This window comes from Zea mays, chromosome 1, assembly GCF_902167145.1.
Source record: "Zea mays cultivar B73 chromosome 1, Zm-B73-REFERENCE-NAM-5.0, whole genome shotgun sequence".
Classification (NCBI taxonomy): Eukaryota; Viridiplantae; Streptophyta; class Magnoliopsida; order Poales; family Poaceae; genus Zea; species Zea mays.
In genome coordinates, this window is record NC_050096.1 from 231,989,641 (window position 1) to 232,060,063 (window position 70,423).

The 70,423-nt window shown below is 47.6% G+C and overlaps 3 protein-coding genes and 2 pseudogenes across 5 annotated transcripts; 2 read left to right on the plus strand and 3 right to left on the minus strand.

Annotated features, from left to right (window-relative positions):
* Positions 1-3,205: 3,205 nt before the first annotated feature.
* Positions 3,206-37,020, minus strand: LOC103645336 (homeotic protein knotted-1-like; annotated as a pseudogene).
* A 2,668-nt stretch (positions 37,021-39,688) lies between these two features.
* Positions 39,689-43,252, plus strand: LOC103643397 (formin-like protein 4). The gene is made up of 4 exons (XM_008666569.3): positions 39,689-41,185; positions 41,288-41,487; positions 41,925-42,166; positions 42,315-43,252. The coding sequence occupies exons 1-4, from the start codon at positions 39,870-39,872 to the stop codon at positions 43,134-43,136; spliced, it is 2,580 nt and encodes an 859-aa protein (XP_008664791.1). The 5' UTR covers positions 39,689-39,869; the 3' UTR covers positions 43,137-43,252.
* A 2,931-nt stretch (positions 43,253-46,183) lies between these two features.
* LOC100284330 (peptidyl-prolyl cis-trans isomerase A) lies at positions 46,184-47,998 on the plus strand (annotated as a pseudogene). Its single transcript, NR_148412.1, has 7 exons — positions 46,184-46,317; positions 46,428-46,576; positions 46,913-46,985; positions 47,066-47,155; positions 47,507-47,546; positions 47,692-47,774; positions 47,882-47,998. The product of NR_148412.1 is annotated as a peptidyl-prolyl cis-trans isomerase A (transcript).
* Positions 47,999-53,845: 5,847 nt separating this feature from the next.
* Positions 53,846-58,851, minus strand: LOC100283390 (Grx_S17 - glutaredoxin subgroup II). The gene is made up of 3 exons (NM_001156291.2): positions 58,434-58,851; positions 57,182-57,256; positions 53,846-55,363 (listed from the first exon to the last, which is right to left on the minus strand). The coding sequence occupies exons 1-3, from the start codon at positions 58,608-58,610 to the stop codon at positions 54,116-54,118; spliced, it is 1,500 nt and encodes a 499-aa protein (NP_001149763.1). The 5' UTR covers positions 58,611-58,851; the 3' UTR covers positions 53,846-54,115.
* A 2,124-nt stretch (positions 58,852-60,975) lies between these two features.
* Positions 60,976-63,900, minus strand: LOC110017795 (uncharacterized). Of its 2 annotated transcripts, NM_001350189.1 has the most exons (5): positions 63,544-63,825; positions 61,984-63,383; positions 61,577-61,804; positions 61,339-61,458; positions 60,977-61,255 (listed from the first exon to the last, which is right to left on the minus strand). In NM_001350189.1, exons 2-5 carry the CDS (start codon positions 63,136-63,138, stop codon positions 61,205-61,207), a joined length of 1,554 nt encoding a protein of 517 aa, NP_001337118.1. In that variant the 5' UTR covers positions 63,139-63,383; positions 63,544-63,825; the 3' UTR covers positions 60,977-61,204. The 2 variants fall into 2 exon arrangements, 1 of the variants encoding a protein (NP_001337118.1); XR_002748636.2 differs by having other exon boundaries at positions 60,976-61,255; positions 61,339-61,804; positions 63,544-63,900.
* Between the last annotated feature and the right edge of the window lie 6,523 nt (positions 63,901-70,423).

Below are 70,423 nucleotides of genomic sequence, written 5' to 3' on the forward strand. Positions count from 1 at the left end.
GGTGGACGCATCTCCGGGTAGAGCGTAAAAAACTTAAGTTTTTAGCATAAAATCCCTTAATTATAAGCGTAAATACCGAGTCAATGTGAGAGGTTGATACATCTAGTAGGTTGTTATTACGATCCAATTTTTATGACAGATTTGAAAAACATGGCAGCCGCATGTATGCGATTTCTATTTTTATACAGATCTAAAAATTATGGCAAAATCGTGGGAGTTTCTATTGCATGCGCGCAAATTACGAACATCATAAATCAATGAATTGCCTTTCCAATGCGCATGCAAAAAATATGCATGGAGTAAATTGATATACGAACTCCGTGTTCAAGCATAAAATCGTACAGTTTTTAGCGTAAATAATACATGTGGTAGGCATAAAACACAATAATCGAAAAGAAAACATGAACCGAAGGAAGTAGTGGCCGAAGGACGTCGTCGATGACACAAGCACAAATGTAGGTCGTCACTCGGGCTGCCCAAACTGCGCCGGATCGGAGGATGTCGCGCGCGATCATCGCTGCGCGCATCTCGCGTCTTCCGTGACGCCGCTCGCTCGAACCTCGCGTCTCATGCGTCGCCGTCGCTACTCGCACGTCGACGGACATCGCTTGCTCGCCGGCCTTGGAAGTGTCGCCTCCTTGGGGCCTCGGGGACGCCGCCGCTTGCCCGCACAAGGGCCCCGCTGTCGCTCGCCCTCTAGATCGGGGAGCCACCGCCACTGACCTAGGAACCGCCGCCACTACTCCGGATCGAGGAACCTCCGCCACCGCGCGTCGAGGTCATGGAGCTACGGCCACCGACTAGGGGTCCACCGACGCGCACGTTCTGGGGCAACCGCCGTCGTCGCACGCGGCGTCGCTAATGAATCGGGTGGAGCGTAAAAAACTGAACCCTAGCACTCCGGGTCCTGTTTTATAGACGTCCGGACCTGGTCCGGCTCGACCGGATTGCACCATCCGACCTGGGCTTCCTCTAGTTATTGGGAGCCTAGGGCTCTTAATATATAAACTATATATATATGTCGGAGAGGAAATTCTCCGACCGGGTTGCGGAACACACCCGCCCTAAATCCTTAGATGAGGAAGGGGCCTAAGCGTTTTGCCTACTAGATGAACTCGAGAAGAACACGGAGAGACACGAGGACTTAGAGTGGTTCGGGCCGCCGGAGCGTAATACCCTACTCAACTGTGTGTTGTATTGAGCTTGAGAGTCTGAGTGAACTTGTGAGCTTGAGAGCGTCTAAGTTGGGTTTAAGTGAGTCTGCCTTGTAACGTCATGTGCCCTCCCTTTTATAGCTCAAGGGGGCACGTACAAGGATGCTAAGCCCCGACAAGTGGGCCCAGGAGCAAAACGGAGGGAATACATTATAGAAGTATCCAATTCCAGTATCGCCCAGAAGATCTCCGAGCGCCATAATGTCCTAGTCCATATAGTATTGATATCCTGCGACTGTTTCCTCGATAACGCGCGAGTCATGATGAGCACAGTGTACGCGGCAGCATGGGCGTACTGCCTGCCACTGGAATGGACAAGCACGCCGCCTGCGGGATGGTCTGGTCGCCGTCCGCCAGAGGAATGGACAGGGCTCATTAAATGCCGAGGCGGCACATCGCCTGCCAGTGGAATGGATAGGGCACATTAAATGTCGAGGCAGCACATCACCTGCCAGTGGAATAGACAGGCGACACACTTTATCCGCAATAAATGCAGCAATCGCGCGGCCCAGAGGCCTTATGTCAGGCTCCGCTCGCTGGCTTACGTCATGGGCAGTAGGCCACGTGGCAGCATCGGGTCTCCGCCTGAGCGGGGAGCAGAAGCGTACACGGTATGGTCCGGACACCTGTCGACTCCAGACCCCCGCATGGTCTTGATTAAGGCCTAGGTATTCTTTGTCCCAGAATCCCGGGACCCTGCTGTGAGTGGCCCAGACCCCACACAGAGGGGTCCGGAACCCGTCCTATGGGTCCGGTTCGCGCCCGTGGAGGTCCTGGACCTTACCTAGAGGTCCAGTCCGTACGTACAGAGGTCTGGTACTTTACCATGGGGGTCCCGACTCGCTGCTGATACCTTGGAGTGTATCATCTTCTCCGGCCACGTGGCAGCCCCGGAGCCGTCCACGTGGTGAGGTCGGACGCTGTTTACCACGCGACTAGAGATAGCTGCGTGGACACCGTGTCTTCATACTGTAGTAAGGGTTACCCCTGTTTCAGGGTACCGACAGTGGCCCCCGGGCCCACCTCAGGGGAAGATACGAGCCTGCAGGTGGGGGCAAAGCTTGATTGGCAATTGGCGCGTCGCTTCCGTGCTCTTGCTAACGTAATCACTGCCAATCTGCCTTCGGTCACGCCAACTGCCACGTTTGTCCCCACGACTGACTGACCCGCGGCCCCCATGCCTGATGGTTTCGCCAGGCCACGCACGAGGCGCCTCGATACCGCTGCCTTGGTTTAAAAACTCACCTTCTCTGTCTTCTGTGGCGGCCCCGAGGAGGCACAGTACTGGCGCGAGCGACGGTTCGCTCTTTCTGCACCTAGGAACCGACGCCCAAGGAGTATGACTTGTGGGCCTGGGCCCCCGTGTCATAGACTGGGCCGTTGTTTTAGGCGGAAATGAAGAGGCGCACTACCGCGGACGGTGGTTCGCTCCTTGCGTGGCGGTTTGCCCTCTTCGCACTCAGAGACCCGCACACCAGCTGTATGACTTGTGGGCCCGGACCCCCATGTCATAGGCTAGGTTGCCTTGGTGCGCGTCTGGCAAGATTTTCTGTGGCATCTCGGGGCGCGAGCGGGAGAGTCTTCCTCGAAAAGGGATTCACCCCTCGTGCAGTGGTTACGCTTTCACATACTCTCCAATCGCTGCGCCCTTTCGCCTTCGAGCTCTCTGCGCCCCTTTGCATCCGCACTCTTCCACTTTCTGTCGTCGTAGTCGCCATGGCTTCGCTAGTCCATCTCGAGCGCTTCCAGTCCGAGGGGGCACTCAACCTGGTGCGCAACCTGCTTGGTTGGAGCGCGTCGGCGTTCGCCAGAAGGATCCGCGCCGGCGCCACTCTCCTCGGCGACCTCACCGTCGGGGAGTTCGTGCTCTTCGTCTCCTACCTCTCCTGTGGGTAGGCGCTGCCGATCTCGCCTTTCTTCCTGCCGGTGCCAGAGGAGCTCGGGCTCCAGCTTCAGCGCCTTACGCCCCACTCCATCCTCCAGGTGGCCATCTTCGCCCACCTCTGCGAGATGTTCGTGGGGGTGGCGCTCTTTCGCCAGTGCCCAGATGAAAGGATGTCGTGCAGCAACCTTCCGGAGATGGAAAGCGAGTTGAGCTGCGACTCCACCCCCGCATGAACTCCATCGCCTCCTGTAGCGGCCTCATTAGCTCCTCCCTGAACTTTACCAGCATCTCGTGGTACGCCTCCACGAACTGGCCCAGCTCCAGCTCCGTCGCAACGGCCAGGCCACCGAGCGCCGTGCGCTGCCGCGCCTCCACCTCCTGCGCTATCTCCGTCAGCCTCGCCGACACCTCCGGTGGTGCCCCCACCTTGTTGCACCCGAGGTAGGCAGTGAGGAGCGAGTAGTAGTGTGGGTGCGAGATGATCTTGGCCTTGATGGCCCCGACATAGGGAGACGACGATGAGGGCTCCTTCGCCTTGATACACGCGTCGAGGAGGTTGCCACCGTCGGCAAGCTGCAGCACCGGGTTTACCGGGTTGCTGCTAGCGCCGCTGTTCCCAGTGGCCGCCACCGTGTTCAAGGTGAGTGGCAGGCCTGTGACCGGCGGTTGCAGCGGCAGCGGCGCTACGACGGTGCTAAGGGAGGATGCCCACGGGTGGTGGTAGTGGTGCTGGCCGTGGCCGTGGATGTGGCTGCTTGCGCCAACTCCAAAGCCACGACCCGGCCATCTCCTTGGAGCCGGTGATCGCTGGTCCGGTGGCTGATACTGAAGACGCCGCCCGGGAGGCCGTACAAGATGTCATGGAGACGGTGGCCGCGTGCTTCCAACGCGACCCTGTTGAAGCCGAGTAGTTCATACCTGTAGAAATGAGGCTAGGGCTCCGCTTGAAGGCGGATGTAATAACTTTTGTTTCTGTAAGATACTTTTGGGAACTATCAATTAAACAACTCTTATCTGTATGCTATTTGTTCTTGCTGTGTGTGGTGTTACCAACTCGTCCCTAGTACTTGCCCCCCTGGGATGTAGGCTCGATGTGTCGAGGTTGGATACCAGGGTACCTAAGAAAGAGTTGGTGACCCGGCCCCCAGGAGGTAGCTTCAACTGGGACCTGAACCTGTACATAGCTTCGGCTAGGGAGCGTTAGTAGCACACCCATAGGACCCATCGTCTGGTATCAGCCATCCTTTGATTCATGCAACAGGACCTGCAGGATTGGGTCTGGGAAGCCAAGTCGTGTGCCCAGACCCCCTGAATCACATCTCCAGATACTAGGACACCCATCGCAGAGTGGTGGAGCATGCAAGCTTAGGGTACGGGACCAGGCTAAGCGGCTATACAGTTCCGGACCACCCCAGGAGACGTGCGTCCATTCTCTAGAACCAGACCCCGGGTTGCCGGACCCACAGAGCTATAGTTCCAAATACTAGGATACCTATCACAGAGTGGTGGAGCGTGCAGGCTTAGGGTACAGAACCAAGCTAAGCGGCTACACAGCTCCGGACCACCCTAGGGAACGAGTACCCATTCTCTAAAACTGGCCCCCACGCTGCCGGACCCCCCTGGGGGTCCTAAACTGCAAGCCTGGCTACTTAATTCGGATGTCATCATACCAGCAAGGGTGGAAAACTGTATGGGTGTGTTAGATAAAAAATATTATTCGGAAACTGCAGTAGAATAAAACCATCACAGAAGCACATCTGAGGGGGGTAAATTCTTTCTTTATAACTTGATATGCATGAGTGCAGGCCAACAGACTGGGCTTATGAGGGCGGACCTCACCGGGCTGACCTACACGTATGCACAACCTAGTTACAAAAAAGAAGAAACCTTAACCCCTTACACTTGCTCCTATGGATAGAACTTACGGAGATGCTCTATGTTCCAGGGATTGAGAAGAGTCTCTCCTTCAGTTGTGGCAAGGCGGACACACCTGGGTCGGCATACTTCTGTCACCTTGAAGGGTCCTTCTCAACTGGGGGAGAGTTTGTGGAGCCCTTCTCGGTTTAGTACTCGCCTTAGGACTAGGTCCCCGACCCGGAGCTCCCTACTATAAACGAACCGCTGGTGGTAACTGTTCCTACATGGATTCATCAAACTACTGGACCCGTGGGGAGCCCATAAGGATTTCTGGAGGAAGGCGGCTTCGGCCCCGTAGACCAGGAAGAACGGGGTCTCCCCGGTAGCTCGGCTGGGTGTGGTCTGGTTCCCCCACAGTACCGACGGGAGTTCACTGACCCAATTCGCACCATGCTTTTTCAAGCAGTCATAGGTGCGTGTCGTTGTTGTCACCGGAGTCAGAGTCTCCAGTGAAAACATCCTTCAGGATCCCTTCAGGTGACTGATACCCGAGGTCCCGTTCTCCCGCGGCCACATCACCGTCGTCGACCCTCTCCTTGCCAGGCCAGCGACGAGGTGGGGAGCCATCCATGGACGTCTGCTCGCGTCGCTCACTGACGCGCTTCGCGAGCTCGATGATCTCGTGGCACTCTGCGGCGTTGTGGCGACTGTTGGGGTGCACAGGGCATGAGCCGTTGTTGCCCCCCTGTGGCCGTGAGCGCTTGTTGCGCTCGTTCCGGCCCCCAGTCGCAGCTGCGACGATCAGAGCAGCAGACGGCGGCCTCTCGTGGTCGCGGTTCTTCTTCTTCTTCTTTTTGCCGTCCTGGGTGACGGCACCCGAGCCTCCCGTCTGGGCGACCCCGGTCTGTGGTGTCAAGTGCCATGCGCGGCCCTCGGTAGCCCTGACACACTTGTCGGCCAGAGCGAAGAGTGTGGTGATAGTCTCCACGTCATGTGTGGCTAACTTCTCCAACATCTTTTCATCACGTACTCCCTGGCGGAAAGCGGTGATGATGGAAGCATCGGAAATACGAGGTATAGTGCCTCGTACCTTGGTGAAGGGGAGATAAACGCCCGGAGAGTTTCCCCGGGCTCCTGCCTCACTATGTAGAGGTGGGCCTCCACACCATGTTGTTGATAAGCGCCGGCGAAGTTCGCTGTGAACCGCGTGCAGAGCTCTTCCCAGGAGTATATCGATCCTGGGGTAAGGTTCATGAGCCAAGTCCGGGCTGCCCAGACAAGGCTACATGGAAATATGTTGCCATTACAGCAGTGTCTCCACCTGCTGCCGTAATGGCGGTGACGTACACCTGCAAGAATTCCGACGGGTTTGACGTACCGTTGTACTTTTCTGGCAGGTGTGGCCAGAACTTGGATGGCCAAGTTGCCGCGCGGAGATGATCCGCCAGTGCGGCGCAGCCCACGCCGGCCAATGGGACACCCGCTTGAATCCGGGCGCCCGTTGGAGTTTGCGGTGCAACCGCAGTGAAGTCGTAGTCGAGGTTGCGACCCTCGACGTTCTGTTGGCGCTCGCACGCCCTCCCCAGAGAGATGCGGGCATCCTCGCCCGCACGCCTGCGGTTGAGTTCTGCCCGCAGATCATCAGTCCTCTCCCGAGAGGCTAGAGCGTCCTCTCCCACATGTCTATGGTTGAGCTCGGCCCGCAGGTCCTCAGTCGGTGCGGCCCTCACCGAGGGTGAGCGCACTAACGCCGACGCCTCATGTTGACGCCGGGATGACCGAGGCATGGGCCTGGCTGAGCCAGAATGCGCCATACCGAGCAGTCGGTCAACGTTGTCACACCACTGCTTCATGGCCCCTGGCGAGGCCGTGGAGCTAGGAGGGTGGCACAGCAATTCCCTGGCCGCAGACAGCGCCCCAGGCGCAGCCCTAGATGTCGGTGTTTTGGGTCCGACCGCACACCCGGGGTTGCCCCTCAAGGTGTTTTTAGGAGTAGGACGATGTCAACGACTGTAGCAAAATGGTTCGTGCCGATCGCACGAGGGACAATGGACAAGATTTGCAGGTTCGGGCCGCTTAGAAGTGCGTAACACCCTACGTCCTGGTGAGTATGTGAGCGTGGTTACAAGAGGGTTCTCTGATAGAGGGCGCAGAGAGTTTTACGTGGGTGGCTATGTAAAACAGGGTCGATCGTTCTGAAGGGGTGCCCCCTAGGCCTTATATACTCGACCGTAGGGCAGTACACGTGGGTATGATAACAACAAGTAGCTAAAAGGTAGTGAACCTCTTGGGTTTATCCCTACATAACCCTCGCCGACTTATCCTCGCATGGCTCCGTTGCATGGGGGCTTCAACGCGGGAAAGTCGAGCCTCTGTTGCGATTTACTCGTTCGACGATGTGGGCCTTCCGGGCTCGCACCAATCTGGTCTCACGTCTTCTCTTCTTTGTTGGTTGTCTTTCCCCAGGCCCACGAAAGAATGACCTTACGAATTATTGGGCCCTCGGGCCTTTCGTGAGGCCTTTTATTTCTTTAGTGGACCCAGGGGATATCTATCCCCCACAAGCCCCCGATCTTTGGGTTGATTTAGAGGTAATCTACTCAAAGATCCAAGGTCCGAAAAATAATCTCCTGTTGCCTACTCTTGCTCTGATCACTCGTTCGACCGAAGTTTAGTTTTGAGCTTGTGCCTTTGAGGTCGGCAATTTGGATTGTAAGATTCTGGACTTTATTGGGTGCACCGGAGGTGCACCCAATGGGTGTAGCCCCCGACTTTCAAATGGATTTTTTGAGGATAATCCATTCGAAGGTCTTCCTTTTGCTTGAAAAAATTAACATGAAGCTATTCGCATTATGCTTTGGAAGTCAGCATTATGTCATCAAAACTTTGCTGCAGAGGTCAGCATATATTTTGTCTTTAGCAGCCGAGTTTGTAATCCATCCATATCTTGCTAGGTGGTGCAATTTATTTGCTTCTGCGATTGATTGGACGTTTGACGGACGTTCTCTGTCTAGTCTTCACGTCGCTTCTGTCGGCCATATCTTGTACTTTGTTGGCTATATTTGGCTTTCCTCTAATCCTTACTGATATCTCATTTTTGTCTTGAGGTATTCACTGCATGTCCTGCACGGATGTGACCGTTTTGAAAAATATACTGATAATTCCTGGGCGTCCCCCCCAATGGGTGTGGGCAAGGGACGGCTTGGTACGCTGAGTGTTTTAGCCGACTGCTTCTGAGTAGTAATGCGATGGGACGGGTAGTGTAATCATATCCTTTGCACTGTTGACTGGAGTCCCAATGGGTGTAGTGTTGCATGAAACGGCGTCCGTCGTCTGACGTGTCTTCAGATGGGTGGGAGTGCTTATTGAATGCCTTGCGACTGTTCAGTGACCGCGGTTGGAAGCGAGCGGTTGCTTTTCCCTTCTATAAATAACACCTTTGCTTCTCTGGTTTTTTCACATCTCTTCGCTGCTCTTTACTGCCTTCTTCTCCTCCCTTCTGTTTGCTTCCACCATGGGCAAGAACAACAAGCGCAAGCGTGAGCCGACTCCTCCATCGGAGGAGTTTGGTGACTCGGAATACTCAGAGGAGGAGTTCTCCTCTGAGTCCGAGGGGTCTCCGGCTCCCATCCCCCTGTGTGAGTCGTCTGATGACTCAGACGACTCCCAGGGGCTTGCGGCGGAGGTCTGGACGTACATCCGGGCCGTCGAGCGCTCCGGGCTCGAGGGCTCGGATGAGTCTGAGTTCTCCTCGGACGAGGAGGACTCGGACGGCGGCGAGGGCGAGGATGACGACGACGACGACGGCGACGACGACGATGGTGGCGACGGCGACGGTGATGGCGGCAACGGCGGCGGAGGCAGCGGCGGCAAGGGCGGCACCAAGGGCGGCAGCAGCGTGGGCAGCACCGGAGGCGGCGGCGGCAAGGGCAGCGGCGGCAGGGCCAGTGGCTAAACGCCACTGGTCTTTAGATATTAGTATAGTTAGAATAATGTAGTAGTAATTAGTGTAGTTTAGTAGTAGTAGTAATGTAGAGTAGTATAGTGTAGTTTAGTAGTAGTAATAATGTAGAGTAGAAGTAGGGAAGCACCAACTCGCGAAGAGTTGGTTTGTAAACTCATTAACTTCCCTTTAATGAAGAACTGTCGTTGACCCCCCTTTTCGATGACTCGTTGTTGCTTTTTCTGAATGTTGAACTGATTCTTTTGATATAGTAGAAACAACACCGAGCGATGTGAAGGTTGACATCAGCGTTTTAGAAGTAACACCAAGCAATCGAACACAAGACCAGCGTTTTAGAGGCAATGGCGAACGATAGAAGGTCGGCATCGGCATTTTAGAAGTAATGCCGAGCGACAGAATATGAGCCTGGCGTTTTAGAGGCAACGCCGAGTGTTTAAAGGTCGACATCGGCATTTTAGAAGTAATGCCGAGCGATTTGGACACGAGGTCGGCATTTTAGAAGCAACGCCGAGTGATGGAAGGTCGGCGTCGGCATTTTAGAAGTAATGCCGAGCGATTGAACACGTGGTCGGCGTGTTAGAGGACACGCCGAGTGATTGGAGGTCGGCGTCGGCATTTTAGAGGCAACGCCGAGCGATTGAACACGTGGTCAGCGTTTTAGAGGCAACGCCGAGTGATTGGAGGTCGGCGTCGGCATTTTAGAGGCAACGCCGAGCGATTGAACACGTGGTCGGCGTTTTAGAGGCAACACCGAGTGATGGAAGGTCGGCGTCGGCGTTTTAGAAGTAATGCCGAGCGATTGAACACGTGGTCGGCGTGTTAGAGGACACGCCGAGTGATTGGAGGTCGGCGTCGGCATTTTAGAGGCAACGCCGAGCGATTGAACACGTGGTCGGCGTTTTAGAGGCAACGCCGAGTGATTGGAGGTCGGCGTCGGCATTTTAGAGGCAACGCCGAGCGATTGAACACATGGTCGGCGTTTTAGAGGCAACACCGAGTGATGGAAGGTCGGCGTCGGCGTTTTAGAAGTAATGCCGAGCGATTGAACACGTGGTCAGCGTGTTAGAGGACACGCCGAGTGATAGCCAGCTTCACGAGTTACTTTGAGGATAATAACCGAGTGATGAAGTGGCACGTCGGCTTTCTTGGAAATAACTGTCGGATATCCACGTGGCATGCTGGGATTTCGGAAATAACCGCCGGGTGATGACTGGGCACTTTTTGAAAAGGTATCTGGCTCAAGAATATCCCTTAAGAGTCGCGCTTTTAGCCGCCTTTGCTTTCCGTGCCCTAGTTCTTGCATTTCCGCATCTGAATCTTCTCCGCCACTCGCCTCCTACTCTGTTTGCCAGCGAGAAGCAAGATGGCGCCCAAGAGGAAAACCGCGAACTCGTCTGCTGCAGTGATCCCCGCAATCGACCCCAACAGTCAGTTACCCTTCGCAGGTAACCATACGTCTGTTATTTCTGAAGCTGAGCTCCTCCGTCTTGTCTCCATCGGGGTTCTTCCTCCGCGGGAACTCTGTTCTTGGCGGGTTTGCCACGGGACTACCGTCCCAACCGAAGATACCCACGAGTCAGTAGTTTACGCTCCTTTCCTTCTCCGCGGCCTCGGCCTTCCCATATCTCCGTTTTTCCGTGGCCTCCTTGATTTTTATCACATCAACCTGACTCATTTGAACCCTAATTCCATTCTCCAAATCTCTATTTTCGTTCACCTTTGCGAAGCTTATCTCGGCGTGCTGCCGCATTTTGGTTTATGGAAGTATCTGTATCACTGCCGTCCTGGGATGGCCGGGGGGCAACATCAGTTGGTCGGAGGTGCCAGTTTGGAGATGCGTCGTGGGCGGAAAACCGAGTATCTCGAAATACCCCTCAAAGACAGCATTAAAGGTTGGCGTCTGGAGTGGTTTATAGTTGATAACTATGGAAATTCTCTCCCCTCCCGGTCAGGAAGACAGCCAGACGTTCGTACTCCGAGTTGGACTGAGTTTCCCACGGATCAAGAGGTGGCCCAGGCAGGCGTGTTGCTTTCTGAAGTCGGATTACTGAAAGAGAGAGGTCTGACTGCTGAAGCTGTGGTCACGGATTTTGTTTTCAAGAACATTCAGCCGCTGAAAGACAGGGCTTATCCGGCATATCTTTATCGAGGGCTGGCCGACTCAACCCGAGTTACCAATAGGAGAATTCCTTCTGTTGACTTGGTAAGCCGACTTGAGATGATCCTCAGGGGTAAAGTCTCAAACGTTGGTGCTCCAGTGGCTTACTCGGCTTGGAACCTTCCTTCTCCCAAAGCTTTCACCCTTTTTGTGTCCAATCCACCCGTGACTGATAGCAATTTGGGTCTTAGAGTGCGACCTTCTGCTGAAGAGGTCCGTACTTTGGTTGCTTCGCTCGGGGAGATACCTGATGATGAACGGCAGATTTATTTTGAAGTGCCCCTGAACCCTAGTGATGCAGACATAAATGACATGCTTGATCTGCTAGCTGAGGATTCATCTGATGCTGCTCCTGATGGTACGTTGGCAGTGGCGCCCCTTCCAGAGGTTGATACAACCTTGGAGGTCCCGAAACCTGTCAGTACTCGCCCGAGGCGCCCTAGTCGAACTAGTCATCCTGAGCCTTCTGCTAATGAGCAGAAAAAGAAGAGAAGACGCCTCCGGCGAGTATCCAGCTTTGATGAGGACGCCAGTACCTTAGCTCCTGCTGCTGAAGAAATGACTGCAACTGGCCTTGCTGGCATTGATCCCAATGGGTGTGCTCCGCCTGCTGATGACCCCAATGAGGATGTTGTTTGTGCTGTTACTGTGGAAGATGAGGAGGAAGAAAATGAAACTCCACTAACTCAGAAAAACAGTCGGCAGTTCGTCGCTAGCGGTGGAAGTAGTGGAGTCCCCTCTCCTGCTTTGTCTGCCCTTATTGGTCTGCAAGAGCTGTCTATGGCCAATTTTGATCAAACTCTAGAGGATATGGTCCCAGAGGATTTGCTATCAGAGCCTGTGGATGTTGATGCAACAGAGACTTGTGCTGCCGTGCCTGATGCTGGGTTGAGGTCATCCCGTGCCTCGTCGACCTTAGAGCATGATCTCGAGGGTCGGGATGTTGATTTGGATTGTCCTGGTCCCATGGAAGTAACTGAAGGCCCGTCAACCTTAGAAGTGGTCACCGCAGAGAGCTTGGACCCCTTGAATAGTGCTAACACGTGCCCAGCCCCCGAGGATGTCGCCGGGGAGGACTCAGCTTGGGTGAGGAGTGTAAGCCACTGCCCAGCCCCCGAGGGTGTTGCCGGGGATGATCCGGCTCAAGTGGGCAGTGCCAACTTTGACCCAGCCCCCGAGGGTGTCCGAGCGGGGTCTCCTTCCTGCACTTCCATGGATGTTCATGCAGGTTCACCTCCACTTTCTGGCGGTATGGTGGTGGCCCAAACTCCGGATCAGGGGGTCGCTTTAGAGGGCAGCATCCCCACTGGCCTGGCGTTAGGCTCTGTTGAATGTACTGAGCTCGTTCCTGCTGGTCTGCTGCAAGCTGCTTCGGGTGGTGGTCTGGCACCTGGTTACCAGCTGATTTCTCCTGACTTGGGGATCCCTTCGCTCTTTTCCAACCTCCAGGTGCTGTGCTGTGCTTTAGTTTGATCTTTATGTTGCATGAATTGTTGTCATTATGTTCATCTACTCTTCTTATCAGGCTTTGGTGGATGGAATGGCCAGCCAGCTGAAGTCGCAGGGAGCTTCCATCCCGGAAGTGGCTTCATCTCTTGAGCGTTGGAATCCGGTGTTGCTTCGGGGTCGTGTATCCGAGTTGGAGGCAACTAATGCTGGTTGGTGTCCTTTCTTCTTCTTCTTGTCCGTGGATTGTTTTACCTTCTGACCTCATTTTGTTTGAATACCTCTTGATAGGGATGACTCGGTAGATCACAGTTCTTGAAGAAAAACATTCCCAGGATCAAGCTGAAATGGCTCGACGGTGCGCTGACTTCGAGGAGAAGTATTCTCAGAGTCAGATCGAATTGAGTCAGGTCTCCGCGGCTTTGGATGATGCCAACGCTCTGAGTTCTTCTCTTCATGCTCAGCTTGACTCTGAAAAGGTGACTTACGAGACCGTGCTTCACCTTATCATGCTCATGGATTCTGAATGAGTTGATTTTTGCTTGTAGGAAGAAAAACGCATCCTTGCTGCTTCTCGTGACAACCTGGACAGATTGTACCAAGATTCCAGCAATTCGCTAACCATCTTGGAGAGGAGCCACCGTTTTACGATGGAAGAGCTGGACAATCAGCGTCGTCAGCTGCAAGAATCCTCGGACGAAGTGACCCGCCTTACACAGTTGCTATCAGCAAAGGATGCCACCATCAAGGGACTCCGAGCTTCTAAGAAATCCATTGCTCAGGAGTTAGAAACTGCTCAGCAGGCTACTAGAGTTGCCGAAGAAACCGCTGTCACTTTCAAAGCTCAGCGTGATAAAGCCCTGGACAAGGCTATTCGGGCAGGACGAATCTTGATGAGAAGACCTGGCGTGGTTGTCCCTGAAGACATAAGAGCCGATGTGAATGCTGCCCCCGATTCTTCGAATCGCCCTTCTTCGTCGGTCGTTCCTGAGAAAGACATTGGAAAATAAAGAAACATTTCGCGTGTTATTAGCGCGCGGTTAGCATGATCAAGTACTCGTTAGAGGTTATTGGCTTATCATTCGAATGACATCATCACTCTCTTATGGTATCCGAATTGCAAATTTGTGGTAACGCTGCATGATGATCATGAAGTTTGTTTGTGGGATATGGAAGTCATCCCCTGAATTGCATAAGCGCGAGTAAGCTGCACCGGCTTGAGCCGTCAATGACTTTAGCTGATAACTCCATTAGTAGGGCATAGTGGTCACCCTAGGTTAGGTAAGCGTGAGCATGTTGCGCCGCCTTAAGTCGTTGCCGACTTAAGTCGATTGCTCCGTTTGCAGGGCATAGTGGTCACCCCGAGTTAAGTAAGCGTGAGCATGTTGCACCGCCTTAAGTCGTTGCCGACTTAAGTCGATTGCTCCGTTTGTAGGGCATAGTGGTCACCCCGAGTTAAGTAAGCGTGAGCATGTTGCACCGCCTTAAGTCGTTGCCGACTTAAGTCGATTGCTCCGTTTGCAGGGCATAGTGGTCACCCCGAGTTAAGTAAGCGTGAGCATGTTGCACCGCCTTAAGTCGTTGCCGACTTAAGTCGATTGCTCCGTTTTGTAGGGTATAGTGGTCACCCCGAGTTAAGTAAGCGTGAGCATGTTGCACCGCCTTAAGTCGTTGCCGACTTAAGTCGATTGCTCCGTTTGTAGGGCATAGTGGTCACCCCGAGTTAGTAAGAATGCAAGTCAATCGTAAACGAGCCAAGTATCTTTGAAATCTCTCTTTATTGATGACGTATTTCCATTATTACAGAATACATGGTCGCCCCGGCTTGTTTTGAAATACAGCTAGGGGTAAAACTTTCGGAGGTGCTCTATGTTCCAGGAGTTCCCAACTTCTGTGCCATCCATCTGGGTGAGGCGATACGATCCGGGCCGAGTGACTTCTGCTACTATGAATGGCCCTTCCCATAAGGGTGATAACTTGTGCCGTCCCTCCCCCGTTAGAATTCAGCGGAGGACGAGGTCTCCTATCGAAAAGAAACGTTGCCGCACAACTTTTTCGTGGTAGCGCCTTAGGGTCTGCTGGTATCGTGCTGATTGGATTACTGCATTCAGTCGTTCTTCCTCAAGTACATCGATATCCTCCAGCCTGGTGGCTTCGGCTTCTGCTATGCTTTCGAAGATCAATCTTGGCGCCCCAAACTTGAGATCAGCAGGTAGTACTGCCTCCGACCCATAGACCATGAAGAAAGGAGTGTTTCCCTGCAGGGCCCGGCTTGGTTGGGTTCTCAAGCTCCAAACAACATAAGGCAATTCTCTTATCCATTTTCCTGCGAATTTTTCGTTCTTATCAAAGACCCTTTTCCTGAGTGCCTCCAATATCATTCTGTTGGCTCGCTCAACCTGCCCGTTGGCTCTCGGATGGGCTACAGATGCGTACTTAATCTGAATGCTCTTTTGCTCGCAGAAGTCAAAGAATTCTGAACTGGTGAAGTTGGATCCCAAGTCAGTGATGATACTGTTTGGTATCCCGAATCTGAATATTATGCTTTGTATGAATTCCACGGCTTTAGCGGAGGTTAAAGAGGCAATGGGCTGGAACTCTATCCATTTAGTGAATTTGTCAATTGCCACCAATACATGGGTGTATCCTCCTTGAGCTTTCTTGAAAGGTCCAATCATATCCAATCCCCAGCATGCGAAAGGCCAAGTTACTGGTATGGTCTGTAGCTGCTGTGCTGGCATGTGCTGTTGCTTTGACAGGTATTGGCAAGCTTCGCATCTCTGAACTAACTCGGCTGCATCGTTCTTCGCCGTCGGCCAACAGAATCCTGACCTGAAAACCTTCCCGACTAGTGTTCTGGATGCCGCATGTACTCCACACTGCCCTGCATGGACTTCCTCCAGAAGTTGCTTCCCGGTGGACGGGAGAACGCACTTCATGAGGACGCCTGACGCGCCCCTCCTGTATAATACCTCCCCAATGAGTGTATAGTGAGCTGATTGTCTAGCAATGCGCTCTGCCGAATTCTTGTCATCTGGTTCTTCTTCATTCTTTATATACTTAATAATCGGTTGTCTCCAGTCATCAGAGTCTGACTCGGGTTGATCTATGATGTTGCACTCTTCTATTTGATCCGTCGAGATGCTCGGCTGGAGAATTTCTTGCACGAAGACCCCGGGCGGGACCTGAGTCCGACCGGATCCGAGCTTGGACAGTACATCGGCCGCCGTGTTCCGATCTCTTTCTATATGATGAAACTCCAGACCCTCGAATTTATCCTCTAGCTTTCGGACGGCGGCGCAGTATTTTCCCATTGAATCACTTGAACAATCCCATTCCTTGTTTATCTGACTGATGACTACCAGAGAATCTCCATACACCATCAGTCTCCTGACGCCCAGTGATATGGCGATGTTTAATCCGTGTATCAAAGCTTCATACTCGGCTGCGTTGTTAGAGGCCGGGAATAGCAACTGGAGGGCATACTTGAGGTGCTCGCCTCCAGGTGCAGTGAAGAGAATCCCTGCTCCTGCTCCCTGCAGCTTCAGCGAGCCATCAAAATACATTCGTCATACTTCTGCCGTTTCTGGATTGTCTGGAACTTGCTGTTCTGTCCACTCTGATACGAAATCGACCAGTGCTTGAGTTTTGATGGCAGTGCGAGGTCGGAACTCGATATCATGGGATCCCAACTCGCAAGCCCACTTGGCTATTCGGCCAATGGCTTCCTTGTTGTGAAGAATATCCCCTATTGGAAAACCAGTAACTACTATGACTTTGTGATCGTCAAAGTAGTGGCGCAGCTTGCGGGCAGTTAGAAGTACTGCATATAATAGCTTCTGAACTTGAGGATACTTTTTCTTCGATGGGCCTAGAACCTCACTGATGAAATAAACAGGATGTTGTACCGGATAGGCATGCCCTTCTTCCACTCGCTCGACTACCAACGCAGTGCTTACCACGTGAGTCGTGCAAGAGATATATAGCAGCAAATCTTCAGCCGGTTGAGTCGGCGTAGCTCGCCGGGGCGGTTTCAATATTGGTGGTGTTGTCAGGAATTTCTTCAGTGCGTCTAGAGCTTCTTGTGCTTCTGAAGTCCATTGAAACTTATCCACCTTCTTGAGTAGTTTGTAAAATGGCAGACCTTTTTCTCCCAGCCTGGATATAAATCTGCTCAGGGCTGCCATACATCCAGTGAGTCGCTGAACCTTCTTTTGCGACCGAGGAGCTTCCATCTTCATGATAGCTTCAATCTTATCTGGATTAGCTTCAATTCCCCGGTGGCTGACAATAAATCCGAGCAACTTTCCTGCTGGTACCCCGAAAACACATTTTTCAGGATTGAGCTTCCATCTATATCTTCTCAGGCTGTTGAAAACCAGCTGTAAGTCTTCGATGAAGTTTTCCGGATTCTCCGTTTTGATCACCACGTCGTCTACGTAAGCCTCCACACGCTTGCCCCAGTGATCGGCTAAGCATGTTTGAATGGCTCTCTGATAAGTCGCTCCAGCGTTTTTGAGGCCGAACGGCATGGAGGTATAACAGAAAGCACCAAACGGGGTGATGAACGCCGTTTTTTCCTCGTCTTCTTTTGCCAAACTAATCTGATGATACCCGGAATAGCAATCTAAAAAAGACAGCACAGAACACCCAGCGGTGGAATCCACCACCTGATCTATCCTCGGGAGCCCGAAGGGATCCTTCGGACAGTGTTTGTTGAGATCAGTATAGTCGACGCACATGCGCCAATCCACTTTATTCTTTTTGAGTACAAGAACAGGGTTGGCTAACCACTCGGGGTGTAATACTTCTCTAATAAATCCAGCCGCGACCAAGCGAGCTAACTCGGCACGAATGGCCTCTCTCTTGTCTGGCGTGAAACGACGCAGCTTTTGCCGGATCGGCCTCGCCTGAGGATAGACTTTCAATTTGTGCTCGGCCAACTCCCTCGGGACTCCCGGCATATCCGCAGGTTGCCATGCGAATACGTCTCGGTTATCTTGCAGGAACTGGACGAGCGCGCTTTCCTATTTGTCATTCAAACTGGAGCTGATGATGGCCGTCTTGCGCTCATCAGCGAACCCCAGGTTGATTCGCTTGGTTTCTTCAGTCGGCCGCATAGAGGTCGCGGCCTGAGCTTCGTTTGCCGGTACGGCGAGGTCTTCCTCAGGCTTAGAGTTCGCCGGCGTAGAAGGAACCGTCGACGGCTTGGTGGTGAGGGCTGCTTGGATGGCCACTCGGAAACATTCTGCGGCGCCTTGGAAGTCGGCGCGCACAGTTATGATTCCTTGCGGTCCTGGCATCTTCAGTATCATGTAGGTATAGTGCGGGATGGCCATGAATTTGGCTAGCCCCGGCCTTCCGATGATGGCGTTGTACCCGCAGTCGAAGTTCGCCACCTCGAACCTCAGGAACTCGGTTCTGTAGTTATCCGGAGTCCCGAAGGTGACCGGCATGTAGATGTGGCCCAGCGGGTATTCCCCTTCCGTCGGCACGATGCCGAAGAAAGGAGTGTCTGACTCGTGGAGCTCTTTGAGGTGAACTCCCAAGCCTTGGAGCGTACGGGGGAAGGTGACGTTGATGCTGCTCCCCCCGTCCACTAGCACCTTCTTTACCCGGCTCTCTCGGATCACCGGATCGACGAGGAGCGGGTATTTGCCTGGATGGTCAAAGTTGAGCCATTGATCCTCCCGAGTGAAAGTAATTGGGTGCTCCGACCACCGGTATGGGGCAGGAGGGCCGGTGGTCGCCACCAGTATCTGGCGGTCGTTGAGCTTTTGTTGTCTTTTGTTCTCCTGCGACCCATGTCCGCCGAAGATGACGTTGACCTCCCTGTCAACGCGCGGGAAAGCTCCTCCTCCTCCCTCCTCCGGCTGATGGGGCTGTCGTGGTTCACCTGGTCCTCCCCTCGGCGGAGGAGGTGGTAGGGGTTGGAAGGGTCGGCCATGCCCGACGGAGTGCTTGAAATCCCGGCAGTTGCGGAGAGTGTGGCGCATGTCTTTGTGGTACGGGCACTGGGCGTCGAGGATGTCGTCCAGCGTGCGCTCGCCTCCTCGAGGCCCTCCTCGGGCGCGAGAGGCGGGTGGTCCGGCAGCGTGTACCTCTTCACGAGGCCTCTTCTCCCAGCGTTTGTCGGATGGCTGGTTCGCGTCACGTCGTGGTGCTGCCGGTGCAGGCTTTGCTCCTCCGATGAGATCCTGGGCCCGCTCGTCGGCGGTGATGTAGAGGTCGGCTTCCCGGAACAGCTCCTCGGAGGTAGTCGGCGCCTTTTGTAGTATGGCTCGGACGAAAGCCGAGTCGTTAGATCCTCTGTAGAAGTCCTCGATCACGGCCACCTCCGTGACCTCGGGGATGCGGTTTCTCATGGTCTGGAACCTTTTAAGGTATGACCGGAGAGTCTCATCCCCCCCGGCGCTTGATGGATTTGAGGTCCCATGGTTGCGCTGGCTTGTCGGAGAGAGACTGGAAGTTGGCGGTGAAACGTTGACTGAAGTCTCCCCAGTCGTCGATGCAGTGTCGGGGTAGATGTCGTAGCCACTGCAGCGCATCTTGCCCAAGGACGATGGGCAGATACGCGGTCATGACGTCTTCGGATGCTCCGGCAGCCCGAGCAGCGGTGGTGTAGACGGCTAACCAACCCCCTGGATCCTGCTTAGGTTCATATTTGTCGACATTGGATACCTTGAAGTTGGGAGGCCATTGGATGGCCCTAAGGCGCGGAGTAAGGGCGGATACTCCGCATGTGTCCTCCTGTCGTCGGGGATGACGTCTGTCCCGGGGAGGGGAGTGGCAGTGGTGGTTCCTCGACCGTCCCCGGGTGGTACCACCAGTTGAAGCTGTTGCCGACTCAGTTCGGGTGGCCTGGCTTTGAGTCGGGAAGCCATGATCTCGGTCATACTCCTCCCGACGGCGAATTTCGTTCTCATGCCGCCGTTCGCGCGAAGCATTGATAGAGCTTCGCGCGTCTCGGCGACTGTTGATGGCGTGTCGCAAATCGTTCAGCGGGTGAGCGAGCGGTAGAAGATGGTTGGCCGCCTGAGTGAACAGGCGTCGGTATCCTTCGGCGTCGGGAGTCCGAGGAAGACCGTCAGCTATCCGAGCTAGAACGCCTCCGACTTCGCTCGGCGTGTTCATAGCTCGGGCAAAGTCGGGGTTCAGGTTGCGCCCGAAGAGCGGATTCTCGCGTCGTTGCCTTGCATCTTGCTCGGCTTGCTCCTGAGTCCGCCGGCGATCACGTCGTCGGGAGTTCCTTCGTTCCCTGAAGACGCGTTCTTCCGGAGTTTCTCCTATCTCTGAGACCTCGTCTCGCGAGACAGGCTGCTCCGGATCCCGTTCTCCAGCTGCGTGATGTCGCCGAAAGTTCCTGCGTCGGTTTCTTCGTCGGCGGGATTCTCGCTGAGGTGGTTCTTCTCCAGGCGCGGTCGGTTCATCGTCAGAGACGGGGGGCGACTCTGCTCTCCCGATGAAGAGGACGTCGGGGTAGAACGGTACTGCTGTCGCGGCGATTTTCTTTCCGTTCTCCTTTGAGGCCGGAGGAACGGGAAGAACGACTTGCCTCTCCCTGGTCTCCTTCTTTCTCACGACCCGTGTCCATTCTTTCGTCGGGGAAGTGGACAGCGGAGTCTTCCGGGTCAGCGAGCTTCCAGCTCCAGCCTCCCCGGAGACGATCTTTTTCCGAAGAGCCGGAGGTAGCGTCTTTCCAGCATTTTCGGAGTTTGTTGGAGGAGACTTCTGTTCCGGTAGATCTGCGAGGCGGTGTAGAATTCCTTCTTCATCCGCTACGGACGAGATTGTCCCAAAGCAGAATACAGATCCGGGACGCACGGCGATCTTGCTGTGGAAGGTGACGGCCATTGAGCTAGCTTGGATCGTCGACACAACCCCTACCTGGCGCGCCAGCTGTCGGTGTTTTGGGTCCGACCGCACACCCGGGGTTGCCCCTCAAGGTGTTTTTAGGAGTAGGACGGTGTCAACGACTATAGCAAAATGGTTCGTGCCGATCGCACGAGGGACAATGGACAAGATTTGCAGGTTCGGGCCGCTTAGAAGTGCGTAACACCCTACGTCCTGGTGAGTATGTGAGCGTGGTTACAAGAGGGTTCTCTGATAGAGGGCGCAGAGAGTTTTACGTGGGTGGCTATGTAAAACAGGGTCGATCGTTCTGAAGGGGTGCCCCCTAGGCCTTATATACTCGACCGTAGGGCAGTACACGTGGGTATGATAACAACAAGTAGCTAAAAGGTAGTGAACCTCTTGGGTTTATCCCTACATAACCCTCGCCGACTTATCCTCGCATGGCTCCGTTGCATGGGGGCTTCAACGCGGGAAAGTCGAGCCTCTGTTGCGATTTACTCGTTCGACGATGTGGGCCGTCCGGGCTCGCACCAATCTGGTCTCACGTCTTCTCTTCTTTGTTGGTTGTCTTTCCCCAGGCCCACGAAAGAATGACCTTACGAATTATTGGGCCCTCGGGCCTTTCGTGAGGCCTTTTATTTCTTTAGTGGACCCAGGGGATATCTATCCCCCACACTAGACGCCCTGGATGTCTGCGCAGGAGTGTGCTGTCGTGCAGAGTGCACAACAGCAGCACCAGGCGCAGGGCGGTTGGTGGCCCGAGGTGTGGAAGACGCAGCTTCTTCCTCCACCGGGAAGTCCTCGGGCATGAAATCATGGTGCTCGACGATGTGGACCATTGTGTCGAGCGGGAAGACAAGCAAAAACCTAAAGCCTAGACACCCTACCTGGCACACCAAATGTCGGAGAGGAAATTCTCCGGCCGGTTGGCGGAACGCACCCGCCCTAAATCCTTAGATGAGGAAGGGGCCTAAGTGTTTTGCCTGCTAGATGAACTTGGGAAGAACACGGAGAGACACGAGGACTTAGAGTGGTTCGAGCCGCCGGAGCGTAATACCCTACTCCATTGTGTGTTGTATTGAGCTTGGGAGTCTGAGTGAACTTGTGAGCTTGAGAGCGTCTAAGTTGGGTCTAAGTGAGTCTGCCTTGTAACTGAAAGGGAAATGTGCCCTTGGGCCATTTCTAAGTATTTTGGTGATTGAGTGCCAACACAAGTGCTTAAATGTGAATTCATGCCTATGGATTAATAAAGTGCAAATCAAGAGCAAAGGTATGTTTCTAAGTCTTAGTACATTGATTTTGTGTACTAATATACTTGTCTAAGTATTGGAAACAGGAAGAAAAAGAAAAAGAAAGAGGTGGCTGTGTACAGCCAAGGGGCTGTTTCGGTCTGGGGCACCGGACTGTCCGGTGGTGCACCGGACAGTGTCCGGTGCGCCAGGCTGCCTCGGCCGAAGTAGCCGCTCTCGGGAATTCGCCGACGGCGTACGGCTAAAATTCACCGGACTGTCTGGTGTACACCGGACTGTCCGGTGAGCCAACGGTCGGCTAGGGTCAACGGTCGGCCGCGGATTCTGCGCGCGACACGTGGCCAAGCCAACGGTCGGAAAGGGGCACCGGACTGTCCGGTGTGCACCGGACATGTCCGGTGCGCCAACGGCTCCCAGATCTGCAACGGTCGACTGCGCTGTTTAAGGAAGGAAATCGGGCACCGGACAGTGTCCGGTGTGCACCGGACTGTCCGGTGCGCCCGATGACAGAAGGCAAGGATGGCCTTCCAGATTTGTTCTCAACGGCTCCTAGCTGCCTTGGGGCTATAAAAGGGACCCCTAGGCGCATGGAGGAGAACAATAAGCAACCTTAGAGCATTCTTGATCATCCACACTCAGTCTTTGCGCATTCGTTTGTCATTCTAAGTGATTCGAGCTCCGTTCTAGTGAGAACTTTGAGATAGTCTTTTGAGCTCGATTCTTGGCCGTGTGTGTGCGCATTTTGCTGTGGATTTGTGTGTGTTGCTTCTCTCCCTTACTCCGTATTTCTTTGTGAATCTCAAGTGTAAGGGTGAGAGACTCCAAGTTGTGGAGATTCCTCGCAAACAGGATATTGAAAGGAAAAGCATAACACTGTGGTATTCAAGTTGATCATTGGATCACTTGAGAGGAGTTGAGTGCAACTCCCGTCCGTTGGGACGCCACAACGTGGAGTAGGCAAGTTTTGTACTTGGCCGAACCACGGGATAAATTACTGTGTCTTCTCTGTGTTGAACTCCTTGTGATTATCATATTGTGCAAGATCTTCTCTCCAGCCACTTGGCATTAACTGTGCTAACACTTAATCAAAGTTTTGTGGCTTAAGTTTTGAAGTTTACAGGATCACCTATTCACCCCCCCCTCTAGGTGCTCACAATTGGTATCAGAGCCGTTCTCTTCAAGAAAGGGACTAATCGCCCGAAGAGATGGATCCTAAGGGGAAGGGAATCGTGATCAACGACAAGGAAAAGGAGTCCTTCGTCAACGAGCCAAAAAATGACAAATCCAACGACTCTGGCTCGGGCCACAAGCGCAAAGATGGGAAGAAGAAGAAGACAAAGCGCATCAAGGAGATCGTCTACTACGACAGCGACGAATCCTCTTCTTCTCAAAAGGACGACGACAACGACTACAGGAAGACGGTCAATTCGAATTTTTCATTTGATTATTCTCGTATTCCACATAGTTCGAATTCGCATTTGCTTTCCATTCCTCTTGGCAAACCTCCACACTTTGATGGGGAGGACTACGGATTTTGGAGTCACAAAATGCGTAGTCATTTATTCTCTCTCCATCCAAGCATATGGGAGATTGTAGAGAATGGAATGAAATTTGATAGCTCGGATAGCCCTATGTTTATTAATGAACAAATTCATAAAAATGCACAAGCTACTACTGTGTTGCTAGCCTCTTTGTGCAGGGACGAGTACAATAAGGTGAGCGGCTTGGACAATGCCAAGCAGATATGGGACACCCTCAAGATTTCTCACGAGGGGAACGACATCACCATGCTCACTAAAATGGAGTTGGTGGAGGGCGAGCTTGGAAGGTTTGCAATGATAAGGGGCGAGGAGCCAACCCAAACATACAACCGGCTCAAGACCCTTATCAACAAAATAAGGAGCTACGGAAGCACGCGATGGACGGATCACGACGTCATCCGCCTAATGCTAAGGTCATTTACCATTCTTGATCCTCATCTCGTGAACAATGTTCGTGAGAATCCCAGGTACACGAAGATGACGCCCGAGGAGGTACTCGGAAAATTCATAAGCGGGCGGATGATGATCAAGGAGGCAAGATACGTGGACGACGCCTTGAATGGACCGATCAACGAGCATCAACCCCTTGCTCTCAAGGCAACAAGAAGCAAGGAGGCGCTACCTAGCAAGGTGGCACAAATTGAGGCGGCCGGACTTAATGATGAAGAGATGGCTCTCATCATCAAACGCTTCAAGACGGTGCTAAAAGGTCACAAGGGGCAGCCAAGCAAGACCAAGACAAAGGGGAAGCGCTCATGCTTCAAGTGCGGTAAGATTGGTCATTTTATCGCTAACTGCCCCGATAACGATAGTGACCAGGAACAGGGGAACAAGAGGGAAAAGAAGAAGAATTACAAGAAGGCCAAGGGCGAGGCACACATCGGAAAGGAGTGGGATTCGGATTGCTCCTCCGACTCCAACAATGAAGGACTCGCCGCCACCGCCTTCAACAAGTCATCCCTCTTCCCCAACGAGCGTCACACATGCCTTATGGCAAGGGAGAAGAAGGTGAGTACTCGAGACTCCACTTATGCTTCTTCTAGTGATAATGAGTCTAGTGATGATGATGACATAGACTATTCATGCTTATTCAAGGGCTTAGATAGATCTAAGATAGACAAAATCAATGAATTGATTGATGCCTTGAATGATAAGAATGTGCTTTTAGAAAAGCAAGAGGATTTGTTGTATGAAGAACATGACAAGTTTGTAGAAGCACAAAAATCACTTGCATTAGAGATTAAGAGAAATGAAATGCTTTCTTATGAGTTGTCTACATGTCATGATTCAATTGCTAGTTTAAAGAGCATAAATGATGATTTAAATGCTAAACTAGAAAAATCTAGTAAATCAACATCTTGTGTAGAACATGTTAAGATTTGCACTAGGTGTAAAGATTTCGATGTTGATGCCTGTAGTGATCATTTAGTTTCAATTTCCAAACTAACTAAGGAATTGGCTAGTCTTAATACCCAACTTAAGACTAGCAAGAATGATTTCAATAAACTAAAATTTGCAAGGGATGCCTACACGATTGGTAGACACCCCTCAATTAAGGATGGACTTGGCTTCAAAAGGGAAGCCAAGAACTTAACAAGCCATAAGGCTCCCATTCCCGCTAAGGAGAAAGGGAAGGCCCCTATGGCTACTAGTGCTAAAAAGAACCATGCCTTTTTGTATCATGATAGGAAAAATTCTAGAAATGCTTTTAGAAGTTATGATGCTTTTGATTCACATGCTTATGATTCTTATGCCATGACTGCTTCTAGTTCTTCCTATATGCATGGTAGAAGTATGACTAGGAGAAATGCTATTCATCACGTGCCTAGAAAGAATACTATTCATGCTCCTAGGAAAGTAGTAAATGAACCTTCTACAATTTATTGTGCTTTAAATGCTTCCTTTGCTATTTGTAGAAAGGATAGGAAGATAGTTGCTAGGAAGTTAGGGGCAAAATGCAAGGGAGACAAAACTTGCATTTGGGTCCCTAAGGATATTTGCACTAACCTTGTAGGACCCAACAAGAGTTGGGTACCTAAGTCCCAAGCCTAAATTTGCCTTGCAGGTTTATGCATCCGGGGGTTCAAGCTGGATTATCGACAGCGGATGCACAAACCATATGACGGGGGAGAAGAAAATGTTCACCTCCTACGTCAAGAATAAGGATTCCCAAGATTCAATTATATTCGGTGATGGGAATCAAGGCAAGGTAAAAGGGTTAGGTAAAATTGCAATTTCTAATGAGCACTCTATCTCTAATGTGTTTTAGTTGAGTCTCTTGGTTATAATTTGCTATCTGTTAGTCAATTATGCAACATGGGGTATAACTGTCTATTTACAAATGTAGATGTGTCTGTCTTTAGAAGAAGTGATGGTTCACTAGCTTTTAAGGGTGTATTAGACGGCAAACTTTATTTAGTTGATTTTGCAAAAGAAGAGGCCGGTCTAGATGCATGCTTAATAGCTAAGACTAGCATGGGCTGGCTGTGGCATCGCCGCTTAGCACATGTGGGGATGAAGAACCTTCACAAGCTTCTAAAGGGAGAACACGTGATAGGTTTGACTAACGTGCAATTCGAAAAAGATAGACCTTGTGCAGCTTGTCAAGCAGGTAAACAAGTGGGAGGAGCACATCACAGCAAGAATGTGATGACCACTTCAAGACCCCTGGAGCTGCTGCATATGGACCTCTTCGGACCCATCGCCTATCTGAGCATAGGAGGAAGTAAGTATGGTCTAGTTATTGTTGATGACTTTTCCCGCTTCACTTGGGTGTTCTTTTTGCAGGATAAGTCTGAAACCCAAGGGACCCTCAAGCGCTTCCTCAGGAGAGCTCAAAATGAGTTTGAGCTCAAGGTGAAGAAGATAAGGAGCGACAACGGGTCCGAGTTCAAGAACCTTCAAGTGGAGGAGTTCCTTGAGGAGGAAGGGATCAAGCACAAGTTTTCCGCTCCCTATACACCACAGCAAAATGGTGTGGTAGAGAGGAAGAACAGGACGCTAATCGACATGGCGAGGACTATGCTTGGAGAGTTCAAGACCCCCGAGCGTTTTTGGTCGGAAGCCGTGAACACGGCTTGCCACGCCATCAACAGGGTCTACCTTCATCGCCTCCTCAAGAAGACGTCGTATGAGCTTCTAACCGGTAACAAACCCAATGTATCTTACTTTCGTGTATTTGGGAGCAAGTGCTACATTCTAGTGAAGAAGGGTAGAAATTCTAAGTTTGCTCCCAAAGCTGTAGAAGGGTTTTTATTAGGTTATGACTCAAATACAAAGGCGTATAGAGTCTTCAACAAATCATCGGGTTTGGTTGAAGTTTCTAGCGACGTTGTATTTGATGAGACTAATGGCTCTCCAAGAGAGCAAGTTGTTGATTGTGATGATGTAGATGAAGAAGATGTTCCGACGGCCGCTATACGAACCATGGCGATTGGAGAAGTACGGCCACAGGAACAAGATGAACGAGATCAACCATCTTCCTCAACTATGGTGCTACCCCCAACTCAAGACGATGAACAGGTTCATCAACAGGAGGCGGATGATCAAGGGGGAGCACAAGATGATCAGGTGATGGAGGAAGATGCGCAACCGGCACCTCCAACCCAAGTTCGAGCGATGATTCAAAGGGATCATCCCGTTGACCAAATTCTGGGTGACATTAGCAAGGGAGTAACTACTCGTTCTCGATTAGTTAATTTTTGTGAGCATTACTCCTTTGTCTCTTCTATTGAGCCTTTCAGGGTAGAGGAGGCTTTGCTAGATCCGGACTGGGTGCTGGCCATGCAGGAGGAGCTCAACAACTTCAAGAGAAATGAAGTTTGGACGCTGATGCCTCGTCCGAAGCAAAATGTTATGGGAACCAAGTGGGTGTTCCGCAACAAACAGGACGAGCACGGGGTGGTGACGAGAAACAAGGCTCGACTTGTGGCAAAAGGTTATGCCCAAGTCGCAGGTTTGGATTTCGAGGAGACTTTTGCTCCTGTGGCTAGGCTAGAGTCAATTCGAATCTTGCTAGCATATGCCGCTCACCATTCTTTCAGGTTGTACCAAATGGATGTGAAGAGCGCTTTCCTCAACGGGCCGATCAAGGAGGAGGTGTATGTAGAGCAACCCCCTGGCTTCGAGGATGATCGGTTCCCCGACCATGTGTGTAAGCTCTCTAAGGCGCTCTATGGACTTAAGCAAGCCCCAAGAGCATGGTATGAATGCCTTAGAGATTTCTTAGTTGCTAATGCTTTCAAGGTTGGGAAAGCCGATCCAACTCTTTTTACTAAGACTTGTAATGGTGATTTGTTTGTGTGCCAAATTTATGTCGATGACATAATATTTGGTTCTACTAACCAAAATTCTTGTGAAGAGTTTAGCAGGGTGATGACGCAGAAATTCGAGATGTCGATGATGGGCGAGCTGAACTACTTCCTTGGGTTCCAAGTGAAGCAACTCAAGGATGGCACCTTCATCTCCCAAACGAAGTACACGCAAGACTTGCTAAAGAGGTTTGGGATGAAGGACGCCAAGCCCGCAAAGACGCCGATGGGAACCGACGGACACACAGACCTCAACAAAGGAGGTAAGTCCGTTGATCAAAAAGCATACCGGTCAATGATAGGGTCTTTACTTTATTTATGTGCTAGTAGACCGGATATTATGCTTAGCGTATGCATGTGTGCTAGATTTCAATCCGATCCTAAGGAGTGTCACTTAGTGGCGGTGAAGCGAATTCTTAGATATTTAGTTGCTACGCCTTGCTTCGGACTCTCGTATCCAAAGGGGTCTACCTTTGACTTGGTTGGATACTCAGATTCCGACTATGCTGGATGTAAGGTCGATAGGAAGAGTACATCAGGGACGTGCCAATTCTTAGGAAGGTCCCTGGTGTCGTGGAACTCTAAGAAACAAACCTCCGTTGCCCTATCCACCGCTGAGGCCGAGTATGTTGCCGCAGGACAGTGTTGCGCGCAACTACTTTGGATGAGGCAAACCCTCCGGGACTTTGGCTACAATCTGAGCAAAGTCCCACTCCTATGTGATAATGAGAGTGCTATCCGCATGGCGGAAAATCCTGTTGAACACAGCCGCACAAAGCACATTGACATTCGGCATCACTTTCTGAGAGACCACCAGCAAAAGGGAGATATCGAAGTGTTTCATGTTAGCACCGAGAACCAGCTAGCCGATATCTTTACCAAGCCTCTAGATGAGAAGACCTTCTGCAGGCTGCGTAGTGAGCTAAATGTCTTAGATTCGCGGAACTTGGATTGAATTGTAGCATACATGTGTTTATGCCCTTGATCAGGTTCATTCTGCATTTTGTTGCTTATTGTGGTGCTCAAGTTGTACAAACACTCCCTGGACCTCACAAGTCCGTTGCAAAGTGATGCACATGTTTAGGGGGAGATGTGTTACAACTTGACCCTTTGAGACTAACCATTTGCTTGAGTTTGCTTGATTTAGTCTCGAAGGTGGATTGAAAGGGAAAGGTGAACTTGGACCATGCAAGACTTCCACTGCACTCCGATGAGAGGGTAACTTATTCCAAGTTCATCTCTATGATCTTATTGCCTTTGTACTCTTAATTGAAGATTTTGGTGAGGCAATGAGGTTAAAGAGCCAAGATTGATCCTGTTTTGGTGCTTGATGCCAAAGGGGGAGAAAATAAAGGCCAAAGCGATAAATGGATCAGCTACCACTTGAGAGATTTTGAAAATAGTAGAATAGAGCTTTTTGTTTTGGCAAAACTCTTTTATTGTGTCTCTTGTCAAAAGTTGGCTTCTTGTGGGGAGAAGTTGTAATTATGGGAAATAGGGGAAGTTTTTGAAATCTTTGATCAATCTCTTTTGGAATGACTCTCTTTATGCTTCAACATGTGTGTTTGACTTAGAGATAGAGAATTGAGTTTGATTTGCAAAAACAAACCAAGTGGTGGCAAAGGATGATCCATATATGCCGAAAATGAATTTGAAGTGATTTTGCACTTGTTCTAGTTGCTTTATGTTGTGTTGGCATAAATCACCAAAAAGGGGGAGATTGAAAGGGAAATGTGCCCTTGGGCCATTTCTAAGTATTTTGGTGATTGAGTGCCAACACAAGTGCTTAAATGTGAATTCATGCCTATGGATTAATAAAGTGCAAATCAAGAGCAAAGGTATGTTTCTAAGTCTTAGTACATTGATTTTGTGTACTAATATACTTGTCTAAGTATTGGAAACAGGAAGAAAAAGAAAAAGAAAGAGGTGGCTGTGTACAGCCAAGGGGCTGTTTCGGTCTGGGGCACCGGACTGTCCGGTGGTGCACCGGACAGTGTCCGGTGCGCCAGGCTGCCTCGGCCGAAGTAGCCGCTCTCGGGAATTCGCCGACGGCGTACGGCTAAAATTCACCGGACTGTTCGGTGTACACCGGACTGTCCGGTGAGCCAACGGTCGGCTAGGGTCAACGGTCGGCCGCGGATTCTGCGCGCGACACGTGGTCAAGCCAACGGTCGGAAAGGGGCACCGGACTGTCCGGTGTGCACCGGACATGTCCGGTGCGCCAACGGCTCCCAGATCTGCAACGGTCGACTGCGCTGTTTAAGGAAGGAAATCGGGCACCGGACAGTGTCCGGTGTGCACCGGACTATCCGGTGCGCCCGATGACATAAGGCAAGGGTGGCCTTCCAGATTTGTTCTCAACGGCTCCTAGCTGCCTTGGGGCTATAAAAGGGACCCCTAGGCGCATGGAGGAGAACAATAAGCAACCTTAGAGCATTCTTGATCATCCACACTCAGTCTTTGCGCATTCGTTTGTCATTCTAAGTGATTCGAGCTCCGTTCTAGTGAGAACTTTGAGATAGTCTTTTGAGCTCGATTCTTGGTCGTGTGTGTGCGCATTTTGCTATGGATTTGTGTGTGTTGCTTCTCTCCCTTACTCCGTATTTCTTTGTGAATCTCAAGTGTAAGGGTGAGAGACTCCAAGTTGTGGAGATTCCTCGCAAACAGGATATTGAAAGGAAAATCATAACACTGTGGTATTCAAGTTGATCATTGGATCACTTGAGAGGAGTTGAGTGCAACTCCCGTCCGTTGGGACGCCACAACGTGGAGTAGGCAAGTTTTGTACTTGGCCGAACCACGGGATAAATTACTGTGTCTTCTCTGTGTTGAACTCCTTGTGATTATCATATTGTGCAAGATCTTCTCTCCAGCCACTTGGCATTAACTGTGCTAACACTTAATCAAAGTTTTGTGGCTTAAGTTTTGAAGTTTACAGGATCACCTATTCACCCCCCCCTCTAGGTGCTCACAGTAACGTCGTGTGCCCTCCCTTTTATAGCTCAAAGGGGGCACGTACAAGGATGTTGTGCCCCGACATGTGGACCCAGGAGCAAAACGGAGGGAATACATTATAGAAGTACCAATATCGCCCAGAAGATCTCCGAGCGCCATAATGTCCGTAGTCCATATAATATTGATATCTCGCGGCTGTTTCCTCGGTAACGCGCGAGTCATGATGAGCACAGTGTACGCGGCAGCATGGGCGTACTGCCTGCCAGTGGAATGGACAGGCACGCCGCCTGCAGGATGGTCTGGTCGCCGTCCGCTAGAGGAATGAGTAGGGCTCATTAAATGTCGAGGCGGCACATCGCCTGCTAGTAGAATGGACAGGGCACATTAAATGTCGAGGCGGCACATCACCTGCAAGTGGAATAGACAGGCGGCACACTTTATCCGCAATAAATGCAACGGTCGCGCGGCCTAGAGGCCTTACGTCAGGCTCCGCCCGCTGGCTTACGTCACGGGCAGTAGGCCACGTGGCAGCATCGGGTCTCCATCTGAGCGGGAAGCAGAAGCGTACACGGTATGGTCCGGACACGTGTCGGCTCCGGATCCCCGCCTGGTCTTGATTAAGGCCTGGGTATTCTTTGTCCCAGAATCTCGGGACCCTGTTGTGAGTGGCCCGGACCCCACACAGAGGGGTCTGGAACCCGTCCTAGGGGTCCGGTTCGCGCCCGTGGAGGTCCTGGACCTTACCTGGAGGTCCGGTCCATACGTACAGGGGTTCGGTACTTTCCCATGGGGGTCCGGACTCGCTGATGATACCTTAGAGTATATCATCTTCTCTGGCCACGTGGCGGCCCCGGAGCCGTCCACGTGGTGAGGTCGGGCGTTGTTTACCACGTGACTAGAGATAGCCGCGTGGGCACCGTATCTTCATACTGTAGTAAGGGGTACCCCTGTTTCAGGGTACCGACAATATATATATATATATATATCACACATTGTATACATCAAAGTTTTCATCTTTGCTCTAATAACTATATCTCAACTAAGATTTAGTCTACTACTTTTGGTTAGCACTCTAAACTCTAGCCTTGCTAAGACATTGGCAGCATCGTGATATTTTCCTTTGCATGGAATGACTTCTTTCAAAACGAATGAGCATAGGTCCTTAATTATGTTGTATAAAGCTCCTTGGGTCATGTGGTCCACCTTTTTTAGTTGAAATTTCTGGAAAGTAAGTTTATAAACATCATATATATACTAGGTGAGTACCCGTGCGTTGCAACGGGAACATATAATAACATAATAACTTATATACAAAATGTGTCTTATATTGTTATAAAAAAATTCATAATTCATTTGTAATCCTAGCCATACATAAATTTTGTTATTTTAATTTAGTTGTTTCACTACTATATTGCAACCATCAGTATCATGCAAACTTCGATATATGCCACGATTTGCATGATCTCATCATTGACGTGTCACACCTACTGGTAGAAGTTCCCTCGTACATTGTCAGTCATCAGGTACGCACCACCATACACGCTTGCTTAAACAAAAAAGCAAGTGTATGTGTTTGCAAAGAGAATTAAAGGCAGACAGGCACAAAAGCTACCCCAACGATGGCGAGTGGTCATTGTTGTCGGTCCTCCTCTGCGTCACCTATGGTGCCAAGATGACGCCATAGTCCTTGATATAGTAGTCGTCGAACGCGCACGACATGGCGAGTACCGATGACTCTTGGCTGGACTGCCAAACGAAGTGCACCCCGGGCTCATCAGCGAGGTAGTACACCTAGCCATTGCACCACCAGATGTGCTACTCCTTTATATACATCTTGTTCGAGGAAACTCACACAACGTCAGCAACGACCGTCGTCCCAGCGCATAAGAATTCATGGCCGGTCAGTAGTGACTTACGTGGGAGGTTGAGCTTCAGGTGGATGATGAGCTGGACGGTGTGACGGCGTCGTTGTCGGATGCGGTGCCCAGAACAACCCGAGAGTCGCCGGCGTTGGCGACGACCATGAGGTCCCCCTATTTGAAGATGGACAGCGCGGTGCAGCCGCTCTAGACCGCGTCCAAGCGGCGGCTGCGCCAGAGCTTGCCGAACACAGCGACGCAGGCTGCCAGGTAGTACTGCTTTTAGAGGTCGAACTGGCAGTCGCCAAGCTTCTTCTCGTCGTCGATGAGCGACGCCAACGCGAGCGCCTCCTGCCAGTGGTGTTTGTTCGGGGTTTCCAAGTAAGAAACATGGATTCATCTTTGACGTTGGTTTATAAAAATGACTCACAAGTCAGATCCATGGAAAAAATATTATGGAGAATAAATGCCACACATATAAAAAAGAATTTCAGTTGAAAACATTATTCAAACAAAAAAAATTACATGCAAGACTCTTCTTTAAATACTACTCCCTCCATCCAAAAATATAATTCAGGAATCTCGTTGATAATTATCTACTACTACACATTGTGCAAAGGTAGCAGGTAAGCTTTGAGAGAGATGTAGTAGATATTGTTACTGTAACAAATATTAACATAAACACACATGTGGTGTAGTGGTAGCGTGTTTTTTAATTTAGTTTTAGCTAGGCGTGGGGTGCACGTAGGAATGAGAATGAGATTTGCGGGGAGGAGGGAATGAGAAAGACAGTGCGGGGAGGGGGTAATGGGAATGGCAGAACACAGCTGGGAATGAGCGGGAAGAATGAGAAAGACGGTGCGGGGAGGTGGGAATGGAAATGGAAGAACACGGAATGACAACCTACCCCTTATCGTCTTAATAAGAAGTAGCTAGGATGGTCGATCACTTCACTTACGATCCGGTAATTATGATCGATCGGATTTCGCTTTGGCTGCATGCATCCGCCATTGCATTGCATGTGGAGCCGGCGGCCTATTGATTTGTCTCGCCCTTGGGTTCTGCTATCTGCTGGATCCAACACTGATCGATCATTCCTGCGTCCGTGCTAGTACTGGTGGCAGCCACTACTTACGCATCCCTTTGTTTATTCGCTAGACGCGCGACACTAATCATGCCTGCACGTTTGGTCAATCGATTACTAGTCGTTAACACCTGGCCAGAGAACGGCCTGACGCTAATGGCACATTCTTGCAGGATTATGTCGTAGCTAGCGTGCAGTAGCAGAAAAAACAAACAATTGCGTAGTATCCACTTTTTTCTATTTTGCAAAATATAGAAATTCTGCTCGTACATAGAAATCTAGCTAGAATGCCTGTTTCTGTGCAATGCATGTTCATGTCCGCCATTTGTGGAGGGGGATTTCATTCGCGCGCGTGAGCTGAAACCTTGTATAGGCTATAACGTGTTAAGGGCTGATTTGTTGACCAGGAAAATAGAGAGCATCTATAAGGCCCCATTCGGCAGGTCAGCATCCAAACCATGCCAGGATCGAAAGCAGCCCGGGATCAAGTGATACATGTGTTGTCACTAATTTCTGGTCACTAGCATAGGAACCAATCCGGGAGGCAGCTCACCAGGACTCGTTTGAGACCAAGAATTGAGCGAAGAGAATTCAAATCAGGTGAGTCTGTTTCTGGTCCAGATTAAAACGAACGGCTCTAGCAGACTGAGCCGGATTCTAAGCCGGGTTGATTTATCCCGCCCGGAAAGAGGTCGGGAATAGGTCGTTCCAGCCGAAACGAACGACGCCTAAAGAGGAACGAATCTCTTTGCTATTCAATTTTGAAAAACAAGATGATTCCTTCTCCATAGATCGGCTCTTTCATTTCTCTGGTCACAAAACCAAACATAAGGAGTCTTTTGAAAAGTCTTGTTGAATATAGACATTTTTTGTCTAATTTAATGTAGAAATTCTAAACCAAACATATGAGGAAGTGTGTGCGCGCGCACACACACACCAGTGTGAGCAGAACCATGGTCTGCCACCTCAACTAAAAGATCCAACCGAACCAGTTTACCAAGGAACTAATTAACCGCACAAGAGAAGTCAAACGGGCCAGAGAACCAATTGCGAGCAATTAATGGGACTGATCCGCGTAAAGCACAACGCTGAATATTCTGCCATTCAAGGTTTAGTTCAATTATTCAAGGTTTACTTCAACGTATAGCAGGAACAAATATTCAGTTATTTAAGGTTTACTTCAGCCATTCGTCGTTTTTAAAATTTTACAAGGAAGAAACATTCAGCAATTAAAGGTTTACTTCACCTATTTATGGATAAACATTCAACAATTCAAGGTGATGAGTCGAGAACGAGAAACTGTTTCTAGGTATTCGGTTGCCACCGATGATTACATCGGACAAGTCTACTATCTTATACCTAACTCGGGTGTGTTTTACACCCGCTCTGAGTGACGTATACGGTGCAACATTTGGTGTGTTGTAGCCACCCGCACACGCTCTATAGGGCTCTTTACATGCGCTGTCTGGTGCTGCCTGTCTAGTGCACACTAAGGCATCCTATGCACTTGTCTTCAGCACAATCTTCTACGCACAACACATGTCCAATGTGACATTTGGTGTGCCACCCGACACGTTCAATGCACTCTGTCTTTTTCTCTGTGTCTTTGGGTTTCTTCGCTTGTTCCATCTTATGTCTTGGACTCTTGCATGATTTTGATAGGTCTTCAATGGGTCTTCTAACATCTTGCTTTGATGTGTTGATCTTGTTGATCACCTCATTGCCTTCGTCCAAGTCCATACAACATCCTTGGAACTATAAACATAAACACTAGCAAACACATTAGTCCAAATGGTTGTGTTTATCATCAAATACCAAAACTTTTGTCAAATGGGACAAGGTATATTTTTCATACACTAATCATTTTTATATATTTTCCAAGGTGTTATATGGGCTAAAGCAAGATCTAAGGGCTTGGTTTAAGCGTCTTTGTGACTTTCTCATTGAGAAGGGCATCATCTGTCAAGTTTATGTTGATGATATAATATCCACTAAGAAAAACCACAATGGTATCTTCATTTGTCAAGTTTATGTTGATGATATAATTTTTGCTAAATAAATAAAGGGTGTCACAAGGAATTTGGTGAATTGATGTCGAAGTAGTTTGAGATGTCGATGATTAGTAAGCTTACTTTCTTTCTTGGCTTTCAAGTCAAGTAAATGAAAGAGGGTAACTTCATCTCACAAGAAAAGTACACCAGATATTTGCTTAAGAGGTTCAAGATGGATGACTGTAAGCCAATCAAGATTCTAATGCCATCAAATGGATATCTTGAGCTAGATGAAGGAGGTACCCAATTGATTAAACTCTCTATCATTCTATGATGGTAGCTTGTTGTATTTAACCGTGTCTGGGCCCGACATCATGTTATTGTGTGTATGTGTGCTATATTTCAAGGTAATCCTAAGGAAGCTCCATAAGTGACATTAAAAGAATCCTTAGGTACCTAAAGCACACGTCGAGCATTGGACTTTGGTATACAAAAGGAGATCATTTTGAACTTATTGGCTATTCCAACTTGGATTATGATGGGTGTAAAATTGATAGAAAAATTACCTTAGGAGGGTATCATATGCTTGCTAGATCACTAGTATCATTGAGTTCAAAGAAACAAAATAGTGTTGCCTTGTCAACCACCAAAATGGAGTACATAGCCATGGATGCTTGTTGTGCACAAATAATACACGTAAAACAATCATTTCTATACTATGGTGTGGTCTTAGAAAAGGTAGATTTTTTGTGTGACAAGAGAGTGTCATAAAACTTGTAAACAATCTGGTACCATATTCACACACCAAATACATTGACATATGCCATGATTTTCTTAGAGATCATATAGCTCAAAGATATATGTAACACACTCTTTTATTTGATCCTCCCAAGTTGTGCCTAATCATAAGCATCATTTGCATACCACATGAGCATTCATATTTGTTTGTTGTTAAGCATTTATAATTTTGAATTAAGATCTATGCCATCTTATAAAGTAACTTAAGTTTGATAACAAAACTTTGCTATGTTTGATTTACTAATTCACCATGTGCAAATATGTAACTCTTAAGTGTTTTACCCTAATTCTTAGTGACTCCTTTTATCGTTTCTTTCATAATTCAAATAAATGATCCAATAAAAATGAGGCCTTATTTATTTTATGACCATTAATTATGTTTGTTATGTTAATTTTTTTGTGATGAGGGGGATCCTTATATTTTTATCCACCACATGGCTATTTTTATGGAATATTTTGAGCTCTTCGTTTTAGATTTTTGGAAAATTGAATTTTCCTCCCTTTCTCTCACTAACTGCTAGGGCCCGCTTGGCAGCCGTCTGACGCCTACAGCATTTGTCAGATGCCTGCACACTCTCGCTATCGCTCGATCTCACTTGTTAGCCCCTTCCCTCTCCCTAAGCTTGATTTCTTCACCAGTTGGACATTCGTAGTGGTGGACATCAGCATCATAGTGGCGGATTGGCTACCGTGGTCGTAGTCATAGTGCAATCGAGCTGATAATGCCCCCTTCTCCCACCTATTTAAGCCATTTGGGCTCTAGCTGAAGCTCACACTACCCGCTCAGCGCTAGCATCTCCTTTGCCCCTCAAATTGATTGGTTGCTCCCAAAGATTCCTTTCGATCTTCTCCATCGATTAGCCACACATGTAGCCCTCCCTTTTCCCCTACCTGATACCTCATATTACGCTTGACCGAACCACGGGATAAAAATCGGTGTGTCTCTTGTCTCTTCAATTTATTGTGATTTGAGTCTTCCTTTGCGATTATACTTCACGTACATATTATTCCTAATTTAATACTCATCTCATGGGAGCAATCAAGTGAAGAGCCTTTTTTCTCTCCTCTACTCTCAAACTTAGTTTTATTTCCTCTAATCCATATTATAAACCGAGTTTGTAGCAAAATTTGTAGGATCACTTATTCACCCCCTCTAGGTGCTCTCACCTTCATGGATTTCAAACCAATTAGGATAAGGAAATACTTAACCATCTCTAATACCAATTGAAGACCGGTGAGGCGACTAGAGGTGGGTGAACGGGAGTCAATCAAAAATTGTTGTTAAGAGCTGGAAAGTGAACTCTTAACTTCAATTGAGATGAAGAAATCACTCAAACCAAAAGCACATCAGCCAACTAGTGATCATATGATTTCAAAATGTTCCTAGGACTCACACGAGACCAATAAAACAAACGGACCGTAAATCGGACACCGAAAAAAATCTGAATCGGCCTAAAACCATGTCGTTATCCGGTGTTGTTTTCAGCAGCTCAAAATTCATTTTTCAAAAGCGAAAGTAACCAAACGGACTCCGATTGAGCTGAAATTTTACACACTTTGACAAATGACTTTTCATGATATCCAAATATTTTAAACTCAAACGGATTTGTAAATCAATTGCAGATAAGAAAATACGAACCGACTTAGGGTTTTGTTGGGGTTTGCCTTTTTTATCAAAACATTTTAGATCAATCTACAACCAAAAATTGTACAAACCAGATGTTCTTAGTGGTCTAAGGACCGAATCAAACCCAGAGAGAAACCCCAAAATGATCCCCAACTCAAAAACTCGAAGGTTCTTCCACAATCTAAAGAGAAAAGGAAAGGGAAGAGAGCAAGGACAAAATTGAATCAAAACTACAACAAAGACAAAACTGAGCACATGATTCAACAAACCATGTGGATAGATCTGGCCACCTTTCCTTTGATTGATGAGTTGAAGATTACAAATGCATAGATGTGGAGTTCAAATCATCTGCGGATCTCAGGCGAAACTACTGGGAAAACTAGATAATGAAATTAGGGTTTTTTAAACACAAGTAAGCTAGACAAAACACAGATAGCCATAGAGATGGCTGAAACAATCAGCCCACCCTTCTATTTATAAAGGTTTATTGCTACTTCCTAAACTACCCCTATATACATAGAGCTTATCCACTTTGCCGGAGGCGAGATGAACCAACTCCTGGGATTTTGATCTGACGGTCACACGCTCCACACGAAATTGCTTCGCCTCGACGCACCCTTCGCTATGACGCCACGTGCCGCCTCTGATTCCAGTCGGAATCGACACCGCCGAGTTTTGAGGCCCAAACTCAGCAAAACCGCCATATGTAGCGCTGAGTGGTTTTTTGAGGCTCAACTACCAAACAGTCGCGAGTAGTGTACCACATGTGGTCCCTCACTCCTAGACATGTGTCCCGCCAGTCCTGAACCATGTCAGCGACATGATCTGCTCTGCCACGACCTCACACGAGTGCGTGTCCCAGGTGTCAGTCACCACGGCAAGTCACCCGACGACTCTAGTTCTTCGGTCAAGTCCCAGCGCTTGTCCTTCGCCGCTCCCGACCCATCGATATGAACCTGCATGACCTTCACCTTCGTCGTCGAGCACCGTCCATATGCTCGGTAGCCAACTGTAGCTAATTTAGGTTAATTTTTAACCCTGACTAGTAACTCACCGTATGCCCATATGTATATAAACATGCTCTTAATGAGTGTCACTTTGTTATAAAGTATTGTATATGTGATTTTGTTTTAGCGTATAGATTTTACTATTTATACCATTATAATCCACCAGTTTAAACTTTTCAAAACCCATCTAACCAAAATCACGTCATATCTATAACCTTCACTAAATCCATCAAACAAATTACATCCAGACTTAATATATCATCAAAATCAATGTTTTATATTGCTAGATAACTCAATCTCCCTTAGTCAAATTTAATGGATAATATTATTTGGATTATCTCTCATCACTCATCTCTCCCCTACCCCTTCCTTGTGACCCCGTCGTCCCAGCTTCTCGCTCACCCTCCTCCTCCCTCCACCCATCCCCCCTCACTCATGCAGTCATCGTTGACAACCTCTCTCCTTAAGTTGTCGCCGCTACTGTTCACCCTCTCTCCTTTTTGGAATCGTAGCGTCAACACGGACAATATACTAATATACTAAAAATAAGATGCCTAGATACATAATAATTGTGTAGTTACAAACACTAAAACGACATTTAAATTAATTAAAACAGTAGAAGTGGTAGCGGAAAACTCGGGAATTTCTAATACTGTACACGCATGGAGTGCGAATTCACTGCGAAAAAATGTTGATCGAAATTGCAAAATTCCCTGTTATTGTCTAAAGAAAAAGTGCTACGAGTGCGAGGGAAATCAATTTGGTGGACCCGTGCGACCACACGCCACATGGCGTGTGGAGAAAGTCCCTGCTATTATCTGAAGGAAAAAAAATGCTACGGGTGCGCGGGAGACGTTGTTATCAAGCAAACCCAGAAAATGGCGGCTTCCTTCCTCTTCCCGCACGCATTCCTTTCTCCTGTCGACTGTCGTGTCTCCTTGGTCCTTGCATTACCACTCCTCCGGCACTCCGCACTCCCACTCCACTGTCATCAACCTCGCTCCCTCTCTGGCCCTCTCTCTAGGAGTTCATCACTCTCTCTCTCTCTCTCTCTCCCTGTCTCCTACCGATGTCTCCAGCTCCACTACTCAGGCTCGCCTCACTCCTCTTCCTCTTCCTCGTCCACTCGGCCGCCGCCGGCGACACCAGGCGTGCGCTGCACGAGCCGCTCTTCCCTATCGAATGGACCCCGCCGCCATCCACCACGGCGCCTCCAGCACCGGGATTCGCCTCCGATCCCTCCACACCCGTCCCACCCGTCTACAACGGGGGGCCGGCGCTACTCCCCGCTCCGCCGCCACCGAACACTGTCGCCGCGGACGCCTCTTCGTCCCGCACTGGCCCGGCCCCGCGGCGCCACGGCGGCGGCGGCGGCGGAACGCCCAAGGCGGCCATCGTCGTCGCCTCTGCGGCCGCGGCGGCCGTCCTCGCGCTGCTCGCCTTCGCCGCCGCGTTTCTCCTGACGGGCCGTCTCGCGCGGCACCCCGCGTGGACGCACAAACCCACCGGCCTCGCCGCCGCCGCGCACCCCGGGCCAGCCTCCGCGGTCGTGCTGCACGCCGACGCGGTGGGCACCTCTGCGGCGGCGGCGGCGGCCTCGTCGTCGGGTGCGACTGCCACTTCCACACCGCACCGGAAAGCCCGCTCGGAGCGCGCCAGGTGGGGCATGTGCCGCGACGTCGACACCGTCCCGAGCCCGGAACTCAGGCCGCTCCCGCCGCTCCGGCGCGCGGGGTCGTCCGACGAGGACGCCGCGTACTACACGCCGGGCCAGCGCTCGGCGGGGTCCGCGGGCGGCGAGGGCGCCGGGACCGGGACGTGGAGCGAGGCGAGCGCGTCCAGCCCGCGGACCACCACCCCCTCCCGCCGCAGCCTCCCCAGCCTCACCAGCGATTTCTTCCCACCGACGCCGGCCGCCGCCGTTCCAGCTGCAAGCGTGGCGCCTCCTCCGCCCGCCCCTCCTGTGCCACGCTCCCGTCGCACTCTGCCGCGGACTCGCTTCTCCGCAGGCTCCGCCTCGGATATGATCAAACAAGTGGTCTCGCCACCCTCCAACCCACCACCACCTCCTCCACCACCACCGCCAAGATGCACCAACGCAGTCCCAAAACCTTCTCCACCACCACCGGAACCATCCTATACACCATTGTCAACGCGCCGGCTTCACAAACTAAAGCAAACAGAGGGGCCAGGTGTCGCTGTTCCGAGCGCACCCGTCATGGCGGTGAACAAGGACAACGACGGCATGCCGATTCGGACGAACGATGATCCTGCCGCTGCCGGCGACGAAGCCCGTCCCAAGCTGAAGCCGCTGCACTGGGACACGGTCCGGGCGTCCTCCGACCGCGACATGGTCTGGGACCGGCTCGAGTCCAACTCATTCCAGTTAAGATACATTCTCATACCAGACATACACACACACACGCACACACACACGGCTAAATCATACGTAAAAAAAGTGATGTTGACACGAGTTTTTCCCGGCAGGTTGGATGAGGACATGATCGAGGTGCTTTTCACGAACAATGCTGCAAATGCGCCTCCTAGGGATACACTTAGAAAGCCTGGAGTGCCGCTATGCGGTGCCCAAGAGAAGGTCCTTGATCCTAAGAAGGCGCAGAACATCGCCATCCTGCTGCGCGCACTGAACGTCACTCTGGAAGAGGTCACGGATGCGCTGCTAGACGGTGAGAAATCCTTCGATTGATGGATATTTCTAAGCTAACCTCGACTAATATCTGTCTTAGACTGAACATTCTGTGTAAGTTGCTGGGACATTATTGTTAATTAGTTATGATATGGACATTTGTAAGGTAACCTCAACAATAGAGTTTGCTAAAATATTTGAGTGTCCAACAGAACTCTGAATATCCAATCACCCTTTACATTCTAATAGTATCAGACTAGTGTAGTTTTGGACTGAATATTTTTAGAACCAACATGTTTGGAAGCTTAATAACTTTTAATGTTCATATGAATGGGTAGTATGTTTGAGCACTTTGGGTTCAAATTAAGGCGAATATGCAAATACATACTGTTCACAGAATGTTCAGTGACCTACATCTACATGACAGCATCCAAAGCTACTCACAACGTCTATTGCTACTGGCACTGTTAAAAACAGGCAACGCTGAATGCCTGGGGGCGGATCTGTTGGAAACCTTGGCAAAGATGGCTCCTACAAAAGAGGAAGAGCTCAAACTCCGCAACTTCACTGGGGATATATCGAAGCTCGGTTCCGCGGAGCGGTTTCTCAGGGCGCTGCTTGACATCCCTTTCTGCTTCAAAAGAGTGGACGCCATGCTCTACCGGGCGAATTTCGACGGCGAAATTAACTACCTCAGGAAATCTTTCCAGACACTAGAGGTACATGAATCTGTATATTATTATGCATCATTTTTACTATCTAAAAGAATACAAGCCTCTCTGATGATCCCCGTGCCTTCTTAGTAGCAATGATGCGACTCTGTATGCATGAGTAGCTCTGACGTTATTCGCGCGCATGGTGTTGCAGGGAGCCTGCGACGATCTAAAAGGCAGTAGACTGTTCCTGAAGCTACTCGAAGCTGTCCTGCAAGCCGGGAACCGAATGAACGTCGGCACGAACCGTGGGCAGGCAAGAGCCTTCAAGCTGGACACTCTGCTCAAGCTCGCGGACGTCAAAGGCGCCGACGGCAAGACCACCCTGCTGCACTTCGTCGTCCAGGAGATGGTCCGGTCGGAGGAGGACGCGAGGACGACGTCCGAGAGAGCCGCAGAGGATGAGGCCAGAAAGATCGCGAGAGACGAGACGTTCCGTAGTAAGCAAGGGCTGAAGGTAGTGTCCGGGCTGAGCGGCGAGCTCGGGAACGTCAGGAAGGCAGCCGCCATGGACTTCGACGTGCTTCACGGCTACGTGTCCAAGCTCCAGGCCGGGCTCGGCGGGGTCAGGTCGGTCCTCGCGCTCGAGAAGCAGTGCGCCCAATTGCAAGCCCAAGGCCACCACCACAGGTTTTTCGCCAGGATGCGTGGGTTTCTCGAGGAGGCTGGGGCGGAGATCGGACGAGTCAGGCGCGACGAGGAGAGGGCCCTGGGGAGAGTGAAGGAGATCACCGTGTATTTCCACGGTGACGCTGCCAGGGAGGAGGCGCACCCTCTGAGGATCTTCGTGGTGGTCAGGGACTTCCTGTCCACGCTGGACCGTGTCTGCAGGGAGGTCAGCCAGCAGGACAGGACGGTGGTTGGGTCCGCGAGGTCCTTCCGCATGTCAGCGGCCACGGCAATGGCGAACCTGAGAATGTACGGCCAGCATGCAAGAGGAGACGATGACGACGAGGAGGAGAGTTGGTCGCCGTAGGGAATGGGGAGCACGGACAGGGAAAAGAACAGAACTACAAGAACACCTTATAGATGCAAACCAAGCACATTATGCACATATATATATATATATCTCTACTACTCCTTAAGTTACTACTGTAGGCGTGCACACACAGTGTTCTGCCTGCTCGCTCTACGGCAACCGCCCCCGCCTCTGTCTCCCGCCGCCATCTCCGCGCCCCTCTCTACAATCCGCCGCCATCTATGGCAGCTCTGTCCGCGCCCACAAATCACGCGCATATTCAGGCAGCCGCGCCCCGCTCTCCTCTATACAGTCGCCCGCCATCCATGGCAGCGTCTGTCCGCGCCCACAAATCGCGCGCAGATTCATGGCAGCCGCGCCCCGCTCCCAAATTTCGTCTGCGCCAGGGATCCGCCACGAATCGCCCATGGCAGACGCGCTCCATCCGCCCCCTTTCATCCATGGCAGCTGCTCCATCCGCGCCCTCTTTCTTCCCATCCTCCCCCTCAAAGATCTCGTCCACCTGGTCCCCCCGTAATAGGATCTGGGAGCAGGGCCACCAATGCAGACGTCCCTCGTCGCGGCGCAGCTGCGGCCTACGCTCGACGTGCCCGACCTGCTCCGCCACGCTGACCTGGTTATCCGAGGTCAACCGCATCGAGGAGGTCGAGCAGCCCCTCAAGCCGGCGCTCACCTTCGCCTCGCCGTCCGAGAGAAGGTTAGAGGGGGAAAAGGAGCAGGCCAAATTCATCGGTGGCGGTGTCCGAACCCACCTCATGCCGTCCCTCACAAGTCACGAGCCTTCTCTACTGTGGCTACACGTCCCTCGCCTAGATCGAGTGGCCAGCAGACGAGAAAATGGTGGCGTCGAGTTGGTGGCGCGTGAGGGGTGCTACCACTTCCGGATCCGAATCTCACCATCCCCTCCGCTTTCTTGCCTCCAGGTCTGGGTGCCGTCGGGAGGAGAGAATAGCCTCCAGGACGTCGCCAATGGTGTTCAAGAGGGTGGCTGGGATCCAAGCCATCGCTGAGTCCGGCCGCTTCAAGGCAAGCTCCTTCCACTTCCCAACAATTAAGCTATTAACTGCTTTAATCACAATCGCTCTGCCCCTCCCGGTGCTTTGCTGGCCTTCGCGGGTCACTGTCCACAGTAGTAGCTGCAAATGCTTAGGATTCGCCTTGCGACTAGCCGCAGAACGCGCGATTCCGATCACCAGATCGCAAATTCTGTTGATAAATCGCCTTATCGCTGTGGAAATTAGAACCTATCCTTGCCATCTGCTGTTGCCACACTCAGCTGAATATGTCTCATTTTCACAGAGAATAAAAATTAGTTTATTCTCTGTGAAAATATAGGGTCAAATTCACTAATCGTTTTAAGCACTTTAGTATCACGTGCACAGAATTTTCAGCCTTACTTTTGTAATGAGACATATGTGGGAGGAGGTGGCTGCTGAGTGGCATTTAAGAGCTGCTGGAAGAGGAATTAGAGTGCCTGGACAGGATTGTGGTTTGTAGTGCTCAACCGTTTGTTCCTTTACTGGTCGGAAGATTTGGTTGCTAGGAATGTACAAGTAGCGTATAAGAGTGCTCAACTGGCTAATGTGGCCGTAATTTCGTAGCATGGTGGCATCAAGATTCTTCCAAGAAGACTGATTCCATGTTGCATATTTTTCTCTTCAGACATGATTTCTCTGGCTGCTCCTAATCTCCCATTAGATTGTGTCTTCTGTTCTCCACACAATTCAGTGAATTCACTCAATCTGTCAGCCTGATTTACTTATCGATCCGGGTACTTTGGTTATCGCCTTGCAATTTATATCACTCCATCCCCAAAATTACATCAGTTGGATATTTAGTAATATTAGTAATAAAACTATGACTTTTATATGATTTGTATGACTTGCTAGGAATGTACAAGTAGCGTATAAGAGTGCTCAACTGGCTAATGTGGCCGTAATTTCGTAGCATGGTTGTCGGTGTTTTGGGTCCGACCGCACACCCGGGGTTGCCCCTCAAGGTGTTTTTAGGAGTAGGACGGTGTCGACGACTGTAGCAAAATGGTTCGTGCCGATCGCACGAGGGACAATGGACAAGATTTACAGGTTCAGGCCGCTTAGAAGTGCGTAATACCCTACGTCCTGGTGAGTATATGAGCGTGGTTACAAGAGGATTCTCTGGGTAGAGGGCGCAAAGAGTTTTTGTGGGTGGCTAAGTGGAACAGAGTCGATCGATCTGAAGGGGTGCCCCCTAGGCCTTATATACTCGGCCGTGGAGCATTACATGTGTTACGATAACAACAAGTAGCTGAAAGATAGTGAACCTCTTGAGTTTATCCTTACGTAACCTCCGCCGACTTATCCTCGCATGGCTCCGTTGCGTGGGGGCTCCAGCGCGGGAAAGTCGGGCCTCTGTTTGTGATTCATTCGTTCGACGTTGTGGGCCGCCTGTTCTTGCACTAATTAGTCCCACGTCTTCTTTATTTTATCGGCTGTCTTTCCCTAGGCCCACGAAAGAATGACCTTACGAATTACTGGGCCCTTGGGCCTTTCGTGAGGCCTTTTACTTCTTTAGTGGACCCAGGGGATATCTATCCCCCACAATGGTGGCATCAAGATTCTTCCAAGAAGACTGATTCCATGTTGCATATTTTTCTCTTCAGACATGATTTCTCTGGCTGCTCCTAATCTCCCATTAGATTGTGCCTTCTGTTCTCCACACAATTCAGTGAATTCACTCAATCTGTCAGCCTGATTTACTTATCGGTCCGGGTACTTTGGTTATCGCCTTGCAATTTATATCACTCCATCCCCAAAATTACATCAGTTGGATATTTAGTAATATTAGTAATAAAACTATGGCTTTTATATGATTTGTATGACTTCATAAATGCTTATTTTTTGAAGAATTTCATAAATGCTTATTGCCGGCTTGCAACTGATCCAGTCATCCAATGTGGCAAATCTGGCCAGTTGGGGGACTCAGAATTTACATCGCTACTAATTACCATTTTTTCCCTTTCTGCAGTATTTCTTGCTGTTCTGATCAGTACATCTGATTACTTCTGTTTTAATTTTGCCTGCAGACGAATTTTGGTGACATTGAGTTTGGCTTCTTTCCTCATGTTGCACCTAAGACTGTCGAACACATTTTCAAACTTGTGCGGCTTGGATGCTACAACACAAATCACTTCTTCCGGGTATTCATCAGTTTTATCCACTTGCTTATTTACTACCTGTAAACATAAACCTCTTGTTCTCTATGAGCTACTTAATCAATTTACAATACAATGTATTGCTGCCTTTATAGGTTGACAAGGGTTTCGTTGCACAAGTTGCTGATGTTATGTCAGGTTGAACCGCCCCTATGAATGAGGAGCAGAAAAAAGAAGCGGAGAAAACAATTGTTGGTGAATTTAGTAGTGTCAAGCATGTCAGGGGAATCCTCTCCATGGGAAGGTGCTTTCTGTTGATAACTAGAGCAGGCCACTGTCTTCTAACATATCATCTTAAAGCCTTCTGGTTCTGTCCTAAAATAAACGAGCATTTAGTATTTTTTCTACGTACTTGAAAACTTCAACAATGATTATTAAGTTGTTTATTTATTTGGAAAAAGTTTAAGATCACTACTTGTGGTTTTCCATACTTTTATTTGTAGTTATGTACATATCCAGAGGAATGCAATGTATGTTGAAATAACAAAGCTCTGGAAAACATTTTTATTAGTTTCCTTTGCATGTAAGCTAACAGTTTCTGTTTCTCATAACATGTAAATGTTTTCATTCCTTCCACAAGGCACTCTGATCCAGACAGTGCTGGCTCTTCCTTTTCTATTCTTCTGGGCAATTCACCGCATCTTGATGGCCAGGTGTTTAACACTACGTCAAAGCTTTTCATGATCAATATCATCTGCATCACTGATTGAGATTGGCACATAACAATTTGCAGTATGCTGTATTTGGGAGGGTCACTAAAGGTGACGATACATTGACTAAACTAGAGAGGCTTCCAACCCGGAGAGAAGGCATTTTTGTAATGGTACGTATCCACCTGCAAGACAACTATTTTATGCACAAAACCTGTATATTCGTTTAGTTCTTTTAGTGAATTTTCTTCTGTGTTCTTTGGTTATTGGTATGGTTGTTTAGATGTCTGCAAATATCTGGGGAAAGCCTGTTAAAACGGTGGCTTTTGTTTTCTTATTGCATTTAAGTGTTCATTTGGATAGAGCTGTCCTTTCTGCTTTGATACAGATTGCTTGTCGATGTCACTGACAATGCATAACTGAAATATTTGACTTCATCCACAATCTATTGATCTTATTTTAGGGTGTGCTGGTCAAATCAAGCTCTAATGTTGTGTACTATGTTTTCTTTTTCCTTTTGTCAGCCGATCGAGCGTATCAACATCCTATCAACTTACTATTATGGTAAAGACTGAACCTGTGGTCCTCTTTCATGGTGTTTTGAAAGACCTTTTGTAGTGCAAATATACTAAACAGTAAACACACAATACGCCTTAGGGTTTGAACGCTTTGAAGCAGCAACAGTTCTCAATAGTTTTTATCTGTGCAGATATTGATCTAGAGAGCTGTGAAGCAGAAAAATCTATTCTCCGGAGGAGACTTTCTGAATCAGCATCAGAAGTTGAGCGATGGGTGAGAATCTTGCTTACGAATGTTGAAGACAATTCGTCCATATGCATGCCTGCTGAGAAAAAAAAATATTCCAAGTGGACAACTGATTTTTATTTTATTTTTTGCAGAGAAGAAAATGCTTTGCTTAATGGTGGAATAAGGTGAATTACTTGCTTATTGCTTTCAATATTTGTATAAAATTTTCAGGGCAGCAACTTGCTATATGCATTACAAAAGTAAGGCTGAAAACTTCTGAGGTATGAATAATTATTTTATGATGGTTCCTGTTCTAGGTGATTAGTCACACTAGGGAAAACAGTTGTGTCAAATTCGAAAGAATTCTAGACTCTAGAGTACGAACTGAACCCACTTCAACTACAGTCTCCAAGAGGAGAGGAGGTCACAAAGGCATGTATTTTTAATATAATATTGTATGTTCATTCTTGATTTTACTCTGTCCTTAATGTTTTTGTACTAAAGGATGTTTTTAGAACTTTCAGATCTATTTATTCTCAAAGGTCACAAAAGCATGTTTTTTAATTATATTAGTCTTTTTATTCTTCACTTTACTCTGTTTTTAATGTTTTTTTACTTTATGTTTTGGTAACTCAGTGACCTCCACTAAGATTTTACTTACACATAGAAGCTCAAGCTAAATGATGTCTTTTTGAATTTTCAGATATATTTATTCTCAATATAAATGCTCTTTTGATCCGACTCATATGTGTTTGATCTGACTGATGTTTTGTGCATACACATAGAAACTCCATAATGGTTCTTTTGATCCGACCCATATGTGTTTTTCCAGCTTCTTTACTTGATTGGAGCTTGGTTTCTCTTATTAATATGATCATCTTCTTTGCTATTCGATTTGCTGTTCCAAGAAGAGGTATGCCATATGCCTGTGATGACTCATGTTTTGTGCATGCTTCAAGTTTCAACTATATTCATTCATAAAGCTAGACTGCATTTTATGTTGGGTTGTATACTGAAAAAATAAGTTCATGCTGCTAAACTGAAAGTTCCACTGTTTCCCTTAAAATCATGACATTTGGTATATATTTACCCCAAGGATTTACCACCATCTACAACCAATCTAGAGCCTTTTAGTAAATTAAGCCATGAACCAATGCCATGATATTCAGTAATTTCATGTTTGATTAAATTAATTTCACCTATGTGTTCAGTTGTATGTTCTTTTTATCTTGGTGATGTTTTTTAGTTCTTTGCTCGAAGCTACAAGAAGAGGCTAAAGGCGGTTCCCTTCTGCAAAATCAGCTTCACAATATTCCTATTAGTACATGGTCTCCACATACGGGGAGGTCAAGCATTTCTCCACAAGATGCAAGTCCAACCATTCTGTTCTTCCAAGAAAATACTGGCAGTATCCTTTTTTCCCTATGTACATATAAACCATACTTCATATGATGAGTCAAATTTTATCCGACTAATTCTGTTAAATCCTTTACTGTTAGAAATCGCTCACGATGACGCAACAACTACAGTGTAATGTTTTTATGCTTTCCTATAGAGGGCATGCTATTTCTTACTTCTATTATATTTATGCCATTCAAACTTGTAGCTCTCAATATTTTGTGGGTTTAAATGTTCTTGTTTTCTTTATTTGCGATACATCTAAATCTGATTTTCTTTGTAGGTATGGTGAGAGTGATGGTTATCCTTCTCAGAAAGGGAGAGATCAAGAAAGATGAGATATAAATTCATATGCTACCAGAACAAGAAAGATGAGAGCGATTGGTGGCCAAGGCTCCTGAAAAGGACCTGTGTTCTTGAAGGTTGACTAGACAAATGGTATGACGAGGATGTCGAAGATGTTGGATGTTAGAATTTCACTTTTGGTTGATTATGTTTTTTCTTATGCGCCTGACAAATCTAGATATGCAACCAGACATGCTTTATTCTTGTTCCTGTTTTGTTTTCCTTATGTATTAATTCCTTAACTTGTAATGCACATGATGTTTTTCTTATGTATTAATTCCTTAACTTTTAAAGCACATCATGAAGGCTGGTTGTCGGGTAAGTTCTCTTAAACTTTGGTAAGCTTACGTACTATCGCTATGGATCTTTTGAATCAATTACAAGGTAATTCATTTAAAAATCGTAGTAACACATGTGTACCTAAATATCATATATAAAAGTCTGTATGGTACTGATTGTTGCAATGTAGTGATGAAACAACTAGATTAAAATAACAAAATTTATGTATGGATAGGATCACAAATGTATTAAGAAATCTTTTCTCATAACAGTACTGTAGTATTATATGTTTCCGTTGCAACGCACGGGCACTCAACTAGTATATATATATATATATATATGCAAAGTACGAAGATAGGGTCAAATCGTATTGTATAATTATGGATGCATCGGATTCTTTATTGAACAAAATAAATAAGTAGCTGAGAATACTTTGTTTTGTGATCCTATACGGATGTCATAGTACTAACATGAAAAATTAAATAATTCTACCAAATTTAAGTAATGAACTCATAATACATCACCTTATTTTAAATAAAATGGTTTCTCAAATCAAACGTTTTAGTATTCGGTGATATTTACGACGACATGTTCTTTGGGTGGTATTTCAGTATCCTCCTCGAACCAAACACTACTTAGTTAACGTTTTAGTATTCAGGTGATATTTACGACGACATGTTCTTTGGTTATTTCAGTATCCTCAGATATTTAAAGGTTACAGAATTATTTTTTAAATAATAAATTTTCCGTAGGACCAAGTGGAGAACATGTACTGTCGCAACCGCAAGCAATAGTGTGAAGATTTTGATAGAATCTCGAACTCCACGCGAGATCTAGAATATTTGTTTTTCTTAGTGTTTGCTTCCTCCGTTACAAACTGTAAGTTATATATACTTTTTCGTATGAAGTTTAACCAAAGTTATAAACAGATTTATAAATTTTATGGCATCGAATAGGTACACTACAAAAATATAATTAGTAAAAAATGTAACTACACTTATTCGATATCATAAACATTACTATCTTATTATATAAATTTTGTTAAATTTAAAATATTTTAGAGCCTATTTGGATTCCATAAGTTAAAGCAAAGTGACTAAAATTTAGTTACTTTAGAGCTAAAAATCCAAACAGGAAGAACTAAAATTGTCCAAAATGATATTATTACCATTTTAGTCACTTTTAGCTTTTTTTTGTTTGGATTTTTTTAGCTTTTATAATGACTACACATTAGTCATTTGTTTTAACTCATGGATCCACATAGGCTCTTAAAGGGTGTTTGAATGCCTTATAGCTAATAGTTAGTTAGTTTAAAAATTATTAGTAAAATTAGCTAGTTAACTATTAGCTAGTTTGCTAAAAGTAGCTAATAGCTAAACTATAAGATATATTGTTTGGATGTCTTCAGTTAATTTTAACAGTTAACTATATGTTCTAGTGCATTTAAACATGACCTTAGTTTTCTAAAAAAAATAGAATGGCTATTTAGGATGTAGAGAGTAGCATTTTAGCAACACAAGCTTGTCTTTTGAACACCTTTAAAGGAAAATAGGAAGAGCGTGCAGGGGAAGAAAAGTATTGGCCTGCTAAGTTGAATTGTGCTTTCTAGCAAAAAGAAAATGAATCGTAAAGGGCATAACAAATACTCCCTCTGTTTCTTTTTATTTGTCGCTGGATAGTGTAATTTTGCACTATCCAGCGACAAATAAAAAGAAACGGAGGGAGTAGTAGTCATCATCGTTGTGCTCTAAAGTAAAGCGGTGATAACAAATGGAGAGCAGCTCCTGGTGAAGCAATCATCATCGTTGTTTCTGCTCCGTTGTGCTGGCTCAACTTAATCATTCTCGCAGTTGCACCAAATTAAGCGACACAATCTCTGTTATACCCATATTTGCATAAAGATAAAGGGACCACAGCATGATTGCAGACAAGATATACGTTTCATGACTTTTTTTTTCTGCACAAAAACTTCATCGCATCTTTCTATCTATCCGAAGGATATCACAGTTCACAGCCCCGTGCATTCGAGCAGTATGTCATTTTGTAATAGAAGATCGAGACCAGAATTACAAACTTTCAGTATAAAATAGTACTTGTGGTAGATTTACTCCATCACACAAATGGCCTATTTGTTTCAGTTTTTTTTTTTGCTGATCCATGGATTGTCAAACGCTTAACTTTTCAGCTTGTTTTTATGAAAATCGTTTGGTTAAAATAGTTTAAAATCAACGTGAATACAATCGGTCGAGTCATCGTTATAGCAGAAATCCGTTACTTACTAGATCCTAAGAGCTTCCAAAAAAACATGTAAACCAACTCCAAAAACGTTTTTAAGAAAAAATATATTTTAAGTCCTTCAAGAATTCTCTTTTCTTCTTCCCATAATCTTCGCGTCCCTCATGTGTTGCCCTTTCTCCCTTGAAAGGATCACGATGCCTAAGAGGAGGTTAATTGGGCTTTTCTAAAAATCAACACTAATTAAAACCTAAGCAAGAGCTAAGCAAGAGCCTAACTTCACCCCAACTACTAGCACTAAGAATATAATACTAGAAATGCAACAATGCTAAGACAATACTTCAAATACTTGCTAAACAAATACAAAATGTAAAGTGCTTGAATTAAGTGTGGAATGTAAAGCAAGGTTTAGAAGACTCCTCCAATTTTTCTCGAGGTATCGAAGAGTCGACACTCTCCACTAGTCCTCGTTGGAGCACCCGCGCAAGGGTATCGCTCCCCCTTGGTCCTCGCAAGAACCAAGTGCTCACTACGAGATGATCCTTTGCCACTCCGGCGCGGTGGATCCCTCGAGACCGCTTACAAACTTGAGTCGGGTCACCAACAAGATCTTCACGGTGATCACCGAGCTCCCAACGCCACCAAGCCGTCTAGGTGATGCCGATCACCAAGAGTAACAAGCCGTAGACTTTCGCTTGACCAAGAGAAGCCTAATGCAAGTGGTGTGTGCTCTAGGTGGCTCTTGCTAGCGCTAATGAGGAACAAACACGGATTAAGATTCTCTAATCTCCTCACTAGGCTTTTGGTGCTTGCAATGCTCTAGCAATGTGCTGGAATAAATGTGGAGTGCAAGACATTGAATATGGTGGGTGGAAGGGGTATAAATAGCCCTCACCCACCAACTAGCCGTTACATGCAACTTTCTGCGCACTGGCGCACCGGACAGTCCGGTGCGCCAACGGTCATTTCCAACGGCTAGTTCTGACAGCTAACCGTTGGACTCATGGCACACCGGATAGTGAACAGTCACTGTCCGGTGCACACCGGACAGTCCGGTGCGCCACTAAAATTTAACTCTGAAACAGTTGCTCTCGGGTTTCTGCGAAGGGAATGCCTCTTCCCTGGACCAGCCAGACCCCACCTGGCAGATGGTGCACCGGACAGTCCGGTGCCCCAGGGCCAGAAACCCTAACTCTTGTTTTTCAGCTGATTTTCAAATCGGTTTTCGTTCTAACTTGTGAGTGAGTTCTAGAGTGACACCTAGCACTGTATGTGAGTGTGATTGTGCACCAACACTACACTAGAACTCTCTTGGTCAAACTACTCATCGACAACCCCTCTTTATAGTACGGCTAAAAGAGAATAAAAGACCTAACTAAATCGCGAGTGTCCACATCTCCTTGACACTCGGACTCCGTAGACCTTTGCCTTTTGTTTCGTCGTTTTAGCCGTCGCTTCGAGTTCTTATCTCCGGGATTGTTTTCACCGTTGTAGTACTTCTACTTGTCATGCGACCTAACTTACCATTTGTCTCTGTAAAACACACGTTAGTCACATATAATATTACGTTATCATTAATCACTAAAACCAACCAGCGGCCTAGATGCTTTCATCCCTCAAATTTACGCGTTATGGATTGCTCCCGAATCGCTCCAACCACGTATCCAGCTGGCCACGTTTATTTTTGCCTCGTGCAGTAGCGGCGGGAGAGGCTTGAGCAGCGGCGGAAGAGCAATCTGATGCACAGCTGGTTGACGGTCATCTTGCATGGATGCGTGGTGAGCAATATGCATGGACGCTGCAAAACTTGGTTGTTCCCGGCTGTTCCAGCTGTGCAGCAACCAAACATACCTTTAAATACACACAATTACTCATACTCTGCAATATATCGTGACAATACCCGAACAAAAAAAACTCTCATCCGCTAAATAGACTGGTGATAAAAGAGCAATCAGTACCGAACAAGCTCTCAAGTTATTCCATCTGCAGATGTCACGATTCTAGCAATGTGGCACTGCAGGCACCAAACGTGGATCTATGAATACATTGGCACAAACGTCATAGTAGAATGATCCAATGCAGGCAATATGATAGGAACGCCAGCGAGGCAAGAATGCTAGGTTAGGTGTCTACATTGACAGGGTCGACTTCAGCTCTCCGCTCTTCTCCATCTCAAGAATGATGTCACAGCCACCAATCAGCTCCGACTTGTAGTAGAGTTGGGGGAAGGTAGGCCAGTTGGAGTATGTCTTCAAACCCTGTCGAACTTCCTCGTCAGATAAGATGTCAAAGGACCCAAAGCTGACCCCTTCCTTCTTCAAGGCGTTCACAACTTTCGAACTGAAGCCGCAACGTGGAGCATCTGGGGTGCCCTTCATGAAAAGCATCACCGGGGCAGAGGAAATCAGGGACTTCAATCTGTCCTCCAGATTTCCTTTTTGACGAACCCCTTTCTCAGATAGTATCTTCTTCAGCTCACCACTCTTATGCATCTCCATCACTATGTCTGAGCCGCCAACCAGTTCACCTTTTATGTACAGTTGAGGGTAACTAGGCCAGTTTGAGAAGACCTTCAGCCCCTGTCTAACTTCATCATCTGAAAGGATGTCAAAACTGGAGAAAGGAATGTTCTCTTGCTTAAGTATGTGAACCAGCTTCCCACTGAACCCACACTTTGGTTCCTCAGGTGTACCTTTGATGAATACCATCACCGGGCTGGAGTTAATAAGGCTTTCCAAACGAGTTTTCTGAGCATCAGTAAGCTTGATTGATTCAGAAACTGCACTGCCCTTCTCAGTTGCAGACTCAGGTTCACCTGCTTCTTCATTTTTGCTTCCCTGTGGTTTAAGGGTAATGTTGTGCTCCTCAAAAACATCCTTCAATTCACCACTTTCGTGCATAGCAACAACAATATCACATCCACCAAGCAGCTCACCTTTGCAGTAGAGTTGAGGGAAAGTGGGCCAGTTGGAGAATTTCTTCATGCCTTCGCGAACATCATTGTCTGTAAGAATGTCAAAGCTCCCAAATTTCACCCCTTCCTGCTTCAAAATGTCAATCACTTTACGGCTGAAACCACACCTTGGTTGCTCTGGGGTTCCCTTCATAAATAAAAACACGGGATGGGAATTGACAAGCTGCTCCAATCGCTTATTCAATGCATCTTCTGTGCTACCAGAGCTTATGCTTTCAACAGCAGAAGATCCATTTCGCTGTGCCATCTTTTGGATGTTTTCAAGTACAGCAGGTCCAGCAGCAACTCCAAGGCTAGCAGGTACAGCAGACTCAGCAACACTAGCAGGCCCAGCTACTTTTGCAACCTTATTGGCTAAGCTGGCTGGGTTTGCTCCCTCCAAAGTATCGACAGTTTTGCCTTCCTGCAATCAGATAACATATATGCATGAAAAGGAGCAGCCCTCACAAAAAGGTCAGCTTACGAGTGTTTCAAAGCAGGAAGTAACGAACATTATGTTTGGAGAAATACAATAGTTTTTTTCAAAATACTTCAGTTTTCAAAAGCTGCTAGGTGTTTGGATACAACAAATCTTTAAGATAGTGTTTGGTTCCGGAGCCAGTTGGGATGGAACGGCTCCGTCCCAAGGAGCGGCTCCGTCCAAGAAGTTTTGGGGAGCCAAATGGTTCCACATTTGAGCATAATTTTCCATTTTTAGAACCATTCCGTCCTAAATAGAATCAATCCAAACAACAACAAATTGGGAGTGGAGCGGCTCCGTCCCACCATACTCTGAAACCAAAAGCTACCTTAGTCTCTAAAACCATGGTTTTGTCAAAATTGTACTACCTCCATTCTCGAATATTTGTCACCCGCTAGTTCATTTTTGTACTAAAACCCGACAAATAAAAAAGAACGGAGGGAGTAGTATTTTGGAAGTTTTAGAAGCTAAAAGACAAATTTTATAGAACGGCGATTAGTTCTATTATGTTTTATGGTGCATAATGTTGACCTACAAAAAGACGATATGTTCAGCAGATAAGTGTTGCGGCCGGAAAGCATAGTCCAAAATGATGATATGTGTGATAGGCTAGGGGTAGCATTAATTTAAGAAAAGCTTTTCCAACATCGGTTGAGATGGTTTGAAGTGTCCAACGTAGCCCTCCAGAAGCACCAGTGCATAGTGGGATCCTAAGGCACGATACTAATGAGAAGAGAGGCATGATAGTAATGAGAAGTAAGAGGAAGACCAAAGTTGACATAGGAAGAGGCAGTAAAAGAAGACTTGAAAGGATGTAATATACCCAAAGATTTCGCCTTGAATAGGAGTGCATGGAAAGCAGCTATCCATGTGCCCGAACCATGATTTGTGGGTTCTATTGGGTTTTTAACTCTAGCCTACCCCCAACTTGCTTGGGACAAATGGTTTTTTGTTGTTGTTGTTGTTATAGTATTTCTCCAATACTTAAAAATACTTTGCATCAAAACAGGGCATAAGTGTTGCAAGTAACTCTTAAAGTTAACCAACCAAAACAGTGGTTCTTCTACATACATAATACAAACACTAAGGGCTGGTTTGGTGGACATTGAAATGGCCCTGTCCACCAAACCAACCCTAATAGAAAAGTAAAAATTTAAAGATTTTCCTTGCAGTTTAATTGTATCATACAATCATGCAGAATTAGAACACAAGATAACCAAATGTAAGAGGCAGTCACCACACATAAAATCAACTAATTTACTACTTGTAGCAAACAAATTAATAATGTTTATGGATACTACATTTGGAGATATATTGCCTACCGAAGTTTGGAGTCATCATGCCATGACGCGGTAACTAAGAAAAAAAAAACTATGCAAGCATCCATTGTGAAATGTAATCGCAGGCACTGCACAGGTTGAGGCACTGATATCACAGAGAACCACTTCAATTGGCACTACCGAAGCCTTCAATCACTGAGAGCCTATAGCCTACAAAATCATCCAATGTGCCTGAGCCTAACCAAAATCTATTTGCATCAAAATGTACTCTTTGGCATATAGTACAGAAAATTGGTGAAAACAACTTATACAAACTTCAATGTATGAAGACAAGTTTTTTTAACAAAAACGGCACGAGCTCTGTCATTCAATTAAGGAAAGAAGTTCATTCAACTTCTGCGAAGATGACAAATACCATGATTCTATCACAAGTATTGTGCATGAAAAAGGACAAATTATATTATTCAGTAATTGTAACTACCTTGCAGAAAACAAAATATGGCACCGCTGTAACTCCATACGCCTCTGATATTTCAGGTTGTTCTTCAGCTTCAACCTGAAAAGGGTCATCAGTGCAAGAAACAAAATAAGCAGACAATGACATCATCCTAATCTTGTTGACAATAAATAAGCAATAATTACTGGATACAAGGGAATGGAAGCAACCCCTGAGCAGAATGGGCATATAAATGAGAAAAATGAATGAAAAATCATGAATGGTTAAAATACCAATCTAATTATTCAGTGATTCAGCAATAAGATCAATGAATAAACAGATGGCTAGATTAACTATACTTGTGTTTATCTCCCTTAACTTAGTTCATAGCTCAATGAAAGAGTGAAACATCACAGGCTCAACTTGGCTGTATTCAGTTAAGCTTAGTGGAAACAGAGAAATGACGAATGAGTAATTCAACTTTGAACACACCACGATATTGTGTAACACTCAACATGGTGTGACTACCTTATCTCAGCATGGCACTAAATAAATGCCACACGAGAATTGTTTAGCTTTAGCATCAAACATACAAGAAGGCTAGCATGTGTTAGGCAGTACTAATATATAGCTCCAGAGTTAAATATTTCCATATGAGCTATAACACCAAAGGCATACCAAATATAGCATCACTAATGAACAATCAAAAGCATGAGTAACAGGATACCCAAGAAAAAAATCCTCCTATATCTAATACAATGACAGACTGGTAAATCCGTAGTGAAAATATATAATGGAAACCAGACCATAAGCATCAGGAATGCAGAATATGAAACCATAATCCCCAAAAATTTAAGTACTCTATGATGAGCTCAAATGTAATGCTAAACATTAACGAAGGACTAGGTTAATTCGTTTCAAACTATGTTATAAACAGGCACCAAGTTTAATTCAAAGCTTCTTTCACGAACTATTTCAGTGACAGAACAATTGCGTGTACCAATTTAGAATACCCAGCTGTCGTTTTGCACTTCCGGTCAAATCAGTAAAACTTTGGACAAAGGCCAACGTTGCCTAACAAATAGGGAGAAAACTCTCGTAGTAGAACAAAGGCAGCCCAACAAGCAGCCGAAGAAACTACCTCCGCCTTATCGACACTGAAAACCCTAGAGTCATGCTACAAAACCCAATCCCCGAGACGCCTCCACGAAAGCATCCATCGGCGATGGGAACGAACAGAACCGAATCTACCGCGATCGGGAAAGGGCGAGTCGGAAGGGGCAGCGGAAGCACGTACCCGGAGGAAGGCCGCGTGGGGGAAGTCGACGGCGAGGTGCGCGAAGACCTCGTCCATCTGCTTGGACGCCTCGCACCAGGACGCCCAGAAGTGCACCGCCGCCGCCCGCGCCCCGGCCACCGCCGCCTGCAGCTCGGCGGCCGAGCCCACCTCCCTCACCGCCCCGCCGCTCGCCATCCCCGTTTCCTGTGATCCTACGGGGCGGTTGGATGCGAAGAGATGTGGTGGTGGTGGTGGTGGACCTCTGATTGGCGGTGAAAGCGGCTGGAGTTGAAGAGGAGAGTGCGGAAGGGACGAGGACTTGAGTGTTTGCGAGGGTTGCGGCCTGGGGTTTTCCTCTGCTTTGCGCCACCTCGATCGGTCGGAAGGGCGGAGCAGCAGCAGGAGCACAGCGAGGCTGCCTCCTCGGCTTTTCTGGGAGTTCCTGACCCGTGCGGCGCGACGGGCGACGGCGACTGAACATTCCAGAAGGGGGCGCGTGGGAAAGCGACGGGCCGGCAGGACGGAGGCCGGGTGGGCCGCGGGATCGGCACAACAAGCTAGGCCTATTTCTTGCTGGGCTGTGTGCGGGTCGAACCGCACTGTGATGATGCTATGGTTGTGGGCTTGTGGCCCGCTCTGCCCGGCGCATTTTTGGGGAGACGTGTGGTCTGGTGACGGCGCCGGCCTGGCAAAAAGTGGCGTCGTGCGCTGGGCGGCGGTGGGGTCTAGCCGCCGTCTGGGCGCTCCGCTGTCGGGTCGAAGGACCTATATAACGGAGGGGTCGCGCAAGATAGTGAGCGCCATCGTCTGGCGGAAACCCTAGTCGCCACATCACGGCCTCCTCACACCATCGACCTATGCTTCCCAACTCGTTCCCTGTCTGAGGTGTTCTTGCTCATTCAGATCCGTCTGAGGTGTTCTTGCTCATTCAGATCCGTCTGAGGTGCCTGATACTGCCTCGCAGGATAATCCATCTGTTTCTTCGGTGCCGTATATTTAGTTGCGATTTTGTTTTGGTTCTTTTTTGCTCTGCGTGGGTCGTTGCTGGATAACACGGATCGATGATGCTGTTCAAGAAGTACTGCGTTATCTTCCTGATGCATGTGTTAGGCCCTCGTTACGAAGGCTTCCTGATGACACAACTATCTTGCTGAGATCCAAGTGCGCAACTTCTCTTTTTTTCTTTCTTTTCCGTATTCCACGCCGTCTGCTTTTTCTCCTCTGGATTGAATTTTGCGTACAGTTTTGTTTTGACCAAATGCAAACGTAACTTACGGGGCAGGATGGTTTCATCAACGAAGTGAAGGAGATTATTCCGTCAACCGTAGGGTGCAGCTAAGAGCTTTAGAATATGAAAGACATTAGTGGTAACAATATTTGATTTGGTTAGGTGGTAGTACAAAAATGATATTCGATTTTAATGCTGTTGGGGGTACTGCTAGTGAATAGGACCGGGCATCTATCACGGTGTTGTACGTGTACGAAATAATGTCTGATTTCGATACCGTAAGGTTTGCTTTAAGTTACATAATCATCTCCAGTGTGACCTATAAAAATACCCTATACTTTTAAAATTTAAAAAAGTAATTTTTGTATAATTTAGGACACTAATAAAATGTTCTTCAAATCTAGATTATAGAATAATAGTATATTTAAAGCACTTGATAGGATTAGGGGTGGATAACGAGCCGGCTCGGCTCGTCCGAGTTCGAGCTGCCTCGTTAAGCTAATGAGCCGGCTCGACTCGTTAAGGTAACGAGTCACAGAGTCAGCTCGGCTCGGCTCGTTTACGAGCTCGAGCTGGCTCGTTTAGCTCGCGAGCCAGAGCAGAAAAAAAATAAAATGTACATAATAATTATTTTTTAGTTAATTTTAAACTAATTTAACAATAGAAAATAGTAATTATACTTAGTTTCACAAACCACGTCAATATAACACCAAATTAGCACAATTCATCACTCATTAATTCACAATTCACATATATGTTCATCAGTTTAACCCATAAATTTATTTGCATAGACCAAATTAACACATAGGCATAGTTCATTAATCATTAGTTTAATTCATAGATCATAGACACCTCACATATATATAACATGTTCATCAATTATTCTGTAAATAATATGTACATAGTTTCGTTTTACTGGAATATTGTAGTTCGTTTAGCTCACGAGCTGGCTCGTTAACGAACCGAGCAAGGATGTCAGCTCGTGACAAAATTCAAACGAGCCGATCCGAGCCGACCATGAAACGAGCGAGCCAGCGAGCCACAAGCATTTTGTCCAGCCCTAGATAGGATGCTCTATAATTTTTTTGACAAATTTTAGAAATAAGACATTGTTGGAATATCTATATTTCAATTTGAGTTCAATTTGAAGCACCAGTTTAAGACATTGTTGAAAATGCTCAAACATTTACGGTATGAAAGGACATGAATGTGTTTAACATACTACGGTTGGCGCAACTACGGTTTCCAAATAATAGCAAACCACGTGTAGCGCAAGACGTCTGGCTGGCGGGCACATCCAGAAGCGTGGCATAAGCAATCAGAAACAAACAATGAAACTGGAAGCTGTAAGCAGCAAACCCAACCCAACCCAACGAAATGGACTGCGTACGTGTAGTTGCCAGTTGCCAGTTTAAATGTCTTAGTTATCATCTGGCGGACACAGGTTAACTGAGATAATGCACGTAGGTGAGCATCTGACAACACTGTTCCACAACTGTCAAGCGAGCTTATTTACATCAACAACTGCAGCATCCTCCAGTAGCTGCCATCAACTATCTTTCTACCCATCAGCGGCATAGAAGGGAAGTGACTTGAGTGGCATCACCTTCTCCTGCAAAGGGAAATGGAGACTGGTGTGAGTGGATTTATACCTGTGTTAACAGAACATTACGAACAGTGTGCCTCTGATTCCACCTCAGAGTTCTCCACATGTTCTGAGGGGAAATGAAGCCCAGTGGAACAGTTTTCAAGCACTTCAGGTCTCTTCAGCCATGCTTTGTGAGCTTCGATTGCTTTCATCTTGAAGCGAAACATCTGCAAGTGCCATATCCAACCAATTCAGGTGCTCGGCTGCTATAGAAGTAATTTGCAAGAAGTTGCCTGAATGAAAAATCAGGGACTGACAGCAGAAGAGTGAATATGTGCTCCAGACCTCTGATAAAGAAATGCTTGGCTTCTCAAGTTCATCTCCGTTGACGTGAATTCCAGTACCCTGACATTCTGGGCAAACTATGGACGTTATTTTGCTTCTCTTAGGTGCATTCTTTGCCTTCCTTCCTCGGTTGCTCTTCCCCTTCCTAGCTATTTCATCGTTCAGCATCTCGTATTGGCACAGAATAGTCCAGTGTAAAAGGCAGGAAGTGTGAAATAGATGGTAAGCCTGCATAAATCAAGTGTAGAGAAGTCATTACAGAACATTTGGAATTTGGTGGAAACATAACTGCTATGTTTTCAGGTAAAAAATGTACAAAAAGGTAAACAGGTCCATGCTCTCTAATCTATAAGAGCAATTATTATGAAACAGGAATACAGTAGCAAAGAATGCTCAAAGATGCTCACCCCACTTGAATTTCTACTGCTGCAAGCTAGTTTTCCTGTATTGCAGTTCAGCAAGGTGGCAACATCCTTTCCAGAGAGCATTGGTCTGCCGCAAAGATCACACACTTTCTCAGCTGCTATTCGCTTCTGCTTCCTCAACTCTCTCCTTGCTGCCTTGCTTGATAAGAGACCAACTTGAAGATCATTTGAGGTACCTACCGGTGAACAAGTCACAATAGCTTGCCTACTGCCCTGTAAAGAGCTGTTCTGACCATTTGACTCTTCTGAAGATGCTTCTTGATCAGAGAATGATTTTCTCATTCGCTTTCCACGGTGTCCAGCATCATCAATTACAAAGAAAGATCCAGCAGAGACAGACAGGTCTTGTTCCTCAGAAGACCACTTCCTGCCTAAATCATAGGTATAAGAGAAGTTGACTATGGCAAATCCAGATTGCTCATAAGTGTTACAACTCTCAAAACCATGGGAGCCTTGTCCTACCCAAGCACACCAGATCTTGCTTATCTTCCTGCAGTTCTTGCTAGCTTCATAGATCCTGTATGAAATATTCCCATAGCCCAAAAGATGCACAGGCAAATCTGAAACAACATCCTTTAGCAATACACCAGGAATAACAACAGGACCATCAGTTCCATGGTTTGAAAGCATGTGATCTTCAGATACAGCAGCAGTTCTACCATTAGCACGGCCTTTTGCACCATAGCGTGCACCTTTCACACCATTAGAGGAGGTTGAACCATCTCTCAGCCTTGATGTCACCTCAGTATCATTCCCTGAAACCTCAGGCTCTGGAACCAGGGCAAGCTCTCTGGTGCTCTGTGAGCTTGAGTCCAGCAGGAGCGGATCCTTCTCGCGTAAGTTGTTGAAGAAGAGCACACCATCATTAAACGGCCATGGCATGGGCCCAAACAGCGTAACCTTGGCCTCAGCATACCGCCGTGAATGCAGGTTTCCCTTGAGGTGGTCAAACAGCACATTGTCGCTGAAGCACTCGGTGAGGCAGATGGTGCAGAAGAAGATGACACGCTTCCCGACACGCCGTAGTTCGACGTAGGTGTGCCCGCTCTGCCGCACCTCCCGAAGCGTGGCCTTTGCAGCAATCTCACGTATGTCAACAGGGCCATTCCTTTGCACCACCAGCTCCTTACCCACCATCGTGGATCAACAGGCTACCACCAACCTCAAATTTCTGCTGCTGTGCTCACAGATCCCTCCAGAAACAACCTCCACGCCCTTGTCTCCTTGAAATTCTCAGGAAATTACCACCAAATTTCACCCCTCTTGAGATCTATGCTTCCCTCCAGACCCTAGAATTACAAACTTAACAACATACTAAACCTAACGAAGTACGTAGGGGCGGCGGCGGACCCAGTAAAGGACTTGGGTGTATACATGCAGAGCTGATAATTCAAAAACAATCGAGGTTAGTAGACATAATACATGTAAGCACGCGTAATTAGACCAGATCCGAATACAAATAGCGTAGTTTAGGGTTTGGCTGCTCGGTTTCGCACAGAAAATTGAAGAGGAGGGGTGGAGGGGGAAGGGGGAGGAGCGTACCTGGCAGTGCACGTCGCCGGTGAAGAGCCCGAAGAAGACATGGCACCTGATGGAGACTAGGCACCTGTCGCGGGAGGCCGCAGTAGCGGCGCGGTAGCCCAGGCGTCGCCTCGAGAGGAAGAGACAGATAGAGCTCGAAGGGGGGTTTGGGTGACGGGAGAACAAAAGGAAGGGCCGCACGGATAAAGCGGCGGTCGCCCAGCCGTCGCCCGGAGCGAGAGAGAGGGAGAGAGGGGCGGAGGTGAGGGAGAGAACGCGCGCGCAGGCCGCGGGGAACGGGAGAAGAAAGGCAGGGCTGCACAGATAAACGCGAGAACGAAGAAGAATATTCGGACCAGACGTTCGATGAAGGGAGGGTTGTCGCTGGCGAGCAAAAAAATTGATCAAACTTATTAGAAAAAACTAACTGTGTTTATATTTATTAGATTCACTGAAATATATTTTTATAGTATTTGGCACTCTTTTTCATAAATTTGATCAGATTTTTGAATATTTTGATTTTCGACAAAACTATTATTGTAATCGTTTGTTGGATAGTCCCATATCGTGTTTATCGAGAGGTGTCTAATCAGAATAAATTACGGTGCGTTTGGTGACGAAGAGTGGAGAAAAATAGAACTCTATTTTTATTTTCTAAATGTTTGGTTTATAATAAAATAGAGTCGAGCGGCTTCTAAGTTTCTATTTCTATTATATACTTAGATGTCTTTGTTTCATCAATATGATCGGACACGAGCGTTTTGTTCGCTCTCTTGTCCATGGCTTTCTAACTAAATAAAGAACGAAATAACTTCGTTCTATTGTATCTTTAAACTAAACAAAAAATTAGAATGACTTCGTTCTACCTAACAAATACGGAGGAGAATGGCTTTATTCTCGTAATCTCCCGACCAAACTACAAAAACCCAAACAGGACACGCACCTTCCGTGAACTTCTCGCATCGCCGATTCGTGAAGCAGTAGTAAACCACATCCACATGACTGACGCGGGGGTTGCATGATTCTATCAGGCAGATAAAAAAAGGCAGCATCACACTTCACACGCCTTGTTTTCTCGAAGGGAATGGCTAGAATATGACGGTCACATTCATCTCTTTTCCCTGCCAACCGTTCGTTTTTTTTATTATTGGCCAGGTCGAGTTTTTAGATGCAATTTTGCCGGTGTCGACAGGTTTTAGCTCCACGAAGCGAGAATCGTTTCCGTGCCTAAACGTTCTATTCTGGCACCGGTTCCCGAATTGACATTTCGCGTCTTTGCCTGCACACCAAACAACACCGACGTGACACGCAACCACGCAGAAGGAGACACTACTGTAGCGTGATGTATTTCCTAATTTATTATATTTCGTGAATAGCAGTTCGATTTGTTTTCTAAAAAAAGAAATAAGTTTCTGTGTGGCTGTCAACGTGAGACCACATAGAATAGACTAGACCCATGAGGCCACGAGCATCTCTAGAGCATAATCCTTTTTTAGGCCACAAAGATGCCAGGGGATATCTTACGTTCTTTACAGAGACCTCTACACTATTTTCTTTCAGAGGTAACCAAACAAAATCCTCCGAGGGCAATAGAAAAATGAAGCTATCAACAACCAGCAGATGAATTCATGATCTGACGGTGCCATCACCCATCAGCCAAAAGAAATCGGCACACCTACCTCAAGTTTCATGGTGCGCAGGAACAGCAATGACGGATCTAGAAATCTTCGAGAGGCTAGACAAAATAAGTACATATACTATAAATAAACAGCTTTATCTATATGTTACACATATTTAAATATATTTTAATGCTTCGTGCACGTTTACAAATTCATTGGCACTAATGTAAGAGCCTGAGTAAGACCCTAGCCTTGTCTGCACCTGGGTCCGCCCTGCGCTGAGCCATTGATACCCTGTTCCATTTCATATTGCGTTGGTCTCCAACGACGAGGATATCAAGGATATTTTTTTTCTAAATAATACTACAAAAACAACAAGAAAGTTATTTATCCAAAATAAGTTGGTGTCGGAAATGACCTCCGGACTATGGGATCCGACGGTCAGTGAGCATGCTGAGAAAAAATTCCCTGATCGCCGGTGGCCGTTAGTTAGTTGGAAGAGACAGGTATGTCGGCCCCGAAAGGACCTGACCCCGGTCGAACCATGTGGTACCGAGCCCAGGGTCGAGTGTGGTGGAGCCTGACAAGAAAGGATGGGCGTGTCAGAAGGGAAACACTCAAATGGATCCTGCGTTTGGCCTTGGACTGATTCGTCATAAATGACCGGTTGCATTAACCACGCCTCGCACCGAGCCACAGCGTGGACGCCGGTCCGTTTCCTACCCATCACCTACGGACCCCTCGGGCAGCATTGCGCTCATGACCTACAAGCCCCCGGACTGCGGCACATTAATGGCATGTCGTCCCTCAGCCTGCGGCACACTTATGTCCTATTGAACTAGGCCTATGTGTGCAGACCTCTCATATGGCACTACACAACGGGCTACGGCGAGCCCAAGCGAAGCCTGGGGTTGGCATAGCCGGAATGATGGCACCTGGGACCATTGAAAGTCGCCTAGAGGGGGGGTGAATAGGGCGAAACTGAAATTTACAAATATAAACACAACTACAAGCCGGGGTTAGCGTTAGAAATAAAGAAACGAGTCCGCGAGAGAGGGCGTAAAACAAATCGCAAGCAAATGAAGATTGAGACACGTGGATTTGTTTTACCGAGGTTCGGTTCTCGCAAACCTACTCCCCGTTGAGGAGGCCACAAAGGCCGGGTCTCTTTCAACCCTTCCCTCTCTCAAACGGTCTCTCGGACCGAGTGAGCTTTCTCTTCTTAATCACTTGGAACACAAAGTTCCTACAAGGATCACCACAAGATTGGTGTCTCTTGCCTCAATTACAAGTGAGTTTGATCGCAATGAAGGAGTCAAGAAAGCACGATTAAAAAGCCAAGCGACAAGAGCGACAAATAACACACGGATCACTTTCTCTCTCAAGTCACTAATCACTAATGATCTCTTTTCTCAATTGTGAAACTTGGAGAGATGGAGGCTTTGAATGTGTCTTGGAATAGATTGCTAGCTCTTGTATTGAATGTTGAAGGTTGGAATGCTTGGGTGAAGTGAATGGAGGTGGTTGGGGTTGTATTTATAGCCACCAACCACTTCCTAGCCGTTGGGCCATTCTGCTGAGCGCGGACGGTCCGCCCTCCTGGTGCGGACGGTCCGCCCCTGTAGATCAACGGCTGAAAATGCAACGGTCAGCAGTAACGGCTATATCAACGGCTATATTGCATTTAATGCGTCGTCAGATGTCAGACAGAGCCAGTCGTGGACGGTCCGGTCGTGCACCCCGGACGGTCCGCGAGGCCCCCTATAATTCATTTCTCCGAACCCGTCACCTTCGGGTTTTTCGGTTTCTTACCGACCGGACGGTCCGCGCCTGAGGCCGGACGGTCCGCGCGAGGGCTCGGACGGTCTTCGCTTTTCCTCCGGACAGTCTGTAGTGGAAACTTGTGTTTTTGCATTGGTTCTGTCCGAGGGTCATTCTTCTGTCACGGACGGTCCGCCGCAGGGGCCCGGACGGTCCGCGCTTGGCCTGTTTTTCCAAAAAGCTTCTCCTGTCCGGAATAATCTACGGTATTCCGGACAGTCGAATTAGTATAGTTGTGGATGAACCTTTGGCACCTGTAGAACGTATAATCTAGAGCAAACTAGTTAGTTCATCAATTTGTGTTGGGCAATTCAACCACCAAAATAATTTAGGAACTAGGTGTAAGCCTAATTCCCTTTCAATCTCCCCCTTTTTGGTGATTGATGCCAACACAAACCAAAGCAAATATAAAAGTGCATAATTGAACTAGTTTGCATAATGTAAGTGCAAAGGTTGCTTGGAATTGAGTCAATATAAATACTTACAAAATATGCATGAATTGTTTCTTTCTTATATAACATTTTGGACCACGCTTGCACCACATGTTTTTGCAAACTCTTTTGTAAATCCTTTTCAAAGTTCTTTTTGCAAATAGTCAAAGGTAAATGAATAAGATTTTGAGAAGCATTTTCAAGATTTGAAATTTTCTCCCCCTGTTTCAAATGCTTTTTCTTTGACGAACAAAACTCCCCCTAAATGAAATCCTCCTCTTAGTGTTCAAGAGGGTTTTGATATGCCTTTTTGAAATGCTACTTTCTTCCCCTTTTTTTTGAACACAATAGAATACCAATTGAAAATATTCAGTTTTTTTGGAATTGGTGGTGGTGGTGTGGTCCTTTTGCTTTGGGCTCATTTCTCCCCCTTTTTGGCATGAATCGCCAAAAACGGAATCATTAGAGCCCTCGAAGTGCTTTCTTCACCTTTGGTCATAAATGAATGAGTTAAGAGTATACCAAAGACGAAGTCCTTTTCCTTGATGCTCATTTCTCCCCAAGGAATAGAGAGTTGCTTGGAGTGATGGCGAAGTATGAGTTACGGAGTGGAAGCCTTTGTCTTCGCCGAAGACTCCAATTCCCTTTCAATATACCTATGACTTGGTTTGAAATAGACTTGAAAACACATTAGTCATAGCATATAAAAGAGACATGATCAAAGGTATATAAAAGAGCAATGTGTGCAATTTTAACAAAAGAAGTTCCTAGAATCAAGAATATTGAGCTCATGCCTAAGTTTGTTAAAAGATTGTTCATCAAGAGGCTTGGTAAAGATATCGGCTAATTGATCTTTAGTATTAATGTATGAAATCTCGATATCTCCCTTTTGTTGGTGATCCCTCAAAAAGTGATACCGAATGGCTATGTGTTTAGTGCGGCTATGCTCGACGGGATTGTCGGCCATTTTGATTGCACTCTCATTATCACATAGCAAGGGGACTTTGGTCAATTTGTAACCGTAGTCCCGCAGGGTTTGCCTCATCCAAAGCAATTGCGCGCAACAATGACCTGCGGCAATGTACTCAGCTTCGGCGGTGGAAAGAGCAACCGAATTTTGCTTCTTTGAAGCCCAAGACACCAAGGATCTTCCCAAGAACTGGCAAGTCCCCGATGTGCTCTTCCTATTGATTTTGCACCCCGCCCAATCGGCATCCGAATAACCAATCAAATCAAATGTGGATCCCCTAGGATACCAAAGCTCAAACTTAGGAGTATAAGCCAAATATCTCAAGATTCGTTTCACGGCCGTAAGGTGAGCTTCCTTAGGGTCGGCTTGGAATCTTGCACACATGCATACGGAAAGCATAATATCCGGTCGAGATGCACATAAATATAGCAAAGAACCTATCATCGACCGGTACACCTTTTGATCCACGGACTTACCTCCTGTGTCGAGGTCGAGATGCCCATTTGTTCCCATGGGTGTCTTGATGGGCTTGGCATCCTTCATTCCAAACTTGGTTAAGATGTCTTGAGTGTATTTCGTTTGGCTAATGAAGGTGCCCTCTTGGAGTTGCTTTACTTGGAATCCTAAGAAATACTTCAACTCCCCCATCATAGACATCTCGAATTTCTGTGTCATAATCCTACTAAACTCTTCACAAGTAGACTCGTTAGTAGACCCAAATATAATATCATCAACATAAATTTGGCATACAAACAAGTCATTTTCAAGAGTTTTAGTAAAGAGTGTAGGATCGGCTTTACCGACTTTGAAGCCATTAGCAATAAGGAAATCTCTAAGGCATTCATACCATGCTCTTGGGGCTTGCTTGAGCCCATAAAGCGCCTTAGAGAGCTTATAGACATGATTAGGATACTCACTGTCTTCAAAGCCGGGAGGTTGCTCAACATAGACCTCTTCCTTGATTGGTCCATTGAGAAAGGCACTTTTCACGTCCATTTGATAAAGCTTAAAGCCATGGTAAGTAGCATAGGCCAATAATATGCGAATTGACTCAAGCCTAGCTACGGGTGCATAGGTTTCACCAAAATCCAAACCTTCGACTTGAGAGTATCCCTTGGCCACAAGTCGAGCTTTGTTCCTTGTCACCACACCATGCTCGTCTTGCTTGTTGCGGAAGACCCATTTGGTTCCTACAACATTTTGGTTAGGACGTGGAACTAAATGCCATACCTCATTTCTCGTGAAGTTGTTGAGCTCCTCTTGCATCGCCATCACCCAATCCGAATCTTGAAGTGCTTCCTCTACCTTGTGTGGCTCAATAGAGGAAACAAAAGAGTAATGTTCACAAAAATGTGCAACACGAGATCGAGTGGTTACCCCCTTATGAATGTCGCCGAGGATGGTGTCGACGGGGTGATCTCGTTGGATTGCTTGGTGGACTCTTGGGTGTGGCGGCCTTGGTTCTTCCTCATCCTCCTTTTCTTGATCATTTGCATCTTCCCCTTGATCATTGCCATCATCTTGAGGTGGATCATCTTCTTGACTTTGCCCTTCATCAACTTGAGCCTCATCCTCATTTTGAGTTGGTGGAGATGCTTGCGTGGTGGAGGATGGTTGATCTTGTGCACTTGGAGGCTCTTCGGATTCCTTAGGACACACATCCCCAATGGACATGTTCCTTAGCGCAATGCATGGAGCCTCTTCATTACCTATCTCATCAAGATCAACTTGCTCTACTTGAGAGCCATTAGTTTCATCAAACACAACGTCACATGAGACTTCAACTAGTCCAGTGGACTTGTTAAAGACCCTATATGCCCTTGTGTTTGAGTCATAACCAAGTAAAAAGCCTTCTACAGTTTTAGGAGCAAATTTAGATTTTCTACCTCTTTTAACAAGAATAAAGCATTTGCTACCAAAAACTCTAAAGAATGAAATGTTGGGCTTTTTACCGGTTAGGAGTTCATAGGATGTCTTCTTGAGGATTCGGTGAAGATATAACCGGTTGATGGCGTAGCAGGCAGTGTTGACCGCTTCGGCCCAAAACCGGTCCGGTGTCT

Excerpts from the sequence above, each read along its gene's own strand:
- LOC103643397 (XM_008666569.3), top strand. The coding sequence starts at position 39,870 with ATGTCTCCAGCTCCACTACTCAGGCTCGCCTCACTCCTCTTCCTCTTC. Across the intron at positions 41,488-41,924 it reads CACGGATGCGCTGCTAGACG|GCAACGCTGAATGCCTGGGG; the intron begins GTGAGAAATCCT and ends TGTTAAAAACAG. Across the intron at positions 42,167-42,314 it reads AATCTTTCCAGACACTAGAG|GGAGCCTGCGACGATCTAAA; the intron begins GTACATGAATCT and ends ATGGTGTTGCAG.
- LOC100283390 (NM_001156291.2), bottom strand. The coding sequence starts at position 58,610 with ATGGCGAGCGGCGGGGCGGTGAGGGAGGTGGGCTCGGCCGCCGAGCTG. Across the intron at positions 57,257-58,433 it reads CCCACGCGGCCTTCCTCCGG|GTTGAAGCTGAAGAACAACC; the intron begins GTACGTGCTTCC and ends GACCCTTTTCAG. Across the intron at positions 55,364-57,181 it reads CATATTTTGTTTTCTGCAAG|GAAGGCAAAACTGTCGATAC; the intron begins GTAGTTACAATT and ends ATCTGATTGCAG.
- LOC110017795 (NM_001350189.1), bottom strand. The coding sequence starts at position 63,138 with ATGGTGGGTAAGGAGCTGGTGGTGCAAAGGAATGGCCCTGTTGACATA. Across the intron at positions 61,459-61,576 it reads CAAGCATTTCTTTATCAGAG|ATGTTTCGCTTCAAGATGAA; the intron begins GTCTGGAGCACA and ends TGGCACTTGCAG. Across the intron at positions 61,256-61,338 it reads AACATGTGGAGAACTCTGAG|GAGAAGGTGATGCCACTCAA; the intron begins GTGGAATCAGAG and ends TTCCCTTTGCAG.